The sequence below is a fragment of the Taudactylus pleione genome, unplaced genomic scaffold (assembly GCF_031769625.1).
Source record: "Taudactylus pleione unplaced genomic scaffold, aTauple2 ptg000095l, whole genome shotgun sequence".
Classification (NCBI taxonomy): domain Eukaryota; kingdom Metazoa; phylum Chordata; class Amphibia; order Anura; family Myobatrachidae; genus Taudactylus; species Taudactylus pleione.
In genome coordinates, this window is record NW_028284497.1 from 9,861,615 (window position 1) to 9,933,703 (window position 72,089).

At 40.9% G+C, this 72,089-nt stretch overlaps 2 protein-coding genes across 4 annotated transcripts; one reads left to right on the plus strand and one right to left on the minus strand.

Annotated features, from left to right (window-relative positions):
* Positions 1-941: 941 nt before the first annotated feature.
* Positions 942-8,668, minus strand: DAD1 (defender against cell death 1). The gene is made up of 3 exons (XM_088470225.1): positions 8,335-8,668; positions 4,616-4,774; positions 942-1,127 (listed from the first exon to the last, which is right to left on the minus strand). Exons 1-2 carry the CDS (start codon positions 8,543-8,545, stop codon positions 4,644-4,646), a joined length of 342 nt encoding a protein of 113 aa, XP_088326351.1. The 5' UTR covers positions 8,546-8,668; the 3' UTR covers positions 942-1,127; positions 4,616-4,643.
* A 5,712-nt stretch (positions 8,669-14,380) lies between these two features.
* Positions 14,381-35,860, plus strand: ABHD4 (abhydrolase domain containing 4, N-acyl phospholipase B). Of its 3 annotated transcripts, none has more exons than XM_088469956.1 (8): positions 14,389-14,462; positions 18,380-18,586; positions 20,278-20,366; positions 24,105-24,477; positions 25,015-25,169; positions 31,663-31,774; positions 31,863-32,049; positions 33,352-35,860. In XM_088469956.1, exons 3-8 carry the CDS (start codon positions 20,327-20,329, stop codon positions 33,439-33,441), a joined length of 957 nt encoding a protein of 318 aa, XP_088326082.1. In that variant the 5' UTR covers positions 14,389-14,462; positions 18,380-18,586; positions 20,278-20,326; the 3' UTR covers positions 33,442-35,860. The 3 variants fall into 3 exon arrangements, with proteins under 3 accessions (XP_088326081.1, XP_088326082.1, XP_088326083.1); XM_088469957.1 differs by lacking the exon at positions 18,380-18,586 and adding an exon at positions 17,483-17,685 and having other exon boundaries at positions 14,435-14,462; XM_088469955.1 differs by lacking the exon at positions 18,380-18,586 and having other exon boundaries at positions 14,381-14,462.
* Positions 35,861-72,089: the final 36,229 nt, after the last annotated feature.

A 72,089-nucleotide genomic window follows, 5' to 3' on the forward strand; every position in this document is an offset into this window, starting at 1 on the left:
TAAAGCATAACTGGGCCTATTTTGAGAGAGATATAGAATTTTTTTTTATTTATATATATATATATATATATATATATATATATATATATATATATGTATATATATACACACACACATACATACACACACAGTATATATAATTTAGTTTTTTTATGAAGATCATGGTTTAATATGTTGCAACGATTTAAAAAATAAATAAAGTGGGAATATAGTGCTTGAATTTTTATTTATTTTTTTGAATAGAGGAGTGTGTGCAAAAGAGGTAAGAAGCCAGCATCAAAAACACAAATAAATGACTCAATAAAAACTCTGTAGTGCATACTTATACACATTAGGTGGTGCAGATACTATATATTTTGTGGTATGATATAGTGTGACAAGTTCAAGTTAACTGTAAGCTTGGACACATCAAGTGCAAGTTTCCTCTATGCTCCCCATCTAGATTTCACACATTTAGTAAAGGATCACGCCACATATCAGCAGACTCTAGTTTCAGTCTATAGAATGTAAAACGGTAAGGCAATGCCTGTGATCCTTACTGTTCGCTTTTGAAATAGAAAACTACATGTCAAGGTGCTGTATAGAAAGAAAAACAACCAGAAGTCTAGTTTGTGAATAATGCTATAGAAAATGGTGTCCTCAAAGCTCCTGCCTAAATAGTACATGCCAGATCGATAGCTCATGAATTCGCCATTGTATAATGCATAAAAACGGTAGAGGGAGAAATACTGTATAACCTCCTGTCAGCATGATAATATACAGCATGGTAGGATGGACCTCAGGAGACTTCCATAACCCTTTCTACAGCTTACTGAACCTGGGTTACATGTGTGGCAGGACGGTTGGAAATATACACTATACCAGTTTCTAAAATTAGCTTCAACATAAAACTAGATACCAGCCAACACAATAAATGCAATATAAACACATCCAACACAATGTAAGAAAGTGAAATCTTTATTGGCCAGGTCACCCACAAACAGACTGTAAAATGGAACTTCGAGTCATCGCCCTGGAGAGACACAAACCGAATCATCACAGAAAGGAAAGGATGCTAATGGAATTTCTTGATGTCCAGCAATGTGTAAACCTTGCTCAATCCAATAGTGTGTCAGCAGTTCCGGCAACTATAAAAGAATAAAGAACATATAATATCATCCTATTCTGTTCTTTAGGAAATACGGTATATCTGCAAGTAAAGAAAAAATAATTATATATATATATATTTTTTTTTTTTTCCCTTTTTTTTTTTGACAAGCCCAATTTATTATGCATGCAACAACAGAAAACTGTGCCTTGTAGTAGTGATTCTTTACAGCGTAAACAGCTCATATCATGGAAGTTTGTGGTCTTGCAATTTACCACTAACTTGTTAGTTAAAATACAAAACTAATTTGTATTAAAGTAAGCTGAAGGCTGAAGATCAAAATAAAACGAATATGCTTTCCAACATTTATTTTTCTTTAGTACTGATGTTTACAATCATTTTCTTTTAACATGCCAGCTTCGATCAGTTGTAAAACAATGCCCTCTGCTGGATAAATTAAGCAGCAAACAGAAACAAATCGGACTCTGCCACCTAGTGGCAACAGTTCAGCAGTACAAATATGTATTAAGGAAAATACATGTATATAGCAGTGGGCAGAATGTTTATTACTGCTTAAATCAAATTACATTTTACATGTTTTACTGTACAACCATCTTCAGCCTTTTAATGTACACTACAGGATCATTTTAACTAAATAACGGATAACTAAACAATAGTGTAACAATGATGAACACAATGTCAGACATCTTACAGGGTCATTTCCATCTACATAAAACAGTGAGTGCTAGAGTCAAACACAAGATGCAGCTCTCGTTTGCAGCTTGTGATTGCGCCTTCTGCTCATGTCCTTCTACCAGTTTTCACCAAGGACTCTAAGAGGAGGAGCAACGGGAGGAGCATCTGAAATGGATCAGCACATGGGTCCAGCTAGGGGGAAGGGCACCCTTGTAAAATTGTTTTCTAGGCGACAGCTTTAAATCGTGTGCCATGTGGACTTTTACATAGATATTAGTGAATGACCTAATGATAAATTTTCATACTGGATAAGCTTGTATTTTCTTTGTTCTCTTTAATGCACACTAAGGGACTGATTCAGAGACGGACGCTAAAGCGATCGCAACTGCATATTTGTACGCAACGCAGTTGTGAAAATATGCAAATGTTTCCAAAGACCACCTGAGCATTAAGACCCCCACTGCTGCCTTCTTACCTGCATGCAACTACGCATACCTTGGTAACATCAAAGTACATCAGTAGCCATCTTACCCTTGCGGCAGGTATGACCTGCTGCAGCCTTGGGAGCTTATCTGACACGCAGAGCTGCGTATGCAATCGCAGTGGCTAATTTATGCACGCCCATGTAACGGCATTTAAACGGACAGGCACGTCTGCGTTTGTGTGACCACTCCCATTACCACCCCAAACACTGGCAGTCTGTCACTCACTTGGCAATGGATTCCTCTGTGCGTGATAGCAGTGCATGCGCAATTGCAAACAATCGCTCGCTCTTCAAGAAAATTGCATTAGCGTCCATCTCTGAATCAGGCCCTAAGTTCCTGTGCTGCACACATTAGCAAAGATGCAAAATGTGCCAAAAACAAAGGCTAAATAACTGCTATACAAGCAGTGTAAGTAATTGTATTAGACTTTCACCAGTCAATAAAAGCTACTTACCTACCATTTCTATTTCTGCTGATAACACAACAAACACTAATTCTGAGTCACACGCAAAAGCGTACATGGCAGAATCTATTGGCGGACACCCGTCAACAACTTTGTGGACTTCTAGACTTACGAATGCATGTACACGAGGAGATTGCAGCGGCATGCTGCAAACTCCTCATGTGTACATTCGTTCGGCCGAATGTGCAAAGACACCCACTTTTAGTGTCTGCGCATGCTGTAATACCGATTGGTGTGTCCTATGTTGGCACCACTGAAACTTGCACCTGTTCTATGGCAGGTGCAGTTTCTTAGTCTGACTACGGACTCCTACGAATATGGCTGTGCGCTTGGTAACGCGGCAGCCTGCATTATTACGCCCTCGACACTCCTATAATACGCCCACTGAACATATTTTTGCGTGCACTACTAGCCACCTCCCAGTCACCGCCCACCACTTTTCCAACACATTACTGATACCGTCTGATCATTTGCAAAGGAACAAAAAGAAAGATGAGCAAGTCTATAAGTGGTGCACTACACTCCGTTTACCATTTCACTTTTATTGAATTGATTTATAACATTATAAGTGTGAATTACATATTAAAAACAAGTATTGAAATATGGGTAAAAATAAGTGTGTATGAAGAAAGAAAAGTGATAATAAAATTGTATTGTTCACAACTGTTTCAATGTTTAAGTTGTAGTGGCTGCAATAATCATTGGTCATATCAAAACAAATGTTCTCTCATAAATCTGTATAATTGTTAATATTAATAAACTGAATGTATGAACTGAGTGTAGTGCACCACTTATAGACTTGCTCATCTTTTCTTTTTGTACTGACTATACAAGTCTGTGGTAGCACCCCCTTATTTCAAAGATGATCTCTAGAACACCATAATAAATATTACAAAGGGTATATGAGATATATAGTAATAGAAAGAAACCTAGTGCAGTAGACTAATTTCTGTTACGCATCATTTGACACAGAGCCTTTGTGTGTACACTCCGTGCCATGGGGGTGTTCAAAAATATTTGTGTATGATCAGTTGAACAAAAAAAAAACCTAACTACATGAACATCTGTATTGTGTGCAACACAGAATCAGGTCCTATGCTCTAAGCTTGCTGGCTGGGTGTTCTCCTTCACTCAGAACTATCCTTTGTTCCCTACATCCAATCTGTACCCTCATCCTGTTATATACACTTTAGAAATATCTCTGAAACATGCACATACCTCACACACAACACTGCAAAGGCTTTATTTAATGCACTCATTAGCCTCTGCATTGCCTATTGCGATTCCCTGTTTACTAGTCTTCCTCTAAATGGAACTTCACCCATACAATCTATTTGAATGCAGCAGCTAGTGTAACTTTCCTCGTACAACTGTTTTCTATTTTTGTATGTTACTTTATACAATATTAAAAAAAACTTCTAACAAAGTCATTAACAGAACTGCACTAGCATACGCCGAACATCTCTCGTCCCTTGTCTCAAAATATCTCACAACACTCTCCACTCCATCCAAGCTCTGCACCTTTCTTCCACATTTATTAATTGCCCCCATACCAGATTACAGGACTCTCAGGCAACACCCACTCTGGGTTTTTTTTTCCCTCGTACACCAAGACTCCCCCTACCTAGCCTATAAATGTCCCAGAAAACTCACCAATTTAAGAAATATCCAATTTCCAAACAAACCATGTTTAGGCTATTTTAAACAGTTGCCTCCCATAAAAACCTTTATTAATTATCTCTTTATACTGAAACAAATTATAGCCCCCCCAACATTGTTGTGCAACTGGATCACATAGCCCTACAAAGCCCTTATTTCCCCATGCAATCTGGCTGGACCAAAAAAAATAGTTTACTCAAAATCATTAGTTTTAGATATACATACTTAACAACATGACTGAAGGGAAGAAAATTCATCCAACAAAGTTAACGACAACCAGGTGCAGGATAGTGTTGGCAAAAAGAAAGTCTGCAAAAGCTCTCTCTGGAGAGATCCCCAAAAAATCTCCTTTATTCTGGGGGTTAATTTGGATCCTTAAACACACTGCAGAGAGAAAAAAAGACCATGTTATTTTATCTGGCTTTAACAATAGGTTTAAATAATGTTTTATTTCATGTGATCACGGATTCAAAGTACACATCCATTAACTGTTGTTTTCTTGCTGACGTTCAACAGTACCATATGAAACCAAAATCATGAGATCATAACTTTCTATTTTCCTGGGAAGACAAATCTTCAAATAGCTGTAAATGTAGAATTGTTAGCCTGGTGGTGCTCTCTACGAGAGTTTAATAGAATATTTTGCACAGTAAAAAGAAAAATGCTTTTTGTGGATGCACTCTTCAATTTAACATTTAACATTTTACGTTTATGTATATCCTAATAAAATAAGAAACACATTTTAAGTTCAAGTAATTCAGAATTATAATTTGTGTATAATCATGCAAATATCACTGCTGTAACAATTAAAGCATAGAATGCCGACCTGCTATTGTGACTTACTGTACAGCATTTTAAGTGTCTGCTTTAAAACTTCACACATGATGGTAAATCATACTAGCAGATCGGCATCCCATTTTTGACATAACAGTGCATTCCCTGTGACGACCTTTTAACTGGTTAACTCATATACCGATCCTTACAAACAATAGCCATCACCTTAATGCAAAGAGCATTTAGTGTAATAATCTGATGCCTTAATGCCACTAGACATTTTTAAGGCTCATAATGGAGAAAGCTCCAGTGCAATCCCCCATTTCCTGATGGAAGTCATCAATGTCAGATACATCAACATTGTAATTCACTACTAAGCAACGCAAATTTTATAAAGTGTTCAAAACTAAGGCCCTGATTCAGAGCCGCTCGTTAGCGGCAGTACGCTCGTTCCGAGCGATGTTCGCACATCTGCGCATGCGTACGGTTTTTAGTACGCACGCGCGAACCAGTCAGTGCGGCCCAAAATAGTTTGTACGCTATATAGCGAGTGCCTGCTATTTTGAGTGACAGAATGAGGCGTATGTGGGTGGTAACAGGGGAAGGTGCTTGAAAACGGGGGAGTAGAATTCTAACGCAGGCGTGCTTAAAGGTCAAAACGGGCGTTTTAAGGGTGTGCATAATTAATCCAGCAGCGTCATTGACCACGTCACTTGGTTTTTTTAAACTCAGAACTGCTCGCAAAATAGCGGTTGAAAAAACCAACCACAAGAATAGCGAGCAGTTCATACGCTGTACGATGTACTCGATTAATCTAATAGCGGACATGACGTATGGTGCGAGCGGCCAGGGGGCGTTTTTATCAAATAAACGAGCGTATGTTTTGCACGCTCGTTCAGACTTAGAGGTGTGAACAGACTGCAATGTGCGAACGGATCATTTGAATAGCCACCCCTTGTTTTTGAACGAACGACCGCAAATAGCGAACGGCTCTGAATGAGGGCCTAAATCCTCTATGTACAAGCTAGTAGCACCATAGTCCATCAATATTAAGAACTGTCAGCAAGGCTGGTCCTTACTTTGGATAGTTGAATTAGTACGGCACACAAAACATTAATTTGCTGACATGGATTTATATAAGCAATTATTGTAGTTACTAATAGACTTAGGGGTATAGTTATCAAAGGTAACTGCGGTCTTCTTTTTCTTAGCAAAAGCAGCCCCCATAGGTATCTGTGGGGGATGATGAATTGTGAAATTTACGCTTTCCGGTGATTGGTCAGATATCTAACGCCATCTTTATCCTATGGGTTACATTCTGCAAAAGTTTTTGGGAGAGGGATCACTCCCTGGTAAAGTTGCATGCACATGTGCAGTCACATACACCATAACTGTGCCAGGGTGAGAAACCCAGGAGTGAAGTGATCACATTACATCTTAATAAATAATGTGAATCTGCCAGTGAATTAACATTTTTAGGTTTAATAGAGTAATCTTAAATTTTAGTGCATGCAATCTTATAGGCTGTTTTATTGATGCAAGTCATATTATTCATTTACTTGACTTATCTGTTCATTTGCTAGCATTGTGCACTTATTCACTGGTTATTTCTACACCTCTCCTGTTTTTAGGTTGTAAAATTCTAATTATTTCTTCAATCCAAACATAAATTCTAAAAGTATACATAGTAATGATCGTAGAGTTCTCAAAATAGATTTTAAGGTTGTATCTTCTACATACACCATCCCCGGCCTTAAATAAGAGAATTCTCTTAACTGTTCATTCACCATATGTCCCTTAGTGGGAGTGGCTATTGCAGGCGTCCATTATTTCTGCTCACCCCCTCGAGGTGAGCAGAAATGTGAGGAAAGGACTTTTTGAACACCTTCGTTGTCGCGCCTAATAGTTTAGATGGATTTATCCGCTTTACGCAACTAAACCTGGTCTATTTGGGTGCGACCAGCAAGAATGGGTGCCCGGCCCTGGGCCAAAAGTGATGGGCAACAGGGCAAGCTAAAACTATTGAATTGCCCCACTAGATTTATTAGCATAAAAATAGGGGAAATCTATTGGAAATCTTTGACTTCTGAAGGTCTCCAGTGCTTAAAAGCAAAAATGTATAAATAAATCCCATTAACACTCTATGGGGCTATCGAGAATTCATGTATTTTTGAGCATGACTACTACAAGCCTTGTATGGGGGCTACAAAAATGCCACATTTACCAAGCTCCAAAAGGTTTATCTTAACAGAGCTCGTCTCTATTAGCCAAGATAAGGTCATCTTTAGATGGCATTAGCCATTGTAGCCTATATGCTACATTAAAGCAACATTTTTCGGAGAGGAAAACAAAGGTGACTTGCCAATTAAACAAGCTGAGATCGAACCTGGAGGTAAAGCTTTAGGGCCATATTAATCAGCACTTAATTTCTACAAAAGTAGGTGAAAATGTTTATTTTCATCTATGTTTGTAGAAATTAATTAGATATCACTGATATTTCCTGCGTACCGTTCAGACCAAATATTTTCAGAAGTTGACTGAGGGAATATTCGCCATCTTCAGATGGCATTTGCTCCTGCACCCCGAAGGAGTCCCGGGTTGCAAATAGGGATGCTTTCGGATCCCTCCATTCCTGTCCGACTCATTCCGCTGGACGACAGGGCTTTGCGCGCCTGCGTGAACCTAGCTCACACAGGCGCACTAGCACTGCAGATAACTTTTATGACCCATAGGGGTCTAGTTACTAAGCAGTGTTAGGAGAGAGTGAAAAGTGATAAGTCTGTGATAAGGTGCCAGCCAATCAGCTCCCAACTGTCATTTTTCATACACAGCCTGTGAGATGACAGTTAGGAGCTGATTGGCTGGCACCTTATCACTTTTCACTCTGTCTCCTAACACTGCTTAGTAACTAGACCCCATAGTGTTAGACATCACTTTACTATTTTCTTTATTTCTATAGCAGGGTCTAATTGGACACCCGGCCATGTTATCAGCACCTAACAAAAAGCATTTTTTACAACAGGCTCTTAAGATCCTGATTAAGTACACAGGAATGTATGCACGTTATTTGGAGACCTATATTTTTGGTTACTGTGCACAGCACCAGAGAGACCAGTCTTATTACTCAGTGTATCATACTGTGTATAAGAGAAGCCATGGCTCTGTCTTACCGCCCAGGATGAAGGAGCCCACACAAGAAGTGAAGCCGGACAGAAACGAGTTGAATGGGAAAGTGCCCACCAGCAGGCAATACAGAAACTGCATGGCCCCCGTCAGCAATATATACAGCAGGTAGGCGTCCAGCAACTTGAGCCGCTGCGGGGTGGAGCTGACATACTCCTCGAAGAAACGGGACACTACAGAGAGAACCGACACTGACATGACTGCTGGGCCGCACTAGTAGGTTAGTAGGGTTGGGAAACGCCGGATGCTACACAGCGGAAACCGGCTCCTGGGAAGACGTGGCGCTGCTATTACACATGTGACGTCATCATTGCTGGACGGAAGTTATAGCCCACACGTCACTAGCTGTCAGGTACATCACACACACGGTTACAGCACACAGCAATGCATGTAAGGGAAATGCCATCAGCAGCTGCATGCATATATTATTATTATATGTCCTTGCTACACCCTGTGGGACGCGTCTTCCTTCAGTCAGTGTTATCTCCCATAGACAGTGTAATGTGCAGAGCTCTACAATGGATGTACAGGGGCCAGATATAAATAATAACACTCGGGATACATGCTTTGTCTTTAAGCTGTCAAATGTATAAAACCCTAAGTACGTACACATTGACCGTCTGGTGACTGTAATGTCTGTACGTGTGATAATCCCTTAACTGTATTCTTACTATACACTGTCTTTATAACTACTGACATCAAGGCAGAGCCAGATTTAGACTTCAGGGGGCCCTAGGCAAGATACTGGTTTGGGGCCCCCCTTCCTCAAATAATCCTGTGCACAAATTACAGTAGGTGTCCCTGGAGCAAGATACACACGTCATTATATACACACATTAATATTAATATATAATGATGTGTGTATCTTGCTCCAGCGACAATACCTATCTATCTATCTATCTATCTATCTATCTATCTATCTATCTATTTATCTATCTCTATATCATCCCGTAATAAGTATGTCTATGTAGCCAACTGCATACACATGTATATGTATGGAAGGGGTGGTAAAAAGAACCGAACGGAACCGAGTAGAACCGAGCCTGCACATCCCAAGTATATATATATATACACATGGGATAGGCGAGACGTGAGGAAAGGGGGACGAACAGAGGTAGACAGGAGGAATAGGGGACAAACAGAAGTGGACTGGAGGAGAGTGGGACAAACGGAGATGGGAGGAAAGGGGGAATAACAGAGGGAGACAGGAAATGGTGGGGGTCATAGGACCAGTATCCAATGTAATCCCCACATTGACCTCACTTGGGGGGGTGGAATGAGTCAGGGGAATGGAAGTCTCCCGTGGGGTTCCAACATCAGAGGGGAGGTAGAGTTGGACGCTAACTGCAATGCAATGCACACGGGGGGTTGTTCGTCGGAGGCTGGGTACATGGGAGGGCGCAGCAACGGAGGAGGCTGTCCAGCACTTAATGTGACTGCAGGGGCTGTTGGAGTGAGCTGTCAAGATCAGCGCATGCTGTGGCGAGGAGAGCCTGACTACACTGCAGGGTGGCTGCAATGGAGGAGGCTGGCTACAGCAGCGCAGGGGAGTTGGTTGAAGTGGGCTGATTAGATCGGCGCATCATGCGGGGAGGGGGGGAGGAGACTGGCTGAACTCACTGACTGTCGGGTTGATTGGAGGTGAGGAGCAGGAAGTGGACTGGAGCCATGCTGCAGTGATGACAGTGATTCCCCGGGCCCGGGGTGCAACTGTGTCTCTGAGTCGGTGTGGTCGGTGCCCTGCCCCACATATTAGAGGCAGGGCACCGACCACACCGATGTTAGCAGGAGCACTTCAAGCACAGAGCAGAAGGATACCTCCAGGGCCAGATTTCGGGGTGTTAGGCACACAGGCCCCATAGGACCTGTCGGGCCTAATGGTAAATCTGGCCCTGCATCTAGGTGGTTTTGATTCAAAATCAGCCAACATTATGAAATAATTCCACTCATATAAATTAACCCCCTAATTACTTCACTTAGGGGTAGATGTACTATTCCTTGGAGAGAGATAAAGGCCCTGATTCAGAGCTGGACGCTCTGAATCAGGGCTTTTTTTTTTTTTTTTTTGGAGCGGCCTCCTGGATGATGGTCACTATGGTCAAGACCATCGCGACCATCGGGCTTGCGACAAAACCCTTGTGGTAGGGTCTCGGCCACAAGCCCCAGAGAGCTTCTTGCTCTAATAGAGCCGGAAGCTCTCCCACTGACATCACTGGTGATCTCAGTGGGGCCGCCCACAAACGGCAGGCGTTCGCATGGGAACTCCTCTGTTTGTGAAGCCACCCCCACGCCACGCCTCCAAAATGGTGCGAGCTATCGATCAAAATCGACAGCCGCCCCGTTTTGGTGCTAGACCCGGAGTGACGAAGCGCCCGTCGCTAGCCGGGTCTCGCGCATGCGCATGTCGGAGCCAGCTCCGTTGTGCGCATGCGCAGTGGCCTACCATCGACCCGCTCGCGAGCGGGTCTGAATCAGACCCAAAGTACCAACCAATCAGCTCCTTTCATTTTTCAAACATAGCCTGTAAAGTGACAGAAGCTGATTGGTTGGTACCTTCTCTCTCCAAGGCTTAGTACATCTACCCCCCAGTCTTATAAAAACAAAACATCTTAACGCCATTAAACCATTAACGCCTTATGTTTTACATTGCCCTCCATAAGAGGATACAGTCAATATCCCGGCAGCCGCGATGCTGGCGCTGATATTACCGGTGCCGGAATCCCGACGCCTCTCACAATAGGGGCTAAGGTTAGGCACTAGGGGGAGGGTTAGGCACTGAGTGGGAGGGTTATGTTTAGGGTGCGGGGAGGGGCAGGTTAGGTCCAGACACCAAAGGGTTAGGGTAGGGATAGGGGGAGGGTTAGCATACCGAACAGCAAGTGTCGGTATGCTAGCCCTGCCGGGGTCTCGACTGCCGGCATCCCATACACAACCCTTCCATAAGCTATACCTAATACCCAATACTAATACTCCGAATACATTAATGTACCTGTTGGTGATCTCATCTGTTCCTTTCCGTGCACTCACAGATAGGTCCTGCCAAGTCTTTGAGTAAGGAGAGGTACCATGAGAAGGGAGATGGGCTATGCCACCTATTGCTGCATCACACAGTCCCTGGGAGGGGATAACTATATGCAGCTAACCGCGCTACCTCTACGCTCCCCATTTAACTGTAAAATTAAATACTGGATCCTTCCCGGGATCACGGCTCTGGCTTCCCCGACTGGTAATCACTCATATTTTCCTGAATCTTGAAACTGAGGGAGGTCCTGTGATAAAAGGTTGCATGGAGGTTGCCTTTAGGGATACACTACAGGCAGCCAGGGTGGATACACTATGAGGCTGCTATGGTCAGAATGAATAGACACAAGATGGGGGAATACAGAGCAAAACACTTACAGGATATGGATCAGTTATAGGCGAGGGGCACAGTTCATATTACCCCCATGTGCATATATGAATTGTGCCCCTTTCCTATACCAGACCCATATCCCTGTATGTGTTCTGCTTGTGTGTATTGTCAGTATGAGGAAAACAGGTCAGGGGGAAGCAGCAGAGGTGCATAATTTATGTCAGGGGTAGAGAACCTGCTGTGAACTACATATCCCAGCTTGCCCTAGGGCATGCTGAAATTATGGCAGGGCATGCTGTAATGCTTAGCTCTATAGCAGTTGTAGTGCCACAAGTTGTCTACCCCTGATATATATTATGTCAATGGTGCAATACAGTGAGGGTGGAGTATGGGTAGTATGTATATATATATATATATATATATGTGTGTGTGTTTGTGAATTGTCATTAGGAGTAGAGCCAGGATAGTTTATGACTCACTATATGCACTAAACACAGAAGCTGTCGGTGATATTTCTGTATATTATATACCACAGTTCTGGCGAATCATCCAAGCTTTATAGCTGTGTAATAATCAAACTATGCACACAGCAACAATAACATGACTGTGCAACTTAAGCGGCCCATACCCGGTGTGATTTTTTTGCACGATGTGGACGATTTCGATCAATCGTAATGATCAATCGTATACATCGTGTGTGGATTCTGTATGTTTACGATGCAGATGTGCGTCCCCGCCGTCGTATAGCTGGATCGTAGATCTTACGGCAAAACCGTAATATTGCTATCTATTTTGTACAATGTGATACACATTAGCATCTGTATCATATGATCGTAACGATCAATCGTACACCATTTGAACACATCGTATGGCTAATTTCAAGGGAAGAATCTCAAGGGAAAACGTACAATACATCGTGACGTTTCATTATCGCACTGTATGGCTGGCATTACACAAGACCCTGACTGTCATCTACTAACAGGATTTGATGTGCATTATAAGGGACTTGCAGGGAGTTCTGAGGGCATGTGAGGGTGATTAACATGTGGAGACATCTGATACCATGTGGGGAGGTCTGAGGGACATTAAGGTCTCAGCATCTGGAGAGCTCTGTGGGCATATGGGGAACATTTGTCAGGCATATATGGGGTGGCAGTCTTCAGCAGTTTAGGAGCACCAAAACTAAATTATTTGTTGCCCCCATCCTAAAAATGTTCTCATACCCCTGTATATAGACATGATGTGCCAGAAATTTAATTTTATTAACCCCTAATGCCGGGTACACATTTAGCGATGTATAACTGTATGATATTTCGGGCCGACATATCATACTGCGGGTACACATTAGAGCGGTGTAATGAACGAAGGAACGACACCTTGTTCTGTCCTTCATTAACTGCTACGGCGCCTCGCGCGATATTGTCCAGATGGTTATGCAGCACGGCCGACCAGACTATTGGGGTCATTCAGACCCACTCGCGAGTGGCAGTACGCTCGCAAGTGGGTCGATGTTCCCCACTGCGCATGCGCATGACGGAGGGAGCTCCGTCGTGCACATGCGCGAGACCCGACGAGCGAAGGACTTTCCTTCGCTCGGAGTGTCTCATCAAAGGGGGCGTGCTGTCGATGGTGACTGACAGCACGCCCCCTTTGGTGGGCGTGCCGAGGGCGTGCCTGCCAGACGGAGGCGTTCCCAAGGGAACGCCTACCGTCTGAAGCCGGCCCCACTGACATCACTAGTGATGTCAGTGGGAGTGATTTTGGCTCTGATAGAGCCAAAATCACTCCTGGCCTTGCGGTTGAGAAACCCAACCGCAGGCTTTCACTCGCAGTTGCGATGGTCAAGACCATCGCGACCATCATTTTGCACGCTCGTATATGCTGTAGGTGGTGACCCACAGCTATACGAGCGTCCAGGAGGACGCTCCATATTAATGGAGGTGGGCCCTGATTCAGAGCGAGCTCTCTGGTCAGAGCGTCCGGCTCTGAATCAGGGCCTATATCGCATGCGACCACGGGAGCGCACGTTGGCCGTACACACTGAGCGATGCGGCCAATATGTAATTCCGATTTTTGTGTGTGTGTTTGTTTTCTGCCAGAGGATGCATCTAAAAAATACAAAGTTCTATTTATTTACCTTTTTGTTTTTTTTATAGCCAGACTGTTACATAGCAAATATTCCTTAACAAAACTTTTCAGTTGTGACAAGCTCCAACAAAAATAGCTACAGTATCAGCTATATTTATTACCAACTATGCAACGCTTCTGTACTAGTGTAGTTTCTAGGTACACCCAAAACTCTCAACGTCACGAAAAAACTCCCAAGCATAATTACTTGCTATGATTACTACAGTGACACAGCACAATCTGCTACCTGGTAATGATGTAACGGGGAGCAATGACAGTATTGCCGTCCTCCTCGCTCACACAAACCTGTGTAACTTCTTTCATAGGTTCCTCCTATCTTCTCAGCTGACAGCTAGCCACTCCTGCTCCATTCATAATTATAATACATACTTCTGGCGTCTACCAGGTACAATAGCAGGCGTCTTCCATGTTCCCCGTCAATCAAACGTAATCTCCGCCCCTTTTTTATTCTCCACCTACCATCCCCGCCCCCAGCCATTCTGAACGTTGTATCCCCGCCCTCTTTCTGTTAATTTTTTCTCTTTGCCCCGTAATCGATCAGCTGCTGCTTCCCAGTTGTGTAATGCCCGGACTTCAGGACACAGATCCTGTGATGGCCGAGCAGCTGGAGGAAAGGTAAATGGCTCCTTTACTGTATGTGTTATATATTAGAGACAGGCAGGATTGTTAGGCCCTCCTCGTTACACAACAGATTGATCAAAACAAGCTGATGTAATGGAAATCTCAATGTTAGTACATTACACAGATATAAAGGTTAGCTATATGTATTTCTTTTTTTGTGTAAATCCGTTCATGTAGTTGTCTAAATGACATGTGTTTCCATACAGCTACAGGTGGTTCATTTAAAACACTATAAGGAACTAGGAATACATCGTGTTAAAGACCAACAAATTTGTTAATAGTACTAGGCCTGCCTTATATTTTATTTTAAGGAAATTATTCATAAATGAAAATACATTTGATATTTAGATAAACTTTTGATGCGGTTATTTAGTGTAAATATTACTATTACAGTTTTTTAGTGGTGCTGGCAAGTTATCTACAGGGTTGGCAACCAAAATCATTACTAGTAAATTTTATGTAAAATGTACAAACATCCCCCACCAGTGTTACATATAAAAATATTTAGGATCTATTTCTAAAAGGGATGGGTATTCTAAGCTCCGGCATCCCCTGTGTCGGGATACTGAACATATCCCCTCTAAAAAACAGCATTATTTGTATGTAAAATGTTGTTGCACTTCCTCTATCTCTATAATTTAATACATTCGCACCCACCAGAGAGGTCCTGGGGAAACCCACACATAACCTGCAAATGAGTTTCATCCCCTGGCATCTGCGCAATAGCTGACGAGAAGCACAGTGTTTCCTTGTTTGAGCATTGCGTTTGCTGGTAAGGCTACTCGTGTGCATAACTTCGTATAGATTTCGGACTGTGCATACTTAGCCTTGCAAGCAATCGGCCAATTTCAGACTGCGCAAGCCGTAAGGCTACTCGTGCACTGCGAGGGGTTTCCATATAGTATTTGGTAAACTCTTAAGATAGAAAGGGGCCTATTCATGATGTTAATTATCAGACCCCGATAATTAACATTCTAACTTGCCACGGAATCCGGAGCAATTCAGCATTGCTCCGGCGCGGTGACAATTGATCTGAAAAATCAGCTGTCCCGCGAGCGGCTTCACTGCTTCTTTGGAGCAGTGAATCTTTTCACTGGTCCTGTCGGAGCAGTGATGCTAGTGCGCATGCGTGCCCTACAGTTCATGCATGCGCACAAGAGCCCTGGCAGATGGAGCTGGACAGGGACGGAGGGATTCGAAAGATCCCTCTCTGCAACCTGGACCTCCTTCCCATAGGGAAGTAGTGGGTTGCAATACACAAGCAGAAGCACTCGCCATCTGAAGATGGCAAATGCTGCCGCACTCAAGCTTTTCAGAGCTTGATGAATTCTGTCCCCAAACTAAGCTATGGGGACAGCGGGCCAATCCGCCAGAGGAAGGTAGGCAGGAGATATCTGTGATATCTCATAAAACAGGGATGAGAAACCTCAGGCCCGGGGGCCATATAAGGCTCCCGGAATAGTTTGGTCTGGCCCTCTGAGCTTTTTTCTGCTAGCCTCATCTGGCCTGCAGGATGCCTAGAATTTCACCCTGCAGCCAGAATCTATGCAGCAGTGCCGCCTGGTGTGTCCTTAGGACGCTTAAGACTGTCACACCGCTGCCCTTACAGCTCCCCGGATCATCCTCAGTTTGCTTCGGGCATTGCTGTAATCACTTACGATTGTGGCCCGCCCCTGTGTGACATCACATGAAAGGGGGCGTGGTCTGCACCTGGCCCACGAATAATGTTATATATATCAACATGGGCCTTGGCAGAAAAAAAGGTTCCCCACCCCTTTCCTAAAAGATTAGAGAAGCAAAATGAAAAGGCAGAGAAGTCTGTGATTTTGCTTCACTTTTTAACGAGAGAGAGAGATGAAATATTATGTTCTCTCAAGCTGAAAAGCTGGACAAAAGCATTTTGTTCATTTTATAAATAGACTTCTAGATGTCTTCCTTATGAGTATGATGCTGTCCTTATGTAACTCTCTCTCAAGTGTGTCTTTGGCTATGTAGTACAGATCACACAGGAAGTTGGAGCAATAGGAAAAGTATACAAACCAATCCTGACTGACTGCAGTGTTCGTTTGACAAGTCATGGTGACTCAGCATGTGATGGCAGTATTGGCTTCAAGTCCGTCATACATAGCTGCACAATATGGCCATTATTTACTACAAATGATTAGAAATTAATGTACAGCAATACAACTTTATGCCAAGATTCTGACATACCTTAATGGTGGTCCTAAAATACAAACGTGGCTAAAGACAAGTTCTAAGATTCCTACTGTACTTGTAGTAATCCCTGATATATAATTAAATGTTTTGAAATCATATAAAATCTTAGATTGTTAAATTTGATCATGACCTTCAAACAATGAGTTTTTGTTATAGGAGAGTACTATATCCCAAATAGGGGCCGAATTCAATTAGGAGCGAAAAGTCGTGTTTGGCAAAAAGCATTTGCTGATGTAATCTTTTTGCGCATACCAGCGTATTGCCCTATTCAATTCCCGGACGTTTTCGCATGTGCGAAAACTCCATAGACAGAAACAGGCGAAAAGGTGTCACCACCTCAGAGGCAGGTGAAAAGATGTGTGAAATCCATATTTTGCCGTAAAAATTTGGAAAATTCGTTCAGAACCCTTTGGACAACCCCCCGAATGACTTAAAGTATTGGGCCAGGTATTTTGGAGTGCTGCATGAATGGGACAGGTGTTTTAGGTTTGCAGGTGGCTGCAGCAGGTGTTTTTTTAAACTGCACTTTATAGACACAAACATATACTAGTACCCATTTTAATGTACCCCCAAATAATTCCAACTATTAATTTAAAACAAAAAAATGGCTTTATATCTTTTTCCAACATTTATGCAAATATAACAACCATTTGGCTCAATTTAAGAACCCATAATACTATTATTAGAACTATTAATACACTTCTATATTGATTTCCATGGTCAGTTAGACTTTTTATGGGGTACAGACTGATTTCCCCAAAATATGCTGTACTTTTCACTAATTTTGCCATTCGCAGGTTTCGCACATATGTGTTTTCGCCTGTTTTGCAATTGAATAGGGTGAAAAGCGGGAGCGCGCATTGTGAAAGTACGCAGAAAGTTTTCTTCAAAACTGGCGAATGAGGCAAAAAGATTGCATCGGCGAACTCTTTTCGCCTACCGCGACTTTTCTCTCCTAATGAATTCGGCCCTAGGTTATATTTAGCTTTATCACATCAAGGTAAGGATAATTTGAGGATTTACTTTCTGTAAATCATAAAAATGTTTAAAGATATATTTAGAAGACAAATATTCTCTATAATGTTTGTGTTTTTCCAGAGTGGTTCTGCTCTCATTATTGCCTATATCTTTTTTTCATGTAACCTCAAGTTTTCACCTTAACCAACGGTGTAATCGGGTTTTTTAAGGTAATATTTAATACAGAGAGGACACAGAGAATCTCTAATTTCATTGAGCCAGACCTTTTTCATATACTTTGTGTAATGACAACTACATGGTGCCAGTTGTATTGTTATAGAGGGGATGTAGTCATGTGACCCGACAGCGGAATGCCGGCTAGGGATTTATGATTGGTGTCAAAATACCGACGCCTATCATAGTCTTGATGCCGGAACGCAGAGGACGGCATCCCGAACTAAGGTAAGTCTGGGGCGCCCTTAGCGTTAGCCGCGGGGGTGGGGGGACGATGACACCTTCTATGTTTTATCTTGGCACCTGATAACGCTTATAAGAACTCACCATCTTCTAAAGCTCTAAAAATCCAAACTACTTTTAGTGTCATACTATGATACCTACAACTGATTTAGCTCACCATCAGACATTTTATGGCAACCACAGTGGCACACAAATAGGTCGGCTTGTTAGCTTTTTGTTTTCTCTATTTTACATTTCTCTTTCCTCCTCATTCTTTTTAGGTGCGTTTGACTAGGGTCAGAACACCTATTGTATTCATTCCTCATCTGCATCTGTGTGCGTTGAAGTAGGCGGGTCTATAGCTACCTGTAGTCAATCAGAGCAATATCATCTTCAAAAGCAGTACAGATTATTTAAAAATGTAAATGTACTGATCCGGAGTCTTGGGAGCAGTGGGCAGTGATCTGTCAACTCGTGTGATTACATAAGTAAGGGCATTTTGCATGTGATTGGGGTATTGTCATGATGTGGACATGCAAAATAGTGAAAGGAACAGGTTCCCTAGGTGCTGGCAGATTGCATTGCATGTAATCCTTTCAGACCACATATATTAAGGCAAGCCTGCACATATTTATCCAAAAGTTAGGAACCAGTGATATTGTAATGAAATACTTGTAAACCATGAACAGTGGCATTGATTAAACGCTACATTGTGTCTCCACAAAAAAATGCCCATGAATGTTTGCCCCCACATAAATGTTACTTAATTGCTCATTAACTTCTACAGAAACACTACGGGGCATATTCAATTAGGTGTGGGTTTTGTCTGCAAATAATCACGTAGATCTCGCAACCAATTTTGACTTACCGCGGGTATGCACACTTCCGATACCTGCAGAACTCAATAATAAAAAATTGCTGAAAACCTGCAGGAAAATAAAAATGCTGTCACGGAAGACCCAGACACTTACTGATGTGTTCTGACTGCTCTGCTGTTACCGGCTGCCGCATGCTGCACACTCCTTGAGGGGGGGAGACAAAACTCACACACCACTGACAAGATCTCTCACACACTGGGGCTAACAGGATCACACACATGACGGGGATTCACACCGGGGGGGTCTTATGTGACAGGGGGCCCCATACATGACACAATACATGATGGCACCATGGAAGACCTTACTTAAGCCATACTTGCCAACTATCCCTCATTGTCAGGGAGACTCCCTGAAATAGTAGCAATCTCACTGTCTCCCTGAAGAGTCTAGCAATCTCCCTCATTTCATCCTTACCCCCATTATGAAGCTGTTATATTAAAAAACAGAGATATATACATTCAAATGGGATCATTAGTGTTATTTCCTTGCATTGGTTATTATAAGGCACAATGATCCCCATGAATTTCTGAAAAGTATTAGTGTGTTTTCATCAACAAACAGATCTTACTAACTGCTTTTGGGCTGGTTTACATTTGGATGTAAGTCAGGTTAGGACACGGCTCTCAGATATATCAGTACACGCACCACTGTAACACGCGCTCATAGGTGCTGCTTTCACAATCACCCTGAAATGCTTTTTCAAACGTAAGCAAGTATAACTTAAGCATGTTCAGGGAACCGAGGAGGAGGACATCACTGCAGAAGGTAATTTTGGACTACTTAAGCTAATTGGAAACTTCCAGTTGCATAATTAGTCATTAAGGATGGGGGGTGTTAGAGGTTCAGAAGCAAGTTTCTACAATTATCACTAAAAATATGATTGTAGAAAAATTTCTCTGAAGGTGCTACAAAAAAAAAATTGAACATCCCCCAAAAAACAAAAGTCTCTCCCTTCCCCCCCCCCCAATATAGTACTAAAAATCTCATACATGCGGGTGTGAGATTTTTGGTAAATTTGCACCTATCTGAATAGTCCTCTATGTATCTGCCAGTCTGCCCTTACAAAAGTGCATTATACCATCCTGTGATTACACCATCCCAAGTATGGCCACCAAAAATAGCACAATATACCAAAATAATTGCAAAAAAAAATGTTTTCGTTAGCTATGTATATATCTGGTGGCACTCACGGGAAGTGAAGTGATATGAACCTTGTGTCAAAGGCAGCTCTATATTAAATAAAGTTTATTATCCTGCTTATATCTTGCACCCAACTTATTTTGCCTTTCTTTCCGGCACAGATCTCAAAGTTGGTTAACTGGCTGGATCCCATCTTGGTGTCCAACATCCATGTCCAAATTAAAGGCTGTGGAGTCAAGGATCCTTCAATGTAAGTAAATAATGTTAATCAAACTCAATATGTTTCAACTTTGTATATGCTGATTTTGCACCATTTAAAAGATAATTCCACTTTGGAGGACTTATTTTGTAGCTATAAATTTTGCAGAGTAGATGCAAAATGTATATTTTGCCCATATAACCAGTGTGATATTCCTGTAAAGTGCCTTTAATGAGTACCTTGTTGATCTCTCCTCTTTTTGTGGGGCCAGGTGTTTGCAGTCCTTTTTATTATTGTCCCCCGTCTTTTGTGTCACCTTTCTGATTCCAGCAATGTGAACTATTTAGGTCTATTTTTGCACACTTAGGGCTGTTTATTAAAGGACACAAACCACAAATTGAGGGGAGTGCAGAAGATATCATTTCTATATTATAACGACTATATACTGTATTTTTTATATCTAAAAGCTATTTTTTAAGGAAAACAAAATAATGGAACATTACTAAAACAGATTTTTAAGAAAAAAAAAATCCCCCAAACATGCTCAATACAGCAGAATGGGGTTCACCATTGTGACAAGTAATGGAGCATACACACTGTCAGATGAACGTTTGAACGATTTTGCAAACTATTTGAACTACGAACGATTTTTGTCTGCATTAAAATGACTGAAATCGTCCAGAACTTACTGCAAACACATCAGATGTCAGATATCGTTATCTGACAATTGGGAACTCTCATCGTTCAGACATGTCAGATATGGCAGATTTTCCTTCAGATATGAACAATTGAACGATTTTTGAAATCGTTATCGTTCAGATCTGAAGAAAAATCTGACCGTGTGTATGAACCATAACCCTCTGGATATTTTTCACAATTCAGCTGCAAGATAAAATGATGGTACATCAATAATAATGACACTACCATGACAACTGGCAATTTAATTAATAGGCGCCTTTATTTAAAGAATCACTAACATCAAAATTGTGTATAAATTATGCTTACACATAAACTTAAGGACCGTGTAGTGGCTTCTTGATTTGATTTCCTTGACGTTGTTCGGACATATCGCTGGTAGACACTGACCAACAGACACAAGATATATTGGCCGCTTAATTGATCGCCCAATATATCGACGTGGGACTCCGGAGAGGTAAGTAATATTATGGATGCAGGGTGTCCGGTGCGGGACCCCCCTGGGTTCCCCACACACACTGCACCCATTATAGATACCCCCTGGCCCCTTTATAAGATACAGTTTTGTTGCTGGTTACCACAGTAAACAACCGGAAGCTATACAAGCTTTGCTACCATTGATCATACCTTTCGAGAGATCGATCTCTCTCTCTCTTCCCCTCCCTCCCTCGTAATTTTACCTACGTTTAGGGCTCCCGGGGGGGACTTAGGGTTAGGCACCCCCCGGGAGGTTAGGGTCAGGCTAGGGGAAGGGAGGGTTAGGGTTAGGCACCCCCCCTGGGGACTTAGGGTTAGGCACCCCTAAGGGAGGGTTAGGGGGTAGAATAGGTTAGATTATACTTACCTTCCGACGTTCGGGATTTCCACCTGTGTCGGGCTGCCGCTGCCGGGATTTGAATTGCCGGCCATGCTGCTGTCGTTAAATCCTACTGATTCCCTTACTAGAACACTCGGAGAACATACAAAGGAGAGTAAGACATTGCTGACTGAGATGCTGTATACCTCAAACTACACTGTGCTCAAATCTGACTGCTATAACCCCTGAACATTGCTATTGGTCACTTGTTACAGCCCTGTTTTGCATGCATGCACAATACTTATTGAAGATTGAAACTGGGTAAAGCACAAACTAGTTTCTAAATCCCGAAAGTTTGTATTTACTGAGATATGTGACTCCTATGTTGTTACTTACATAACTGTAGGAGAGGTGGAAGTAAACAGAGCAGTAGCTTGGTGCTCTACATGGGATGAGCATATGTCTTGCCCAAGTACAGTAACATGGAAGACCTTGGTCCAATCTGGTGACCATTTTGGTCTGCTTACACTGCGTTATGGTAGTATGGGAATAAGATGAACAGACTGATAACATTTTTCACCATGCCCAATAAAACTTTCTAATAAAGATTCTATACATTGTTATATTTATGGACCAGTGCAACCCTCACCCATGGTGCAGTATTGTGCCAGTTGCCCAATATTATTGTGTGTGGTCAACTTGACTCCTGAAAGTGTTGTGAAGACTTTACTGTTGCTTACACAATTCAGTTAAAGGGTAAAAACAAAAGACGAGAAAACTATTTCTTTTCTCTTAAATGTCTAGTTCTCAAATGGTGGTTGGCATTTACTTCAGTAATCATTTTGGTTGACCTGACTTGGAAACCACACATAGGATAGAGACTGGCTAGAGAAAGTGGATGAGGTTTAAATAAAGTTGAAATATAAATAATAGGGAAACCATAAATTACATCATTTTGGTGCATAGGAGTCAGCACTCCCAATATTCATGCTGCCTGAGCCAGCTCCTACATGTAGAGTGTGTATGTATGTATGTGTGTATATATATATATATGTGTGTGTGTGTTCACTCTAGCTCCGGCGGCAGGCAGGGCAACCTTGTGTGCGCGCGCCCGAAAAGGGGGCGTGTCTATAAGACGCGTCCCCTTTTCGTCATACCTGGGGGCGTGCCTGGCGCTTACGGACATGCCGGGCAGCCCCCAAGCGCTGCAGAAAGGGAGAATAGATGCCAGGCGCATGCGCCCGGCGTCTATTCTCCGGCGGTGACCAGGGACACGGCATGTTTCTCCACCCGCGGGACACTGCGTCCCGCGGGTGAGAACGGCACCCGCAGCCTGTGAGGGCAGGGTGCTTTTGCTAAAACAGCCTAGCGGGAACGCTATATATATATATATACACACATTATTTATATATATATATATACACACATTATTTATATATATATATATACACATTATTTATATATATATACACATTATTATATATATATATATATATATATATATATATAAAATGTGTGTATGTATGTGTGTATATATATATATAAATATATATGTGTATGTATATATATATATATGTATATATATGTATATATATATATATATATGTATATGTATATATATGTATGTATGTATATATGTATATATGTATGTATAATTATATATATATGTATGTATATATATATATGTATGTGTATGTGTGTATATATATAGATATATATGTATATATATATAGATATATATGTGTGTGTATATATATATATATATATATATATATATATAGATATATATGTGTATATATATATATATATAGATATATATGTGTGTATATATATATATATATATATATATATATATAGATATATATGTGTATATATATATAGATATATATGTGTGTATATATATGTATATGTGTATATATATATATATATATATATATATATATATACCTAATATTATTTTTTGTTTGTTTGTTTTGCTATGTACTAAACTTGGTGGTAACAGATGGGAGACATTTATGGGGTCTGTTTACTAACCCGTAGACAATTATAAGGTACCAAACAGCTTTTGTCATTTTTCAAACACAGCCTGTAAACTGGCAGTTAGGAGCTGCTTGGTTGGTACTCCATCTCTGTGCACTTTTTCTCTCTCCAAGGCTTAGTGCATAGATCCCTATGTTTTTTCATCCACAGTATTAGTATCATTATATATTTACATTATTTCATTATTTAAAACATCCCCTACAAATTAGTATCTGTGTAATAATGCTCCAGTGACATTATTCTCCTCATCTCCTCAGGTATCCAGAACAGATTTTCTGCTCGTTATGTTTCTCTCCCCGATCAAAGCAAGATCTGGACATTGACAGTGAGCCCTGAGCTCCAGGAAAAGACGCCTTTAGTGATGGTCCATGGTTTTGGAGGGGGAGTGGGACTATGGATTCAAAACATAGACCCTCTTAGCTCACGCCGAGCTCTCCATGCTTTTGATTTGTTGGGATTTGGACGTAGTTCCCGGCCAACCTTCCCTAGTGATCCAGAGGGAGCGGAGGAGCAATTTGTTTCTTCCATCGAGCAGTGGAGAGAAGAAATGGGGATCAAGGACATGATTCTTCTGGGGCACAGTTTAGGTGGATTCCTAGCTGCATCCTATTCAATCAAATACCCCCAGAGGTGAGACTGACAGTTTGTTGTTGACATAAACTAAGATTTTCTAGTTACTAGTCCATGATGTGGAAAGTAGAACATCAATCTTACTAGATAAGGGGAACTCAATTTGACAAATTTTACATGGATCTTTTAGAGTTGAGTCTATAAATTAGCCTGATTCATGCATATTTCATAGTATAAAAATGCACATGATATAATTTTGAGATTACGGCTTGTGATTGATGATTCTGCTCACAAATCCCATTTAAATTTGGTTACCTATATTGATTAGCCGTCAGACACCTGAGGAGGGGCAATTGCAGTAAAATGTGTTACTGTGGGGGTAGTGCTGCTTAAAGTATGCATACAATCACAAACATGTAGGACTAGGTTATATTTTATGTTAAGTAGACCTTTAGCTGTACTTTCTCTTTACAATAACATTATAAAACCGATTGCTAGATAGCTGGTTCCTGATATTTTGTGGCTTCAGTTGTTCCTTGCCGGATAGGCTTATTCCAATGCCTGTTGTCCTAATCTGTTTTATTAATCCAATTTCAGAGTGAAACACCTTATTCTTGTTGATCCTTGGGGCTTCCCTCTCCTACCTACAGACCCCAGTGAGGTGCGTTCTCCCCCTGCATGGGTGAAAGCTGTGGCTGTAGTGCTCGGGCGATCCAATCCTTTAGCGGTTGTGAGAGCAGCAGGACCTTGGGGTAAGTTTACTTTGTATTATTTATCATATTAAAGGGGTTGGTGCTGGTTAAAAATGTGGAAGCAAATTGGAACAGATATCTTTATTTGAAATCATTAACTAGCGGAGAGAATTCAAAAGTAGGATAAAACATGTTTTCCTGAATGTTTCTGCTAGTTACTGTAATATAATTTGTTCAGCCACTACTATTTCCCTTATTATTCTATTGGCTAGTTCTCCTTAGTACACCTAGTATGTATACTTTACTGTTGCTATGATGTAGTCACGGGCCCTAAGAACATAAGTACCTGTTTACTTTTAGTTCAATTGTCGTAACGTCACCTGACATGAGGTGTGTGTGTGTGTGTGTGTGTGTATATATGTATTATTATTATTATTATCGTTTATTTATATGGCGCCACAAGTGTTCCGCAGCGCCTTACAAAGTACATAAACAAATAATTTCACAACTGACTTACAGTAAAAAATAGGACAAGGACATGGATAATATACATTGATACATAAGTGACCATAACACCTAGATATGCAACAGAGCATAAGCAACCAAGTGTTAGGTGCCCTGGTGGGGGGTAAGAAGTAGGTGAAAGTAAAGTAAGGAGAAGCACAAGAGGGTAGAGCTTACATTCTAAAGGGGAGGGGCAGACAAACAGGTGTGACACAGATGGGGTAAACGGAGGAAGGAGCATGTTGCAGCAAGTTAGGATGGGAGCTAGAAGGCTTTGATGAAGTAGTGGGTCTTGAGAGCCCGTTTGAAGGATTGTAAGGAGGAGGAGAGTCTGATAGGGAGAGGGAGAGAGTTCCAAAGGTCGGGAGCAGCACGGGCAAAATCTTGGAGGCGGGAGTGGGAGGAAATAATCAGTTGGCATGAGAGGTGGCGTGCATTGGTTGAGCGAAGGGGGCGGCCAGGAGAGTGGAGGGAGATGAGGTCAGAGATGTAAATGTGAGAGGAATGGGCGAGGGCTTTGTAAGCAAGTGTGAGAACCTTGAATTGGGTTCTAAAAGGGAAGGGGAGCCAGTGGAGGGCTTGTAGGAGAGGGGAGGCAGATGTAGAGCGTTTGGAGAGGAAGATGAGTCGAGCAGCAGCATTGAGGACAGACTGGAGATGAGAGACATGGGAGTTGGGGAGGCCAGATAGGAGAAGGTTACAGTAGTCCAATCTGGATATGACCAATGAGTGTATGAGGGTTTTGGTGGCATCCTGGGTGAGAAAGGGTCTAATCTTGGAAATATTTTGGAGATGGAAGCAACAGGACTGTGAGGGGCTCTGGATATGTGGTTTGTAGGAGAGGGAGGGGTCCAGGATAACTCCAAGACAGCGCACTTTGGGGCTAGAAGAGATAGTTGTGCCATCAATTGTTAAAGAAATAGTGGGAAGTGAGGTTATGTTGGAGGGTGGAAAAATGATCAGCTCAGTCTTAGACATATTAAGTTTAAGAAATCGCTGGGACATCCAGGGAGAAATAGCAGAAAGACAGTTGGAGATACGAGTGAGGAGAGAGGGGGAGAGGTCAGGGGAGGAAAGGTAAATCTGAGTATCATCAGCATAGAGATGATAATGGAGGTCAAAAGAGCTGATGAGTTCACCTAGAGAGGACGTATACAGGGAGAATAGTAGAGGTCCAAGAACGTATGTATGTATGTGTATATTTATGTGGTGTGTATGTACACCCATCAGCCATAACATTAAAACCACTGACCGGTTAATTGAATAACATTGATTATCTCGTTACAATGGCACCTGTCAAAGGGTAAAATATATTAGGCAGCAAATCACCAGTCAGCTCTTGAAGTTGATGTGTTGGAAGCAGGAAAAATGGGCAAGTGTAAAGATCTGGGCGACTTTGACAAAGACCAAATTGTGATGGCTAGATGTCTGGTTCAGAGCATCTCCAAAACGCCAGGTCTTTTGGGGATGTTCCCGGTATGCAGTAGTTTGTCCTTCCTTGGACCACTTCTAGTAGGTACTATCGATGAACTGGAGTCTGGTCTGATCCCACAGAAAAGCTACTGTAGCACAAATTGCTGAAAACCACAAGAGAGTCGCTGTCACTGTTTAAGGTATAATTATCTTTAGAGCTTTGCTCATGGCGCTGTCTCCAATTCGATCTAGATTGTGCTCTATTATTACGCCTAGCTGGTTCAGTACCCTTCAGCCATCTGTACACGCGTTGTTCATCATAATTTTGTACGACGTGTAATTTTGATTTTTTAAATTTTTGTAGTTCTTTCTTATAGGTCTCAAATTGTTGGTTCAGTTTCAGCCACCACGTTGTTGTTAGGATCCTGCAAAGTTGGTTCCTCTGTTTTTCGATAATTCTCAAATTTTTATTTTTTCCTTATTAATTGCAATTCGCATTCTGCCTCCTCCACCATCAATAACATCAAATCCATGCTACATTTGTTTAAAATGGCTACCCACCGGCGGCAGAATTACATAGTTTTACGGCCTATAGTGGGAGTGTTGTGTACTCTTAATCCCCTGGGGATGAGTTTTTGTCGATAGTAGTCTGATAAAGTCGACCAGTGTAATAAATAGGCCACCTCTCGCTTTCTCATTCTGAGAAGTTGATGATAAACCTCATCTGGGGAACTACAGTGCCTTGCAATAGTATTCACCCCCTTTGCATTTTTCATGTTTTGTTTCCTCACAACCTGGAATTAAAATGGATTGTTTGAAGGTATGCATCATTTCATTCACAGAACATGCCTACAACTGTGAAGTTGTGTTTTTTTTTTTTTATATTGTGAATCAAACAACATTTAGGACAACATAACAGAAAACTTCAGCGTGCATATCTATTCACCCCCCCTAAAGTCAGTACTTTGTCGAGCCACCTTTTGCAGCAATTACAGCTGCAAGTCGCTTTGGATAAGTCTCTATGAGCTTGACACATCTTGCCCCTGGGATTTTTGCCCATTCCTTAACGCAAAACTGCTCCAGCTCCTTCATGTTGGATGGCTTCTGCTTGTGAACAGCAATCTTCAATTCTGACCACAGATTCTCAATTGGATTGAGATCTGGGCTTTGACTAGGCCATTCCAAAACATTTAAATGTTTCCCCTTAAACCACTCGAGTGTTGCTTTAGCAGTATGCTTCCGGTCATTGTCATGCTGGAAGGTGAACCTCCGTCCCAGTCTCAAATCACAGGCAGTCTGAAACAGGTTTTGCTCAAGAATATCCCTGTATTTAGCACCATCCATCTTTCGCTCGACTCGAATCAGTTTCCCAGTCCCTGCTGCTGAAAAACATCCCCACAGCATGATGCTGCCACCACCATATTTCACTGTGGGGATGGTGTTCTTGGGGTGATGGAATGTGTTGGGTTTGCACCAGACATAGCGTTTTCCTTAGTGGCCGAAAAGTTCAATTTAAGTCTCATCTGACCAGAGCACCTTACTCCATACATTTGGCGAGTCGCCCACATGCCTTTTGGCAAACTCAAATTGTATCTTCTTATTTTTAACACTAAGTAATGGCTTTTTTCTGGCCACTCTTCAATAAAGCCCAGCTCTATGGAGTGTACGGCGTATTGTGGTCACATGCACAGATACACCAGTCTCTGCTGTGGAACTCTGCAGCTACTTCAGGGTTACCTTTTGGTCTCTGTGCTGCCTCTCTGATTAATACCCTCCTTGCCTGGTCTGTGAGTTTTGGTGGGCGGCCCTCTCTTGGCAGGTTTGTTGCGGTACCATGTTCTTTCCATTTGATGATGATGGATTTGATGGTGCTCCGGGGGATCATCAAAGATTTGGATATATTTTTATAACCCAACCCAGAATTGTACTTCTCAACAACTTTGTCCCTGACTTGTTTGGAGAGCTCCTTGGTCTTCATGGTATGATGCCTCTTGCTTAGTGGTGTTGCAGCCTCTGGGGCCTTTCAGAAAAGGTGTGTTTATACTGACAGATCATGTGACACATGTGATTTCACACAGGTGGACTTCATTTCACTAATTATGTGACTTCTGAAGGTAATTGGTTGCACCAGAACTTTTGAGGGGCTTCATAGTGAAGGGCGTGATTACATATGCACATGCCAATTTTCAGAATTTTATTTATAAAGATTCTTTTTTATATATATTTTTCTCATTTCACTTCACCAAATTAGACTATTTTGTGCAGATCCATCACATAAAATTCAGATAAAAAAATAAATAAATAAATTACAGGTTGTACAAAAAAGGTAAAAAGCCAAGGGGGGTGAATACTTTTGCAAGGCACTGTAACTGACAGTTCTTTTAGTTATGTTCTCATTGAACAGAATCTGTGCAGCCTGAGCTGGTGTAAAGCTCAGTGTATCCCCCACAGGCAAATTTAGACTTGGAAAACTTATAACATCATTGGTAGTAGAAACATTCTCTGTAATAGATATCATATTGATAACAAACTGATTTAGTGTTCTTAGGTAAACAGTGGGTGCCTTGATACTTAGCAGGTTTACACACACTTGCCCCAATGTACATAGCAACAATCCGGCACTCCCAAGTTTGTAAGAATATCGACCTGTGTGCCTTTGCTATGTTATGCACAGATTTGCCTCACTGCCGGATTGTTGCGATATATATATATATATCTATATATCTATAACTCTATGTCGGAAACACTACTATAGACTGATTTTCTTTAATCTCTGTAAACTTCTTATATTTTTTTTTTCCAAATGTATTGTGTGAGGTAACTGAACTGTTATGGAGTTATCTCTGGTGATATAAAGGGATTCACAGACTTGGGATAGAAGTGATACATTCAATGGCTTAATGCAGTGATTCCAAAACTGGGTGCCATGGGTTGGTGGATCCAGGAGCAAATCAATTATTTATGGTCCATGTAATAGAACACACCAGAGCTGGTGGCTGCCAGTCATGAAACATGTCGGCAAACGGAAGTGCAGTCCTGTCCACTGCCACATAACTGAACCTAAGGATGATTCATAAGCACAATTTAGTATGATTGCTGATTTTCCCAGTAAGAAACGTTTGTCCAAGGGGTGCCATGATAAAAATGCTGATTCTCTAGGGTGCCATTATTCATGAAAGTTTGGAAAGTCAGGAACCACTGGTTTAAGGTAAAAATCGAAATTATAGTGGGTATAGTAAACAGTTTATCTCTAAATTGTGTAGTAACTACTATTCAGTTTTACTAGTGGAATAACCATAGCCTTTACAAAAGATCTGTTACATACACAAGTCTAAGGCCAAATGTGACTAATTAGAGTTAAAAGGCCATAAATGTGTTGGCATGAATGCAATTTAAGAATAAAGGTGCCCACACACATAGCGATCAGCACACGATCAGCCGATGTGTACGATTTGTGTACGATTTCCCTTGAAACTCTCCCTGGCAGCGCTGCACACGATCTCCGCACAATTTGGTGTCCAATCTTCATACGATCTCTCCTGCATCCAGACTTTCACAGTGCATCGCCTCCTAGATTGTCAGATCTGCCCTACTGCACGGCAGATCTGACGATGCGATGTGCGACCAGCGGGGACGCGCATCGCATCGTGATCGTGAGTGGGGGACTCACGATTTGGCCATATTTTATACGATCTGTTGCTCCAATGTGTCAGAATCTGCCAGATCGGGTAAAATATCGCTATGTGTGTGGGCACCTTAACTTAGTCAGTGTTTTATTTTTAAATTCCACATAGATGATATTTTCTTACTGTTTTGATATTATAAAACAGTATATGCTTCACTTTTCTGCTTTATGTGGTCTATTTATGTCTTTACTCCTTTAAAATGTCTCCCCACAGAATCTATAATATATATATATATATATATATATATATAAAAACAAGTAAACAGGTCGCACACACTTTATATAAAACTTGAGTGTGGGTGCCCGGTAATAATAGATATAGCAGCAAGAACCAGCACACCACCAAATCCGGTAGTTTTAAACAAGCATCTTTAATGTAGCATCTGTAAAAAGTTATATAAAAGAAGCCATCATAGAGCCAACTTCAGTAAATAGTAGTAAAGTACTCATCCATCACTGTAGGATATTTTGTAAAGTACTCATCCATCACTGTAGGTAAGAACCGGCCATCCCAACGGGCCGTTTCGGCACATCTAGTCTTTGTCAAGGGTCAGCCTCAATTAAGCTCAATTGAGGCTGACCCTTGACAAAGGCTAGATGTACCGAAACGGCCCGTTGGGATGGCCGGTTCTTACCTACAGTGATGGATGAGTACTTTACAAAATATCCTACAGTGATGGATGAGTACTTTACTACTATTTACTGAAGTTGGCTCTATGATGGCTTCTTTTATATAACTTCTTACAGATGCTACATTAAAGATGCTTGTTTAAAACTACCGGATTTGGTGGTGTGCATCTGGAGTATTGCTGATAGATAGATAGATAGATAGATAGATAGATAGATAGATAGATAGATAGATAGATAGATAGATAGATAATGGGATTTTCTCTCCTAGCCAGTAGTTTTTCATTTGTTGTTCCGTTTCTAAGATTGATCTGTAAATTCCAGGTCCAAGATTGGTGCAGAGATTTCGCCCAGATCTGAAGCTGAAATTTGAGGAGTTCTTTGAAGATGACACCATTATGGAATATATTTATCACTGCAATGCCCAGACGCCGAGGTAACCAGAACTTCAGAAAAGGTTAGATTTAATTTATGCTTTTCATTGGTTATTCACTAATCAAGTTTATTCTTCATATTACTGATAGTGGTGAAAGCGCCTTTAAAACAATGATGGAGAAGTTTGGTTGGGCTAAGCGCCCAATGATGTCCCGATTTCACTTGATTCCTAAAGACCTTCCCATCACATTCATCTATGGAGCAGAGACCTGGATTGACCGCAGTACAGGGGAAAAGGCTAAACAGCAGCGATCTGATTCTTATGTACATACACTGGTAAGAGATAGTGATCGACATGGGCTAATTGATATGCTTCAAGTACTAGTGTTGGATGCTGTTTATCTATATAGTTGTTGCATTCTATTTAGAATCAATTCCAAATTGTCAAGGCTGACTCTTTTGACAATGATTGGACGCTGGAGGTGCTCAGCACTTGTCTGTATATTTCAATTACATTTTCACTTAGTCAACCAATTCATTGGGAAATAACACTTTATATTCATGGGGTATATTCAACTTTATACTGAACAATACATATGGATTCTGCGCTTCTACATAGATATGGATTGCAATATGGCAGAGAATGAAAAGGTCAAAAACTCGATCTTAAACAATGTACATTTAATAACAAATGGAATTAAACTAAAAAAATAAATATATAAAATTTTTTTCAATATTTCAATAAAATACACACATAAAATTACAATGAATATAAACATGCAATATCCATACTTCTAAATAAGGACTTGCTGCAAATGTCACAACTTGATAGCTTTGTGTGAATAATATTGGCTGAGGCTGATTGAATTTGTCTTTGTGTGAAAGTAGATAGTCAGTCAGCTTTTGGCACCTTGGTTTAGGGAAAAAATTGTCACTTGCAGCTGCAAATCCTCCTGCTAAGGAGATATCTATCCTGTTTCCAAGGTAGTATCAGAACTGTCACTGTGTGTGCTGAGTCAGCGCTGTTATTGTCTTACCTGGACCTGTATGAGATCACAGGTCCCAGCGCTCCTGCTGCACGCTACGGCTGCTGCGTGTACACAGTCCTACGGTCTAGCAATCGAGGTAGCCGATCACTTGTGGCTGGCTATAGGTAAGTAAATGAGATCTGGATCAAGTAGCCCATATATAAGTCAGTTAGACAGCAAGTGGTGCAGGAGTCTCTTTAGCAGCTGACACAATGGAAATCCAAAACAGCGTGCAAATGCTTAATTCAGTATATATGGGGTATATTCTCTGACATGTTTAGCCACCATGTTGGTATATTCAATTTTAGGCGATTTGCCGCTGCGATATTCAACCTCACACATCAACGAGTTTTACGATATCCAAACATTACTGTTTCTTGTGTACCAAGGGTTGCAAGGTAAAATTAGCGGTGCTACTGGTCAGTTTCAGAAGCCACTTTGTGGCTATCACAGAGAGTTGAATCCGCCCCATGAAATGTATTTCAGCACATTTAACATATGAATATTGCAGAGTGATATAAATTCACAATAGATCTTTGAGACAAAATGGTGGTAATATCCTCATAAATAATGCATTAATTCATTAACACTAATCATTTCTTCTCCACAGGCAATCAAAGGTGCTTCTCACCATGTGTACGCAGACCAGCCACGCATCTTCAATGCCATGGTGGAAGAGATTTGTGATGCAGTGGACTGAGATTTCCTTGCAACACCCGGAAAAGAAGATCAGGTCCTTGAGTCTGAAAGATGCTATGGACAAATGCATCCTAAGCTGAAGACGTACTATAAAATGCCAGTCTGGCTTAATTCTGAGCTTTATACTTCTGACAGGATAAATTACAGCACATACTGAATACAGTAGGTCTCTTACAGTGCCACAAATTGTTGTGGTGACATTGACTAACTACACTCGTGATGTCTCTACTGTGTCTCTCAACCACTGATACGAATAACTCTCTCTTCTAAGGATCCTAAGCAATGATTGTTTAAACTTTATGGTGCCAATTTACAATATTTTAGGTGCCCTCTTGCAAACTGAGGAGCATCTTGAAATCTTTCCTTTTTCTAAAATACGACAAATGGTTATTTACAATGGTTTGCTTTGTGACCATAGTAGGATGACCGTCCCAATGTTCATGATGAGAAGCACAAAATGAATTTGCTCCTAGAGGGTTCAGGGCATGTATAGGAGACTGTGTCTCCCCAAAACCTGTGTCTCCCCAAAACCTGTGGGTCTCTCCTTTAAATGTTAGAACTACCTCTTTCAGGTGCTAAGCATGTGTATCAATGTTGATCTGTTTCTTGTTTGTAACTGTAGAAGTCAATGTTAGTGATGCATATTGTGCCATTCTTTCTAATAATTGTTATGTTCAGTTTTGATACATGTTTATTAATGTATCATTTTAATAGGGTAACATTGCGCATAGTCACTGAATTCTCAGCAGCTGTAATAGTCATACAAGGTGCTGCTTTGCCTTTATGTGCTTTCCTTTACTTTTATACACTGGATGGGTTCTTTATAGGGTAGCAAAAGTGGGAAGGAAGGGAAATGTTATGGCTACATGATAGAGAAGAGCAATGATAATCCTAAATAAGACTAATTAAGAAAACATGGTAGTGGGATGAGGATCTTTAATATTTCATGCCAGTTACCATGCAGAATACTGTATATGCAGATAGATATGTTTGTATGCATACGCGTGTGTGTGTGTGTATGTATATGTATATATATATATATATATATATATATATATATATATATACATATATATATATATATATATATATATATTATACACACACCGGGACTGCCCTAGCATGCCATTACTTGGGTTAAGTAGTGTAATAAGTTATCTTTTACAGTAACTTCCATTTTTGCCAATGAGTGGCAATTATGTCAAAGTAGATTACACTTGATTTTTTTCTCATTAGATAGAGGACATTATTATAAACAGTTAGATCAAGCCCAGTAATCATACCTCTGCCCTCTACAATACAAGTATATTCTATTGCACACAGGCATGTAACCCAGCAATGTCTTACTATCTCAGGGCGTGATATTGTCACAGAGTGCCTTGAATGTGAGAAACTCTTTAAAGCAAAGTTTTTATACCACTTTATCTGTACATGACTGGTTACTGCTGCTGACACTTGCCATACTGTATGCTCCTGCTTTGTGTTTTATTACAGTGTTCTGAATTTTGCAACTTTTAAATGTTGCAAAGTGAGAGCAGTAGCTTCCTATGTTTACAAGATTGCTAATGCTACGTAGCTGTATTTTACTGTTCCCTAGATCAGAACAGCTAAACAGTATGCCGTGGATTTTGATTAATGAGCTATAAACAATTCACTTGTGCAGTAGTTAAAGTGAACATCCACCTTCTTTAGGTTATTACATTAATTCAGTTGTTTGTCTGATGTTATTTGTGCATCTTAGGAGAGAAGGGTTTTATCTTTAGTGTCCAGAATAAAACACTTTATATCTCTTTCTGAGTTTATGCAGGTATAAAAATACTAGCCACACCATCTGCCATCCATATTTAATAAATAATTACCAGGGAAACTTGTGCATTTAATACCTTCATGTTGTCCTCTCATCGGTTAACTGTGCATATAGTATTACAAATGTAATTGTCTTCAAAAGGACACAGTCCCAGTACTTCAGTTATCAGTTCTATAGTTTGTTTGGGTCTTTTTTTCTCCTTTCTCAATAATTATGTTTTTATGGTTAAATTAAGAATTATTAGTGAGTGAAATAAGAGCCAATGGAACATTGTGGATATTCCAAAAATGTTACTGATATGCAATGGAAATTCATTGCAGCACACAGGACTATATTTAGTTCCAAAAACAAAAGCACTTGCCAAGAACCATTTACTGAGTTATATTTATGTTTCAATTACAACATTAAATTATTTATATTTCTTTAGATTTTAATTTGTTGACAAAATGCACAAGGCCAGTATATAAAGTGATCAATATTCACTACACAGTGTATATTTGTTACTGGTATTGCACAAATTGTAATATTTGTATTATGATTAACTAAATATGGTGAAATGTTTTTTTTTTCCCATTTCTTTAAAGCTAATCTGAAGATGTCATGCTGCGTTGTATAGTTTCATTAACTTTATACTCATTTCTATTTAAAATAAAGTCTTTTAAAGATCTTTGTCAAGTGGATTTTATATAGAAATACTCCTAATAAAAACCATTAACTTTGTACAGAAAGTAAGGAAAATTTTACAGCAAGACTTTCAGTTTTAAGGCAAAAAAGTGAAACTAATTATATTAGCAATAAATACTGTCATACACTACAAAAATCCAATGGAGCAGTGAGTATGATCTCACTGAAAATAGGCAATAATTTCCTGTATATACAAAAGTTTCATAGAAGACTACATTTAAAATTTAAGGTCAAATGCTCTGAGATTCTGCTCTGAGACTCACTGGAGATCACACCTCACTAGTGGAAGATAAGCAGTAAATGCTGAAGGATAGTGAAGATAAATTTGCATCTACTATCAGCTTTACCCCTGAAGAAGTCTTGTTTAGAAGACCAACACGTCGGGTAATGTTGCGGCTATACCCACCATGTAGTGTTGACCAGTGAGCTCACACCCATTCAGTGTGAGACAGGCTAATTACATCTCATCACTAGTGGGACATTACTTTATCTAATGCTCTCTAATCTAAGCATGTTCTTAAATTCCATACCAATTATTTAAGAATAAAACATTTTAAAATAGTACCTAACATGTGGCCAATGGCCTTTTTGATTTGGGTGCTTTCTTAGTATGAGGGTCTGATACCAGGATCCACAAAGAGCTATACATCAATTGATACATCATCTAAAACAGTTTCAAGAAGGAGTGTTCCCATCCTTTCTGGTTGATTAAAGAAGAACCATTTATGCTGTTAAACTAATATTCTCTTAAAAGGTCTTCACATAAGTGTGACAGAGTGCATAGCACAAGTTTTTTTTTTACTAAAGAAAATATATCAGTAGGAGTCCTTTTTAATGATATTTTTGATGCACCATTTACATTTGTTTGTGGTGTGTGTATAATTTAGGTCCTGTGCTAACGGAGAATCAGTAAGGAGGAGCAGCCTATCTTATTTGATTAATATTAATAAAAGGATAATATTGTTACTATTTTGTTTGATTTAATTTTTAGCACAGGAAAAGGAATAGTTTGGTTAGATTGATAACTATGTGTTTAAGTGTATATAAATAGAAAAATGTATTTCAAATTGTAGTTCCTATTCACTCCAAGCACAAAAAATGCCTGAGGATCTGCTATCTTGAAATTTTGGATCAGAAAATAGCTTTAAAAAAACTTGAAAAGAAAGTTTTTAGCTTAGTTTGAACCAGATTCAATGCCTTACAGGTGGTAATTATTATAGAATTTCCTACTAAATCATCTCATAGGTAATTGGGATTAGTCTGTAAAAGTGCTACCAGGTGCAAATCTGGACTAAAAGCCTGTTCTAAAGAATAAGAAGTAAATTCATTTGTTTTGTTAATCCAGTCAATTTAGGTTTATTTTAGTTATTGGAGCAGTCTCCTTCGCTCAGTTGGCATACTGGGTAAGTTTAGCCTTGGAGTTGCTGCTGCCAGTCCAGTTGTCTCCAGTGGTATTGTTGAAGAACAGTAGATTATTTTCAGTTATTTATTTTCTGAGATGTTTTCAGCAAACAAATTCTGTGGAGCTACAGTACCTTCCCTTCGAAAATAGGACTGTCCCATTGAATAGCTTCTACGAAGATCATCTCAAAGGGGAAGTATGTTTCCACTCTCCTTGCCAGAATCTGAAGCTATGGAAGAATATATTAATGATAATTTGCAACAAGTTTTTTTTTTCAGGAAGTCTTATTCACGACCTGGCACAGGCTGCTTCTTTGTGAAGAAGAAGGATGGTGGACCCCAACCATGTATTGATTACCGTGGCTTTAATGCAATAAAAATTGTTATCCCTTACTCCTAAATCTAGACTTATTCAAAGGAATCACAATTTGATTAGAATCCGGGACCATGTTCAGTACCAGATATGGTCATTTTGGATATCTAGCAATGCCCTTCAGCCTGTAAGGATGTACATCAATGGTCAATGTTTGCCGACCATCGATGTTTTTCATGTGATGTTTTACCATCCGATGGCAGCATTCTGATGTTTGTTGCCAATGAATGGTAATCATTCGTGTTCCGATGGTGGCTTCTTTTCTTTAAATCCTAAAAGCTATGCCTCCACTGGCTGCTGTGTACTGTGTCTCTACATCTGAAAATCTTCATGGTTCATGCTGCTGGTTTCATTGGAGGCTGTCTCTTACTGACTCAGACGTGACCCTCAGGTCCTCACTCCCTTCCCTGTCTCTAGGCTGCTGCTAGGCAACAGGGCATATTGTTAGCTCTGATTGGCTCTCTGAGACAGTGAGAGCCAATCGGTGTGCAGCCCTGGCCCTGCAGCAACAGCAGTCACTCACAGACACACAAAGTGAGCAGGTCCCAGTGTCACCGGTGACGCAGCAGCAGTGACAGTGTTTCTCTCTTCTCCTCATCCTCAGCTCTGCCTGCTTGGCTTAGCTGTTGTTGTTGCTCTGGCTCTGAGCCCCACTCCCAATCCTGCCCCTTGACTATTCATATAAATAGTTTTTACCATCTAATTCTTTTGATGCTTTGGTTAGTTACCATCACATCGAAAGATTCAATGGTGGAAGCCCTGCCATCATTTTATGGTGGGCTTCCAATGTCTATACCTACTCTAATGTTCCTACTGTTTTTACTAAATATGTAAAGGAGATCTTCAGAGATGTGATATACTATTTCCTGATGACATACTAATCTTTTCCTATAGTCTTTGGGAACATAGAAATTATGTGGCTGAGATGTCATCATGCCTGTTGGCCAATCATTTATATTGCAAGCTAGAAAAGTGCCTGTTTTATCAACCTCAACTGCCTGACGCATCTATAATTGTTGAATGGCCACTGTCATGTGGTCTGAAAACAACACAACGATTTCTGGAATTCAGAAACTATTACAGCCAATTTATTAAAAGTTTCTCTACCTTGGTGTCTCCCATACCAAGCCATGAACAGACAGACCTAATCATGCAAAGAATAGGAGCTGTCAGCCTCCTCGGTGGATTCTGCCTTATACCAGAATGTCATTGGTGCTCACTCTGGCTGACACAAATAGATCCTAGTGCCCAACGGAGATCGCCGGCTCCACCGCTCTCTATTTCTCCTTTGCAAAGACCGCGTCACACACTCCTGGACCCATAAGACCTGCTCTGCCTAAACCTCCTGCTGTGCGCCACCTGTCAGATTTACCAGTGTGCGTTCCATATATCAGCAGCTATACACTTCGCGGTCTCTCTTGGTTTCAGCTGGTCCTTTGGCATTGTACAGGAGTTCTACTGTCTACTGCTCAAACACAGTCTTTTCTAAACCATAATGTGGATTATCTCAGCCATTCTCCCTGTCATCCATATTTTGTTGTGCTACACTTGCCCTGGATTTTCACATATCCACCAAGGTTTTGCCAAGAATATATAGTGGTTATATCTACCTACCTTGCAGTGCTGGTTTCTGGGGCTGCCTGTGTGACAGCTGCTGATTTGGGACTTTGTACAGAAATTGTCTGATATTTAAAAGTATTTTAATTTGTTACAGCTAGGAACAGGAGCCATTATTTTTCCTTTTGTTGGAGCTCCCTCTAGTGATGACTTCATGTACCTGCTCCCAAATACTTCTCTGCTTTTTATTACTAGTATTTCCAGCGCCATCTAGTGGAGGATCCTTGTCACAATCCTGACTTTTTACATTCATATTCTAATAGGGGAATTCAATATGGAGCGATAAGTCCGTTTTTTGCGTTAATATCGCACCTATGACGTCATTATCGCAGGTTTTAGTTTTACACTGTATTCAATTTCAAAGACTTTTCGCAGGTTCGAAAAGTCTTTGAAAAAAAACGGGGATAACTTTTCACCACTGAATAGGTGGCGAAAAAAAGTGCAAAATTGGGGTTTAGGGGTGCAGGCTCAAAAAAAATAGCCTGCACCCCTGGGAATGACATTTTAAAAAGAACTGTGTAAAAAAAAAAAAAATAGGGACACCCCAAAACATTTATTTAAAAATTGGGATGAAAAAAAAAAAATTGGGAAAAAATTGTTTAACAATAGGGAAATAGGTTCAGGGCTATTCTGCAAATATGCAGAAGGTGTATTCTAGAATAGATTAATAGTGGTAGGTGCACAGTTGCAGAATTTAAAAAAAATTACTTTAGGGACATAAAAATATGCTAGTACCCATTTTCATATGCCCCAAATTTGATGGGACCACTTAAAAAAATGAAAAAAAAAACCTAAGTGCTCTTCTGCATCACTTCTTCAATGTTGGGGAAAAAACACCTGCCGCAGCTATTTAAATCCCCGAATTTAATTTGCAGGCTAAAAACGGGGGTACCCATAGTGATCCCCATGTTTTTACAGCTTTAGGGGGTTCCTACAATTTTTTTAAGGAAAATTTCGTAATTTAATGCAAGTCCCACTTTGCAGGCTCCCGTTTTCGTAGGTTTCATATTGAATACGGGGATAAGCGGGCGCGCGCCCGATACTTTATCCCAGGAAAAAGCTCCGATATGAAACGTAAACTTCGACAGCGATGTTTATATTTCATATTGAATACCCCTCTTAGTAATTCTTTGTGTGACATACCTCGTCACCTGTCCTGCAGGCCAGGTTTTCTGCTTGTCTTGGTTGGAGAACAAATGCATTAATGTTGAATGTTGAAGCATGTCAGTTGATTGCATTCCCATCAGTCAGAGTGTTCCTGGCCTCAGCTGACAACAGAAACCAATCGGAGACATGCAACTCCTTTCTAACGCTGGCCATGCACTAGTACGATGTAGTAGGATGCAATTCATCATGCGTTTTCCCTTGAGCTCCCCGGCAGTCCCGACGGCAGGAATTGGTGCTTTTTAACACACACGATCTGCATACGATTACGATAGATATGATGGGCTGCACATCTGATAATACGATACGTTTTAAGAGCGGCGGGAGCGCGCATCAGATCATATCCTATCTAAATGCTACACGATTTCGACATGATTCATCGTATGACGCATTGCAAATCGAGCAATCGGCCCGAAATCGCCAGTGTATGGCCAGCAATTAGCCTTCTCTGGCAATCCGTCCAGTGCCAGAGCAACAAGTCTCTTCCCTGAGAGATATCCTGCTATCCTTAGCTGAGGACCTCATTCAGAGCCGGACGCATGTGCGGCCGGATCATTACGGGCATTTTTCGTTCGCTCGTATACACAGCGAACAGGGAGTGACCTATGTCATTTGATTGACAGAATGTTCCGTTTATGGGTGGTAACGGGGGCGGAGATGAGAAAACGCAGGCGTGGCAAGTCGTTTTTTGGGCGTACATGTATTATCTTGTGCGAACGTCCAATGTGGACGCTATTTTGTACACGTCACTGTGTGATCCAATTTCCATTAAGACTGCTAGCTCAGCTTGTGGTCTGGTATAGTCTATCGCAATGACGATGGTCTCCTCGTTCTTCCCCGGACTCATCGATGGTGTTGCGATTAATCAAGTGAGGCAACAAAAACAATTAACTTTTAATTGCTAAACAGCTTGTAAGGTGTTTAGCAAATAGACCTTTTTAAGTAGCTAAAAACCGAACGCAGGTGAACTACTCAGCTGCTAATTTCTGGGGCATACAATCAATTAGCTAACAATTTTTTTTGTTTTTTGTGTGCTTTTGGCATATTTGTAAGTGTTTATTTTTAATGCAAACAATATTGTACGCATGTTTGTTTTTTTCAATTTTATTTTTTGACCAAGAAAACACTCGTCCTTTTGTTTTTGGATAATTGTTAATAAAAACTCAATTGTTTTTAACCCTTTTTTTTGACCAAAAAATATTAAGTATTTCTATTTCTGTTGTATTGTTTGTAAGTTTGTTAGAGGGATTACCTTTTAACCAGTTTGTGAATAAATCAACAATAGAATTTGGCAAATTTGGTTCCAAAGTTTATGTTTTTTTTTATGTTTTGGGTTTAAAGTTTTTTTTTTAAAGTAAACATTTTTTTTTCAGGGAACAAAATGTAGAAATCATTTTGGCCACACCCCAACAAAGTAAGTGGCATTTGAACACAAATAAAACAAATAAAAACAATTCACAAGAAAGGAGAGGGAGGTTTTTGGCATGCAGGAATATGGGACAAACACAGAGATGGATTGTGGGGAAATTAGCCAGTGATGTCATCGCCTTTTAGGCCGTTTGGCCGGGGGTTGGAGGGAGCCTGAATGGGTCCGGGAAGTCCTTCGGCTGGGCTGGCCAGAGGCAGATGTTGTGGCCTCTGGACTAGGCATAGGGCTAGGCACATTTGGAGGGATGGCTGTTGTTGTGCCAGAGGTGGAGGATCCTGATGTTCCGGCAGGAAGGGAGGCCAGCTCCAACATGTGCTGGCGAACGAGCTGCTCCAGGGCATTTGCTATTCGCACGTTAACCCCAGTATTTTCCGCCAGGGCCTTAGCAATGGTCACGTTGGCCGCAGCACTTTGCTCCAGGGCGTCCGCCACCCGTAGCAGATTGGCGTCCATCCTCAGCAGAATCTCGGTCTGCTGATCCATTTTAACATTGAGATCAGTGAGGAGGGCCACTGCCTGCGAGGGGGAATGCCCTGGACTCTCTGCCACAGGGTCCCCAGCCGGATCTACTGCTTCCTCCCATGCAGAGCCAGAAGAAATTCTGCGGCCAAAGCTCACATCTGGAGCAGACTCATCCGCCTGTGTCTCTGTGAGAAAAAAGACAAAATAGTAAAATTATAATCTAGATATTGTCAAAAACACATTTCTGAGTTGTTAACATTACAACATTTACCTGGGGCAACATGAGGAGCCGCAAAGTCTGGCATGTCGGTATCCATGTTCAACACGCCATACACCTCCTCATCCTGCACACACCTCTGGGCCAGTTCCTCCAAATCTGTGAGCACAAGTGACACGGGTGGGACCCCCACCTGTCCCCCCTGCATGCCTTGCCCTATCAGGCAGTTTTTGTTTAAGCCGCTCCATCTGTTGGTTTAAAATTTGGCATCATTCCTGCAGTATTTTGACCTGTAAACACTTTTTACTAAAATGTAGTTTTTACGTACCGGCGTTTGACCTCCCGGGTTGAACGTTCAAACTCACCCACACCATTGACAGCACCGGCTATGTCGTCCCACAGTTTCCATCTCTTGGTTGCACCCATATTCCTTGGTGCCTGTGCCAGGTTGTCATTGCACATTTGCACCAAAACCTCCATCTCCTTCCTTGTGAATTGTGGCTGCCATTTTTTTTTGGCCCTAGTTTGCCTACTAGGGCCAGCAGACTCTTCCATGGCATCCTCCACACCTTTTTTTAAAAATGTTAAAAACATTTTTTAGTAAAATGTTTTAAAATGTAATGTTAAACATACACATTTTCCCATCAAAAATAAAAACACTTACATGGTGCCTGTTGGCTAGTACTTTGCTGCTCTGTACTCATTGTTTTTTCTCAATGTAGCAGACCGATTTGGGCCTTCAGTGACGTTTTTAGACATGCGTCAGCATTATTCGGCCGCATCATTCCTTGTGCGCTCCTATTGTCCGTCCTTAATTTGAGCGGGAAAATAAAGCCTATTTATGGCTTGGTGTGACTCGAGTCGAGGTGGCATTTTATGATTGTTGGAGGTTTTGCGGTGTAGTGGATTGTTGGTGATTTGTGGTTGTGTAGAAGGAGTAGTTGTTTTTTGATATTTTTGCTTTTTTTCTTACTTGTTTTTTTTTCGTTAGCATTTTTGTATATATTTTGGCTTTTTTTGTTTGAATTTTTGAGTAAGTATTTTCAAAAATCCACCTAAAAAAATAATAGTAAATAGTTTCCAATTTTTTTAAATAATTTTTTTTTTTACAGTTATTTTGGCAGTGACCCAGTGACGTTTTATAACTTTGGGATATTTGTCTGTTTTTGGTAAGTGTTTTTGGTTTCATGAATTTACAAATTCGATGTGCTGGTCTTCGCATATGTTTCGCTAAGTAATGTTTTTTTTTTCTGTGAACAATCATGTCTTACCACTAAATGTAGCGTACTATTTAGCGAATTAATGTGTTTTTTTAACTGTAAAAGTAGCGTAGTATTTAGCGAACTAATGTGTCCTTATTTAACTGTAAAAGTAGCGTACTATTTAGCGAACTATTGGTTTTTTTTAATTTTAACTGTAAAATTAACGTACTATTTTGCGAACTAATGTTTTTGGAATTTTTCTGTGTAAATTCATGTCTAACCACTAAATGTAGCGTACTATTTTGAGAACTAATGTGTGCTCCCTTCTCTATTTTGTCGAAAACGATATTTGTTTTCAATCATAGTTTATTAAATTAATCTTAAAAATATTTTCTTCTTTTGAAATGTAGGTTGGTTTGCACATGACACGTCCCAGGCCTGTAAGCATCTTTGGTTTGCTTGGAAAAGATAAGTATATTTTTCTTGACACATTTGTCTGAAACAATAACTACCTGGCTTAACATTTCAGGTTGATGTTGGTCGTATTATATTGGCCATGGTTCCAGAACCCGACCAACCTCAACTTCGTCCCAGGCATAGGCCTTGTAGGCATGCAAGGCCCCAGATATATAGAACACGTGTCACCCTTTTTGGAATGCCGGATGATGAGGTGTTAAGGCGATACCGTCTTCCGCCACAACTCATCATAGACACTCTCATTAATAGAGAGTGATCTTGAACGGCAAATTGACAGTCCTACAGCAATACCACCACTTACGCAATTAATATCAGTGTTACATTTTTGTGCCTCAGGATCCTTTCAAACCACTGTGGGAATAGTCGCTGGAATATCCCAATCCTCCTTTTCAAGGATCCTGAGGGCAGTGATGGAGGCACTTTTTAAACACCTCCATCATTTTATTAAAATGTCATTGGATATGGGTTCCCTTAATGTGGCGAAGGCTAATTTTTACCAAATTGCTGGCTTCCCACACATCATAGGGGTTGTGGATGGCACTCACATACCACTTCAGCCTCCAGCAAGGCTGGAGGCTATATTTAGGAACCAAAAGCACTTTCACTCGATGAATGTAATGGTGGTATGTGATGCTTCCCTCCAGATCCTGTCCCTGAATGCCAAATTCCCTGACAGTGCACATGATTCCTTCGTCATCCGGCAATCAGGGATTTGGCACAAATTAAACAACCTACAAGCTGGTGATGCGTGGCTTCTGGGTAAGTTGACACCTTCTGTTGAAACCAATGCAAAGCTTGTTACACAGTGGTCCTGATGTTTTTTTATATATTTTCACAGGAGATAGTGGTTACCCTTGCACGCCCTGGCTGCTCACTCCTTATTTGGCTCCCACACCAGGGCCACAAAGTCAGTATAATTCCGCACTTACAGCCACCAGGCAGGTGGTGGAGCGCTGTATCGGCCTTTTAAAAGGCCGATTCAGATGCCTCCACCGCTCTGGTGGCGAGCTCATGTATTTGCCGACTATGGTTTCGAAAATTGTGGTCCAGTGTGGGATATTTCACAACATCGCCATAAGGAGTGGTGTCCCAATGCAGCCAGAGGATGCCTTGCCTGAGGACGGCCCCCCCGAGGTTGGTCAGAGGTCAGTATGTGGGGGGGCCATACGCAATGAAGTTGTGGCCAGATTTGTTAGGTAATTATTTCCACAAATTTTTGTTACTGCCACAATGTAGACATGTAATATTTTAAAGTACACTTTTAACAGTTTTTTTGTTGTTGTTTGTTTTTAATCCCTCAAATGACCCTAAAAATCCATGCCTACTACCTGATCAACACAAATGACTTTATGTGGACACATTGGATATAACTTCGGGAACAATGATTTCTTCTCCTCATTTGTGGATTCATGTTGGCATGCTACTTCTTCAAACAGTTGCTGATTCTTGATTTAATTTTGGGGTTTTTGGGGTTGTTTGGACTTGTGTGTGTGTGTTTTCAATGTTTGATTTTATTGTGTGAAATCACTTGGTGTTTATTATTTGTGTGCATTAAATTTTTTTTTTACGTTAAACAAACATTTCCTTCGGAAATTACAAGCAAGTGTAACCTGGTCCAAAAAAATGCAAACTTGCTTAATGGCTAATCCTGTAATTTCTTAAATACTAAACGTTTTTACCCTGCTTTGTGGCTAAAAACAAACACCAAAGGTATTATGGTGAATCAGTATGTTTTCTAATCTAGGCCTAAGCAGGTTTGTTTTAATTTTTACATTACCCCCAAAAAAGAAAAAACTATTTTTGCCGTAAATTCTACAAACCTATTGGTATTGTTAGGTGTTTAATGTGCCAGCTTACATACTAACTTGAGCTTTCTACAATCAAATTTAAATTTCTTAAAAATCAGGGTAAAAGAGTAGACTTGTGTAAGGTTCAACAATCTAAGATTTACAGACAAGGAATGAGACTTAAATTAATCAAAATACATTTTATTTTTTTTATAATTTTTTGGCCTAAATAAAAGAAATTTGTGGCGCAGGAGCGCCAAAATATGGTCCAATGCCACAAGCATTGCAACGACATGGCCCCTCAGAATCACCAAGCCAGCCAAAATTTCAGCGTTATGCCTCTGTTCCTCTGTGGGTTTAAAATATGTGCGGATTACTAAAATGACACCTTAATTTAGATGTTAAAAAACCACTTAAAAATCAGAGTATACAAAAAAAACATGACCAAAACAAAAGGAAGGCAAAACGAAAAGATTCTAAAAAAAAAATGGACAAAAAATAAGAAACAAAATAAAAAAAACTGGATTTCCAACTACGCAAAAATACATCATTTGTTGGTACCGTAAACAAGAAAGACACAAGTATGAGTGTTTGGATATGTGTCATATGTGTAAGGGGAAAACATCCTGGACATTGTTTCACAAAGATATATATAAAAATCATTAGAAATACTTTACAATTTTGAACTGCACAGGCAAAAGGACAACATCAACCAAAATTTAAATAATGAAAAAACAACCATAGTTTAAAAGGGAAATATACCGGTCAAAATGCTGACTGGGCCTGTAGCCCCGAAATCCACCTCATCAGAGGTGGGCCAGTGGATCACGGATAGAGGAGGGGTAATTTAGGTGGAAGTTGAGGGTGAGGAAAAGAGAGGGGGGGGGGTGGAGGGGAGGGTGAAGTTGGAGGGATGTGAATGTGAGGAGAGGGAGGGGACTCACGGTCGGCCAGGTCTGGGGCGGAGGGGGAATTTGGGGAAGAGTGGGCAGAGAATGTTTGGGTGGGAGTGGGGGATAGGGGACGAGCCCGACGTCTGCGCCGTCATAGTCTGCGCTCAGCCCCTAAATGATGTTGAAAAAATTATTTTTATTTAAATTTTCAATTTTAGTGCAAAAATTTTAGACACAAAAAAAAGGGCTATACTGTAAACATGCACACGCAGGTAGGTCCAAAATAAAGAAACAGGGCTATACTGTAAACATGCACACGCAGGTAGGTCCAAAATAAAGAAACAGGGCTATACTGTAAACATGCACACGCAGGTAGGTCCAAAATAAAGAAACAGGGCTATACGGTAAACATGCACACGCAGGTAGGTCCAAAATAAAGAAACAGGGCTATACGGTAAACATGCACACGCAGGTATACTTAAATTTTAAAATTACAAAAAAAACACTTTGATGTATCTGCAGACGCAAATTGGCCAACAGGCGTGGGGATCTGCGCCTCAGATCCGACCATCTGCGTTCCAGTTGGCCGATATTTCGGCGATAGCCGATGGAACGCAGGCGGCGGCGCACCTCCGCGTAGGCCATATGCTTGCGGAGGTTGGTGATGGGGGGCGGATGGTCGGTGATTCTCTGGTCCATCACCTCAGTGAGGACCAGGAGCTCACGCCTACAAAACGCGGAGGCTCTCATGATGGCAATGATTTTTTTTACACAAAACAGTTTTAATAAAGGTCCTAGAAAAATTTTGATTGGCTAATGTACTTTGTAAATTAACAGGAACCATTCTATTTGTTATTGTATGAGTCATGTGACCTACACCCTCACAAATATAATGTGAGTTATGATAGGCTTGATGCAGTGACATGCGTAAGCTAATTTAAATATAAAAAATAAAGTTGTAAAATCGGCCTAAAAAAAAACGCTAAACAATAGTAGCATTCAAACAAACTTTTAATTTTGAACAACCATCCCCTTGGTCCAACCGTACGTATTCTGAGGAAGCAATGACACACACTAAAAATAATAAAGTTTATTGACATTGAAAAAAAAAACGGATTGCAAACATGTGAATAACAATTAAGCTAATTAATATAGTGATTGCCATTAATCGATTCAAGTATGTTTGCTGAATGAAATAGCAGGCAATCAAAAACTGACAGGGCCACTTCCGGAAGTGACTTGTGCTTGTGCTCCCTGCAACCAAAGAGGAGACGGACGGTCGCTATTTTGAACGTTCGCTAGCTAGAGGAGGGGTTGGGAGACTATGGGGCGGAAAATTAGCTACGAGCGAACATACGACCGAATGCTTTAATTTAAATATTTCCGCTCGTACGGAGGACGAGCGAACGGCCACTTGCGTCCGGGTCTGAATCAGGCCCTGAGTTCCTTGTCTGTTAAGCCTGCTGATACTGTGGTCCACCCTGCTTTAGGTATAGCAGAGGCTCCCAAAAGCAGTCCTCAAGGCTCCCCAACAGTTCAGGTTTTAGACATATCCATGGTTGAGCACAGGTGACTTAATTAGTACCTCAGCCAATTTGATTTAACCACCTGTGCTCAACCATGGATATCTCTAAAACCTGAACTGTTGGGGAGCCTTGAGGACCGTGTTTGGGAACCTCTGAGTTATAGTGATTGTATTCCAGCCTTAGCAATTGCCTGAGTAATAAACCTCACTCCAGGCTGATTATCACCTGAGGATTTATCTGTGTCTCCAGCCTGCAGGATCCTCATGTTAGTGCTTATCACAGTCTTCAAGCAAGTGCTGCAGACTGCATTTCCCAATCTTCTGCAGATATCCTGATCCCTGGTGTTGGGATAACCCCTGAATTCCATGCAAGTTACAATTCAGTGAGTTATCTTCCTCTACTTCCAGCCGTTGTATCAGTGTCCAGCACTAGAATCCTTCTACCTGTATTCGGCAATCTCCTCAGTACTTTCCAGACTCCGCTATATCCAGACTGAGAAAAATCTAACACCGTTCTTACTGTGTCCTGTAATACCTAATCTCCACAATGCTACACTCTGTATGCAAAAGCGATGTACCAGGCGCTCACTAAAAAGGGGTTTAATGTGTAGATGTCGGCCCCAAGAACAGAAAGAAGAAATCCCTTATTCTTCTAATACTAAGATAAAAGAAATGGCATATGTGGACATACAAATAGGGACTGTCAGGCACAGACCATAAGCATAAGTGATGGGTGTGTAAACCGTAAATTAACCTTTATATACAGTGAATATATGTAATGCATATACCATGTAGAACTGTGCCTGTATATGGTGATAAGGGTAAATGAGGACACTAAAGATAAGGTACGTTAAACTGGTCTCTGTGATATTCTATATAAAATAAGAGGGCTGACACTTTATATAGTTAAAATCCAAATCCCTTTATTCGAGTTACAATGCTCTGGGAAGGGGATTATGTGAGAATGTAAATAGAATAAGGGTTTTATTAAAGAGCTATAAATTAGGGACTGGATAGCGGATTTGCCTAAATGTTAGTAATCCTCAATGCAAGGAGTGAAATGGGTAAGAGTGGAGTACCGGCCTGGGGGTAGGCATCCCTTGCCCCCAATAAGAAAGTCAATGATAAGTCCATAAGAGTCACTATAGTAAACGAATGTCCTGGTGAGGCCTCACCTTCCTGTGTCTCTGGTCTTTTTTTCTTCTCCTTGGGTCAGTCGATCCGGACTAAATTCCGGTGTGCGCCGACTACCTCTTTAATAAAACCCTTATTCTATTTACATTCTCACATAATCCCCTTCCAGGAGCACTGTGACTCGAATAAAGGGATTTGGATTTTAACTATACAAAGTGTCAGCCCTCTTATTTCATATAGAATATCACAGAGACCAGTTTAACGTACCTTATCTTTAGTGTCCTCATTTACCCCTACACTCTGTATCTACCACATAGTTGTGCAATTACCACCTTGCTGCACTACTGGCTCCAGTATTCTGGGCCCATTCTGGTGACTCCAGCATTCCAGTACCATTCAGGTAACTCCAGAATTCTGGTACGATTCTGGTGTTCAAAGCAATCTGGTCTCATTCTGGTGTTCCAGTAATCCAGCCCCATTCCGGTGATCCAGCATGCCAGTTTCATTCCGGCTGTCCAGGGCTACTTCCGGGTTCCACGTGATCCAGTGTCCTCCTGGTTCTAGCCTGATTGACATACCAAAACTCTCTATCCTACCTACCTGCACCTATGTGTCTTAAGCATCCATCATCTGGTTCCCATCATGACTCCGGCTGTCCCACCAGTGCCTTAAATTGCCAGCAGCCACATCTTGCTTACCAGTCAAACACACAAGTGCATCTCATACACTTCACATTCCTGTCCAAGTCCATGAGCAGAAACTACTACAATCGCCTTAGACTCCATTCCAGCCTGAGACTCAAATTCTGTGCTGCTCTTGATATCTCAAAGCCACCTCTCGCAGACTGGACTCAGTTGACTTCTCATCTTAACCCTTCATGCTTATCTGCACAGTGTACACCCTGGCAACCGACACAAGGCCACAAGCAGAGTACACCCCACGTCCTGACCATTCGGAAGTCGGTTCCTGATGGCTGTGTATATGTACAGGTGTATCCAGCCTCTTCTTTGCTGCAATGCATGCGAACGCATTGCAGCTAAGCACAGCAATCACCAGACTGTGAGCACTCGCAGCTTTCGATTCCCCATTGAAGTGTATGGTGTGCGCTTGCATACACACATGCATGCCATAGATGCGGGCATAGATCAGTGTGGCTACATCTATATACATGATCTTACGTCCTTATCTCAGGATCCGGGACTGTTCTATTAAGTAATTAGCACTTGTTTCCCATGGACGTTGATTTATATGTTTCTTTGCAGGTTACACAGTTCCCTCAGAGGGTTTTATATATGTAGTGTTCAAGCCACTAGATTACCTTGTCTTCTACTGACCATGTTTTTCTCTTACAGTGGGTTCTCTATTTGCCTTGTAAGTTTCTTTAGACATCACTTGTTATGATTTTCTAGGCATGTTGTGTTCTTTATTTTTCATATTTTAAGCTGAACACCTTTCCATTGCTAGATGTTAACCACATAATTGTTCATATGTTCCCGGACAGTAGCTGTCGCTGCCCTACCCAGTTAGATCATACTGTACTCCACTCTTGGGCCATGGGCTCTATTTTCTTGCTCATTTGATCCAACAGCGGCTATAGTTCCTCTGATATGTATTATTTATGTGTATTCAACTTGTTCTGTGTTCTATACATATTATTAGTTTTTTGCTTTCCTTCTTTCTTACCTACTTCTCCTCTCTTATTCAATTTCTCCCCCCAGTCACCATATCTTCATTCAGGAGGGATTATTTAGTGGTCAGTGACTTCAGTGGCTGTACATTAATATATCTTTCTATACCCCTCTCATCCAAACTCCCATGGCTTCCACTGCCCATGCTGATATAAATTTATACTCTTTATATCAGAAGGGGCTTAATATACAAGAAAAGTGTTCCACATTTTTACGAGAGCTCTGAATAGAAAGGGTAGATGTTGCATTTCTGCAAGAAATGCATTTTAAGCAGCACACTTCTCCTAAATCAGGTAATTATTATTCCGGCAGATCTTTTGTAATAACAATTCTATGGGAAAGTCTCTAGGTGTCGCTATCTTATTCTCCCATAGGCTACCATTCTCTGAGGTCTCTCACCACATTTTGGAAGTAGGTAGCAGCAGTTTATTAGTGAGATGTTTTGACTTCTGGAGCCACTGAAAGGGTTGTCTGATTAGTAGGGGGAAATTTCAATTGGTCCTTAGACCCAGCCCTTGACTGCTCTCCCATTTCTCCTTGCCCCCCTACATGACCACTGTGGAGTCCGCCAGCTCATCCATGAATAACAATTGGTAGCTTTATGGAGGACTCAGCATCCCACAGCTAAAGATTACTCATTGTGTATACTTCTGAATAGACTATTATCTTGTGGATCATAGGCATTTACAATTTTACTCTCACAGTGGAATCGGCCACATCACATGGTTCGACCATGATCCAGTTTGTGTCTCAGTTCGACTGCAATCTACGCCTCCCCTGAACATTTCCATTCCAATGGCACTCATCCCAGTTTAAGTATCTCAGAGTCATTCTGTCCAATACTAACTAACCTTTTTCAGCTTAATTTCCCTTGATAAATACATTTAAAGCTGATTTCAAGAAATGGACACAGCTCTCCTGGTTAGGCTAGATTTAGTACTGCAAAAATGAATGTCTTGCCAATGGTCTTCTACCTGATTCAAACACTTCCAATTATGGTCCCAATTTCCTTTTTTAGGGCATTGCAGGGTACGGTGGGGAAGATCCTATTGTGATGTGCCGGAAAAAACTTAGACATTACATTTTTATTCAGGCTGGCCACCGCTGACCAGGGATAAAAGACATGGGGTCAGGTAACCATTAAGCACTGAGGGCCTGATTCAGACCCGCTGGCAAGCGGGTCGATGGGGTACTGCGCACGCGTGGCGCGCGTGCATGCGGAAGCCCCGGAGCGAGAGAGAATTTCTCTTGCTTCGGGGCTCACTACAAAAGAGGCGGCTGTCGATGTTGATCGACAGCTCGCCCCATTTTGTAGTCGGGGAGGGGAGGTGGCTACACAAATGGAGTTTGTGGGAGGCACCAATGACATCACCAGTGATGTCAGTGGAGAGCTTCCTGCTCTGTTAGAGCAGGAAGCTCTCTGGGGCTTGCGATGGACGAGACCCTACCACAAGGGTCTCGTCTCAAGCCCCGATGGTCGCGACCATCACCTGGCCGCTCACAAAAGCTGTGGGTGGTCACCCACAGTTTAGCGAGCGGCCAGGAGGCCGCAACCAAAAAAACACAAAAAACGCCCTGATTCAGAGCGAGCACTCTTCAAGAGCATCCGGCTCTGAATCAGGCCCTGAGACCATATATGCTAAATAATGGACTACTATACTAGTTTTTTACATTGGGACCGCACGCTTGCACTTGGAGGCTGCATGTTTTTGCATACTAATAACGTTGACAACACATTTTATTTACATAATCTGAGACTGTGCTTCTATTCATATGGAGATTCTATATCCTGCGTACTAACAGCGTTTGCATCACGTTTGTGACTGGGTCTATTGACTGCTGGAGACTATAAGCTTTGTTTGCTAACATACTGGACCAATTAACACCTGCTTCAGTCTCAAACTTGTTGGTTCATATTAACCTTTATTAGATTCTATTTGTGTGTCCCTAATAGCAGTGTCCTGGTGATTAACATCAATTTTATTACCAATTGACATGCTTATTGGTGGCGAGCCAACCTGGTATATATTTTTCCATTGTATGTTATACATGTAAATTTTATGCCTTTTTTTATTTATGATCATTCCTATATAATTAGTAATTTTATTAAGCATATTTTCTTCTATACCGAGTGCTCTCTTCTATTTTTCTTAGTAGTTTCTTGCATTTGGGGATCAGCACCCCTGATATTGTGGTGAGCAGCGGTGGTTATTAGAAGTACATAAGTGTCTATAAATGTATCTATTGATTATATATTGATTTTTGTTGGACAGTTCTACATCATAGCGCCTGGTGTATATGTGTGTGGGTACAGTTATTCACACAATATCCATTTTTCTTGTGTGTTTCTGTACGCACATCCATATATCCATCACATTTATTTTATTTTTATTCAGATGCCTCGTTTCTCACAACCTTGCGACATAACCCGGGCAATCATTAACACCCCTCTCTGTTTGGTCCTCAGTGGGTATTTCACTTCTAGGTCACTTAGTGGATTCGGGAGGATTGCAATACTTTAAAGATCTTCAGCACACATTTGTTCTTCCATCCAACTCCAGAAGTTCCCGCATCTCTCTGATCTCTGCTGGAGGTGTAGTTAGGTGCTGGGCACTCTGCTTTATATTTGGTGGAACTGTCCAGTGCTGGCTGGCTTCTGGCAGATGGTCCAGTGGGACTCAATTTCTGACACATCTAAATTTTGCCTTATGGATATGCCTCTCTCTCAATTTAAGAAATCAGTGCTCCAACATCTCATAAACACGTGTGAGTGACTATCCCATGCTTTTTGAGGTCCCACGTTTGGCCCCCTATCTCTCAGTGGTTCCAGTGGGCTGATCTCTATATGAACAAGGAAAATATCATGTCCTCTTCTAAACTGACTTAACTGCCACCTGGTTTAATTAATTGAGATTCAAGGAGACCCCGGACTACTCTGTACACCTTAACAGATTTGGCTGACAACTTCCCTTTCCCTCCTCACCCATCTTTCCTTTCTCTTCTTTCCTTCTATTTTTACTCTTTACATTTACTATTTGTGTTTTCTCAATAGTCTACTGTTAGCCTCCCTTCATTGAATAGTTTTCATTTATTGGTTGAACCAACTCACAACTCATTTTAGACTTTGCTTAGGCCTGATTAGTGTCGATACTTGTGGATATGTCTGGACCATGTGTTAATTTACTGTTTTATTGCCGCTGTTTGCTAACAGTATGGACTTGTATGTACCTCTTTCTTTCTGTGTCTGTTGCTAATGTTGGTTTTAATAAAAACAGATTGTACAAAAAAGTAGGAAAAAAGGTGATTTTGTGGTAATTTGAGGCCACTTTAATTTTTTTCCCAAAAATGTTGTGAAAAATGATAAAAGCAATTATATTTCATCTAAAAAATGCTTTAGTTAAATTGTGGGTGCCTAAACTAATGAAAAAGTTGTTGTTTTGTTAATTTTTTTTAACACTCAAAAATTAAATGTAATTATTGGTCCAATTAAGCTAATTAAAAACTTTGAAAAACCTATTTAGAGATGCCCCTCCCCTAATTAGTCATTAAGGGAAGGGGGTGTCCAAGGGGTTCTGCAGTTCACTCTGGGTGTGAAAAGATTTTCCTTATCTTTTCACACCCTAAAGGGGGGGGGGGATGTGCGCACAAAAAAGTGATTTTCCTATGGAAAAAAAAAATTGTGAGTTTGGAATTGGATTGCAACTACAATGAGCAGGGAAAGTTCGCCATGAGAGCTGCTCGCACAAGCCAACTTGCCTCCCTCTGAATACTTTTTTATAGCCAGGCTCAGATAATTTTTAAAAGTCATGTATGACAGAGATTTGTCTTGGCTATTTAGTATGTTCAGATCATATCATATGTGTACCATAGACAATATTCATGTTGAATGCGATAATTAATTTTTACGGAACTCTTTTTTCATTAATTCCCCGGTGGAATATTAAAATGTGTATTGTATTATCTTTTTTGAATATAGAAATTGATTATTACAAAAATTAATGTGCAATCTTTTTATATATGCATTAGCTTTATATGATATATTTTTAGATAGAATAAAATTGTGTCCTTATTTATATACATACCTGTGTCTTTGTGTCGGTAATTTGTGCCATAGTAGAATGTTTTCATAAGCGCAGTACCAATTTTACTTTTCTGATTTTTGTAAAAATGTCTGTGTCACAATCCCAGGCTGACTCACAGACACAGCAATCTGGATCAGCTGGTCGTGATGCTGGCGCACCTATATCACTTACCAAAATACACGATTCTTCTGCCACCACGCAAGTTTTAAACTCTGGAGTCTTGCGATCTCCGAACAAATTATTAATAATTCATCTTCAGTTACACACAGGTATGTAGCATGGGCCTCACAGGCTCTCAAGTTCAGTAAGAATCACAGAGAAATATGCTAGATAACATATGTTTAATCCCAAAAATATTTTAAAAATTTAGTTACAAAAAATGTTAATAAAAATGACGCACAGATTATATATGCAAATAATTTCAAAAGATAAAATAAAAGGGTGGAATCAGAGAATATGAACTTACAAGTAACATAAATCTCTGCATGCAGGAGCTCACAAAGTTAGTTTTAGGTGCATCTTAACCCCAGAAGGCTGCTACCCGGAAATGGACATTGAATGCGGGATGGCATTTCTTTTTATACAGTAGATCTTTAATTATTATTTGTTCTTACTTAAACAGGTTCTCCATATCAGGTCAGCAGGGTTTGAGATAAATAGAGAACCTCTGTGATTTACAATACAGAATTACCTGGCCAAACCAACAGGGTTCCTGTTATAAAGATGTGTGACTGCATAACTCCCTCTTCAACTCCCACCTTCCTTGGTCAAAATAAACAGTTCTTTTCTCAGCTTCTATAGCACAACTCGGATGCATACAAGCTGCTTTAGATGTAGAGTACTGGACCTTGCTTTAAAAAAAGGTCTGGTTTTAGTATTTACAACCCAGGACACTCTGACTCCATGGGTCATAAAAGGAGAGAACTAGTTCTCCACACATGACCTCATGCTGTGAGGGATATTCATTCTTTTCATTATCTGAGAACCATCCACTAGATTACAGTTTCCAACTACCGTTTGCTAATTACAGTCCTTCCTGACATGCACACAGAATAGCAATTGACACACCATGTTTATACAAAATATAAAATGATAGAACATCATACATCATACAGAATAGACTTTGACATGTTATGCATTTTGAGAATCTCATATTTTGGGATGGCCTATTCGCTACAATCTAAAAAAGAAAACCGTTCCAAGACTAAGTCTAGTTCTCATCATTTTTGCCCTCATCAGGCTAAATTGCCAGGTTGATACCCACATGCTCGCTGTGCTGTCTGCGAGGAGGTCCATGATTCGCGACCAGTTGTGGAGGTTCTGGCAAGTCTGTAGACAAATCAGGTTGGGCTAGGTTGTTTGCTGTCTAGTTTTGATTTGTAACCAGCCAGACTAATAGGGCAGCAGATGCCCAGATTGTTTAACCTAGAATGTATCAGACAAAGGTAATTTCTCCTGATGTGTCAAGGTTTGAGACTTTGGGCTCCTCGGAGGTTCCATCTTGGGCTAGAATAATGGAGCATACTGCATTAGATTTTTGCAAAATATCATCCTCTTTAGAGATATTATTGACTTCTGCTGTTCGAAATATCCGTAACAACAGCTGGTGGAATATGTTAATTAATCAGGATTTTCTGACTGGTGTTTTTTCTGATGAGTAGGAACATTAGGGGAATTTATATTTTTAGGATCCAGGATCCTTATTAGATGAAGGAATTAGTGTTCGGGATGTGGATGACCTAGTAAGAGGCCTTGGACCTAAAAGTTGTAGAGAATCAGGAGAATCCTTCTAATGACTTACTCAGAACTAAAATATTGCAGAAAATTTATTTATTATTCCCTTCATTTTCCCAGTTTTCTGTTTTAGTTGTGCAAACATGGTTACATTCAGATAAGAAATTTCAGATCCCACATAGATTTCTAGTACCTCAGTAATGTAGAGTGGATGTTTCGGTAGTTAGCTGACCTAAGGCTACGGTTCTTCCTTTCTCATAATGGTGCTTCCTTAAGAGAAGGCTCAGACCTGATATGCTAAAGGATTCTAAAGTCAATTTATGTAGCCACAGGGGCAACATTGAGGCCTATTATTTCTTTGGCTTGGGTATTTAAGACTATTGAAAAGTGGGACGCTTTGGTGGAAGGTATTCAGTCAGACATATCAAAATCTCAGCTATTATCTATTGCAGAGCCGATTAAGATAGGAATAGATCATTTGGGTGAGGCCGCTTCAGATGATATCTGGATTTGCATTTGCAGGAAGGCACATATTATGGTTAAAATCATGCAATGTGGATTCTGAAACAAAGACAATTTTGGAAGGCTTGCCTTATGAAGGAAAACTTTTATATGGTCCTAAACTGGATAAGAAAATGTTAGAGGCTTCTGGTTGTAAAAGGTCTTTATTACAATTGGTAGGTCTTCCAAATTCAAGTTTCATTCCTTTCATTTGCCCTTTCAACAGAGGCATCCATCAACATCTTACCGGCAAAGGGACAAATGTCCTTGTTCCGAGGTGCTTTGCATAAAGGAGAACAAATTGGGACGGGTAGAAAGTATCCAGGGAAACGTGAGGTCCCCAGGCTACAAGATAAGACTGCAAGACAGGAAAGGCATACACACAGAGGTTTCTGTGATGGATTGCCATCATCTGTCATTCAGGGACCAGGAAGGAAAGTCCACATCAGACCACTCGATGACAGGTTTAATAGAAAATGTTTATATCCTCAGTCTTTAAGATCCACCACTGAGAAGATAATTTTTCCTCAAAGTTGTCAATTGACAAGGAAAAAATTTGGGCCCTAGATTTGTCCATTACTTAGCTTTTAGATTAGTTATTCTGGTACCAGAAATCAAAGGTCCCCATGATTTTGCTCCAATCTGTTAGTAGTCCAAAAACCAGATAGGAGACCTATTTTAAATCTAAAGGATCCATACACAAGGCTGCTATAGACAGTTCAGGATGGAATCAGTAAAAGTCATAAATTTAATGAAGGTAGACAAATTCTTGGCATTCATAGACATCAAGGATAGAAACATCCACATGCCTATTTGGGAAGAACATCAGAGATTTGCAGCTGACAGAAGGCATTTTTAATTCAAGGCTCTGCTTTTCAGTCCAGAAACAACCCTTTGTATCTTTACAAAAGTCATAGATAGACTGGGACGATCTGTGGTAGTAAGGACTGTTCCTTATTTGGATGATCTGCTCTTCAAAGTAGTTTCAGAGTAGTCTCTAAAGTTAGATATCATAAGGGCTGTGGCAGTATTAAAGTCTCTTGACTTGGGATCATGGTGAACTGTTGCCAATTGATAATCCAGTCAGTGCCTGAGGTTCTTAGGTCTTGTTTTTAATGCCCAGTCAGGAAAGGTCTTTTTTTGCTGACAGACAAGATCAGAGACAATCAGAGGCTAGTTTTAAGATGGTATTCTCATTTGAAGCAGTCCAGTAAGCAAGACTGAATTCTTGGATTTTTCGGCTAAACATTCTGAAAGTTGGTCTTGTTCCAGGGATGCTTCTTTTGGATGGAAAGTATTGTGGTCAGACAAGGCAGCTTTGGAATGTCCCCATGGTCAGCAGTGTTCTCTAGATGGATGAAGGAGAAAATAAAATTTTCGGTACCTACCGTTAAATCTCTTTCTCTAAGTCCATCTGGGGGTCACTGCAAACCCTTCATTATTTTGTTTTTGGATGAGAATGGTATGACTTCTGTAATTATTCTTATTCAACCTATCCTTTGGGATTTTTAACCACTTAACTGCCGATTTCTTTCATCAATACCGCACATTTTTTTTTGTTAAAAGTATTTTTAAAAATATATTTACATTTTATTAAAAAAAATATACCCAAGAGATGTTTTGCGCCCATGTGTCCATAGGCCCCCATTGTAATTTTACTTCTCATCCCATCAAAAATAGCCTCCCCAGTGTCAAAAGATATTCAGCAAAATCAACTCCCACCTGCCAGGGGTAATAGGTCCCCATGGCAGAGCTTCTACTCTCACCGCCAAGCCCCTCTCTCCCCATATGTCACTATATATGTGAAATTATTATTTTTTTCTATACTCCTCCATGGCAGCATAAAAGTCCCTCCTCCCAGTGCAAAAAGATGCTCCCCCCTCCTTAACCCCCTCTAAGGGACCTAGCCTCTCCCCCTCACCTTGTTACAGTGTGCAGCTGAGCATGGGGGAACTAATCATCAGTCTTGTCCTGAAATTCCAACTATGTGCTCCATGATGGGAGAAAGGTAGGATACACAGTAACTGCTGCCATCTAGTGGCAGTAGAATAGACTGCAGACGTCTTACAATGATACAAACAATATGGTTAGAGCAGACCTGGCCAAAAGGTAGATCACAATCTACTGGTAGCTCATGGTGCATCTGGCAGTAGAGCACAACCAAATGAAGTAAAATAAACCTGAACCGGCTTCTTGAGCCTCAGAAGCCCAGCTCCCAGTAGTGCAGTATGCGGGTGATGTCATGATTGCTGTTGTCCGCCTGCCTGGCCCTACAGAGCGTGCTGAGTGTCATGGGGAGCAGCTGTCCCACCAGTACAGGCTCCTTACAGCGCCAAGCACATCCACAGACTGATAGCAGCAAACTTTCTGCAAGTGCCAGAGTCGCTCCCAGAGGTAGTGTGTGGGGAGTGATTGTGTTATATTTGTGGTAAAGGAGCTGTACGGTGGACACTGCTAGGGCACAACTTCCTTCTGCTGTGGTACCATGCCACCCCAAGGAGATGTAGTTAGCAGACCAGCGGCCGGGATGCCATCGGTCTAAATTCTGATGCTGGAAGTCCGACACAGGACTTAAGATGGGCATTGAAATACTGACGCCTATGTTAATCCCGACACAGGAATACAAACAAGGCACCAGCGCAAAGGAGGTAAGCCGGGGGCGTTTTAGCTGTTAGCCGTGGGGGGCAGTGTTATGTTTAGGTAGCATAGCGTGGTTAGCGTTCAGTTTTAGGGCGGGAGGTTAGGGTTAGGCACCCATAGGGGGATTAGGGTTAGGCACCACTGGGGGGAGGTTAGGCACTAAAGGGGGAGGGTTAGGTTTAGGCACGAAGGGGGGAAACTTTGGTTTATGCACTAAAGGGGAGGGTTAGGGTGCGGGGTGGGAAGGTAAAGTATACTTAACCAACCCCTGTTGGGATACCGACCACCGGGATACTGCTGTCTGTATTTTGACAGGAGGCATCACGATATCAGTATTACATACCAATTCCACCCCAAGCACCGGCTCCCCACAGCACACAGCGACACTGAGTGACTGACTGATTTATTTATTTTAAATAAGACAACCTCTTATATTATTAAGCAGTGGAGATAATTACAGTTTATTACAAGTTTATGGTATGAGGCAGAGGCGTTTCTAGAGAGGAGGGGGCCCGTATGCAGTCTCCAACATGGGCCCCCTCCTCTCTGTCTGGTGGCCGGCAGCGCACTGAGCTGTGTGCGGCCAGCGCCAGAGTTATAGACTCTGGGCACTAGAGTGTGCCCAGAGTCTATAGAGTATGCGCAGGTCACCAGGAAAATGGCCACGGCTGCCATTTTCCCTCTACTGCGCATGCGCAAATGATGGTAAAATGGCTGTGGCGGCCATTTTTCAGTCATTTTTACAGCGCAGTCCTGAATCCAGACTCTTAAAGATGGTATTTGGTGGAATGGCCACTTCCAGCAGTTATGCCATTCTTTCAATGTCCATAAATCTTGAGTAACTCTCAATTCCATATGGAGTAAATCCACTCCGCTGGAGATAACTTTTTAGAGAAGAATGTCACATGTGTAGAGAACACATTTAGGGCATTTCCGTTGAGCTGTTGGAATCTCATTAAGGCATCCTTGCATTTCAGTCAGCTGCACATGTAGAGACTGGACTGTTTGGGAACCTGCTCTAGTGTAATTAATATTTCTAGGGCTTGGGTTTTCTGTCACAAAACTGTCACAAGTAAAGTTTGAAGTACTTTTTTTTTAGTGATAATAGATAGGACTCTTAACGTTGGTAACATGTGCCAGTGTTTATATACTCTGGCATAGCAGACTTGGAGAAACCACAGTCAATTCAGGACACAAAATAGAGCTAATACACAACAAGACTGAGATGAGACAAGACGCGAATCATGGGAAAACTATAAGCTGGTTGGAACACAAGTAGAAGTCAGTAGATGTTGAGAATGAGATGAGGTGAGGCACAATTCAATGGAAATCCAGAAGTGGATCAGAACACAGGCAGAAGTTGGTACAAAAAGAGGATGATGAAGCAATGCATAGTTAATAGGAAAGACAAAAAGCTGTTAGGACACAGGCTGAAGTTGGTACACAGAGGAACTAAGCAAGGCATTCAGGAACTTGGATGTAGGGAAGCTATGAGGCACTGGGTACACCATGAATTTGCTGGCTGTAATAACTAATCACTGTGGCCTAGGACTGAGCATCCTAAATAGAGTGTCATTAGATGACGTCACTGCTAGAGGGAGTGAGAGGCCTGCATAAAGCATACACATTGTGCACTATGGAACCAGGATACAGACTGTCCCAAGGTACACCAGGTTGTCATGGTGACATACTGCCATGACCCATATATGTGAGCCAATCGCCAATACCACACAGGCCATGGCCCCCAAGAGACCCACCTCTCTCCCCAGACAGTCGCACAGCCCTCCTGCTGTGCTTGGGTGAGTTGTGACTCTGATATACAAAACATGAAGCATTCCAAAAACTGATAAACAAAACAGAGAGCATTCCATAGACCGATATATAATATAAAAATCATTATGCAGACCTATATACAATACAGAGAGCATTCCTTACTTCACCATACATACAGTTAGCATATTTGTGATCATCTTAAAATACTGTAAAGAGAGTATTCTTGTTAGCTCCATACAATACAGAGAGTAGCCATGAGACAATATACATAACAGTGATCATTATACATACAAGGATCATCAAATGCCTTACAATACAGAGAGCATCCTAATGACTGCTATAAAGATAGCATACCAGTGACTACCATAAAATACAGAGTACAACCTAATGAATGCCATAGACTTGCATGAAAATGTGGGCCTACAGAAAAGTCATATCTTGGTCCAGGGAAAATAGCTGTGTGCAGTCTTCGTACTGTTTGATTGGCACTAGATTATCAGATAATTGAGGTACAAGTAAAAATGTATTATTTTTAATAATGTTTGTGATAAAAAACAATAATAATAATTTAGAGAGTTTTATTGTTAATGCATTTTGTTATTGAACCATAATGCCAAGAAATTCTGTTGATCATTTGCTATATGAAATAGACTCACAAAACATAATTAACAAATGAAAAACAAGAACTATTAGAAGGCGAAACAATGAAAACAAAAATGATTTTCCTCTTGTGATATATTTATTTTCTCCACTTAGCTGCCCCCAAGAGATACTATGAATAATAACAATTCTCACTTAATAGCCACACTGATTAAACCTTAATTGACAAAATCATTAAAGCACTTTTCTACAATTTTACTCATTGGGAAGGCAAACATGTTAGACATGGCGATGTATTAAGACCAACATATTTCTAAAATGTTTGCATACATTTAATTTTTTTATATGAATAATTTTCAATTAGAAAGATTATTAGAATGGATATTATTCTTAGCAAATAATTTAACATATGCACGAACTTGATTGTCATATTCTGTAAACACATCCCAGGACTGAATATGAGAATTACATTAATGTCTCACAGTCTATACTGAGATGACCTGTTTGGTCACTGCAGTACCGACGCTACCGCAGGAGCAGTTCTGCCAGATGCAGGGACCATGGGGTGGCGATGGTGTCACCCACAGGGCTCTGTGCTCTCTGTGATGGCACCTATCGCACATCCCTAGTTATGGTCCTAGGCCACTATACTAAATTTCCCACTGCTGTCCAGTCCTAGGATGCAAAGTGATGTTATGATGCGACAAGGGGTGGTTTATATTACTATCTGCAGAAGTTATATCTGTACCAGACAAATATTTTCATTGCTTCCTAATTGTCAGGATCCTGACTATTTCTTTCATTTGTTCTTGTGACTTACCCCTGCCACTGGTTCACCTACTGCTTCTGCCTGCCGACCTGCTGCCATTCCATAGTGCCCACATGTTCTGTCACCTCCAAGATGTATAGGTTTTATAATTCCCAGCTTACAGTACTAGGCCTCAATCCACATCAGAGCCTCACCTGGAGGTCTGCTGTGACAAGTCTTGATCATCTGACCACAACACAGCCAATTGTAAGACAGAATGAGCTTCCCTGCATCACCTAATATCGCTCAGCTTATCCCAGCTAACCCAGGAGTATATCCTCCAGCCTCTGGCACTCCTGATTCTGCTACAAGCCTGTGCTTATCATTCCCTGGCAGCACAAATAGATACTCCTGCTGGTCCCAGTCCAGTTCTGCAAGTTACTCCTTCTGGTCCCAGTCTGGTTTTACAAGTTATAGTACATCCCATATAGCTGGTTCTGCTCTGCAACCCAGCACTTCCTGTATAGCTGGTTCTGCTCTGCAACCCAGAACATCCCGCATAGCTAATTCTGCTCCACAACCCAGGACATCCCACATAACTGGTTCTGCTCTGTAACCCAGCACATCCCATATAGCTGGTTCTGCTCTGCAACCCAGCACATACCATATAGCTGGTTCTGCTCCGTATCCCAGCACATCACGAATAGCTGCTAATGCTCTGCTTTCCAGCACATCTCGTATAACGGGTTCTGCTCCTGGTTATCCACAGCTAGCATCCATTCCCGTGTTTGGTCTGCATCCTGTCCTGCTATCATCTGAGTGCTCCCAGATCCTGGACTACAGCGACAACCCAGTTTCACCCTGGTTATTACTCTGCCAAGTTCTGCCAATCTAGCATTCCTGATTACAGTTACCAATAAAGGAGAGTGTAATTTTCTACTTACAGTATCAATCCAGTAATCAGCCTGGTTAATCTACTGCCACACTCTTCTCTGCTACACCTGTCATCCTGTCACCAACACCGAAATCCTTGGCGGTCTAGTGGGTACGATCCGGCATCTCTACGCCGAGACCCGTGTTCGATTCCCGGTCAGGGAAGCATACTGGACTCTATCTATATCTCATTCCAGGTGGTCTCTTCAGGCCTGCCAGCTTCACCTACACTCTTCCAGATTCCTATAAAGACTTTTCCCTGACCCCGGTTCCACAAAAATAACATAAGCCTGACACTAATATTTACTAATTACAATAACATAAAGGTGCTGTAAATGATTGTAATTTGAAGTCCCGCATAATTTAGCATCTCTCAAATACCGCATGATTGACCATACTGTACACCAGCCTCCATTAGGGGAGGTAACTGGGCATTGAGATTAGTACAATTACTAAGATTACTACAATGTGAGACCATGTGGATCATGAGATTGGGCACTAAACCTAAAGGTCTCAATGATGACAGCTGGGTCTCAACTGTTGTAATTAATAAATATCCCCTGTTGTGGTCTATTTTTTTTTAAAAATAGATGCTTGTGAATGCTATGTATGATCTCTAACCAGTTGTTTATTGTATACTCACAGCTATATTTATCTTTTGCCTTGGTGATGGGAAACCTTCATTGGATTATGTCAGCAGCCATGCCCGGTGCACACTGCATGATTATGTTAATCTTCAGCATCGCCGGTTCGGGTGTGTAGGCCCGCTACTGGAGAGAATGTTCACATGGTGTCTCTGATATAAAACATAAGATCGCTTTATTACTGATGACAATAATAAAGCATTCTGCTGCATTTACATGTGATTATTGAAGTCACCTTGTTTCCTATATATGAATCCTTTGGATTGTGAGGGCAAAGGATGCAGGTGTATGAAGCAAAGGGAGTGTTATCTAACCCTCCCTCCCCTGTGCCTAAACCTAACCGCCCCCTCCCCGGAGCCTAAACATAACCCTCCCCACTTAGTGCCTAACCCCTAACCCTCCCCCTAACCCTGCTACTTACCTTTGGGATTCCAGCGGACGGCATTCTGGAGCTGGTATTCAGATAAGTGTCAGGATTCCGGTGTCTGCAATTTTGCTGATTTGCATCCCAGGAGCGTGCAACCGAGAGGAACAGTAAGGTACTGCTAACTCTGTGATGACAGCAAAGATTAAATAACGCCTTGATACCTTAGAGTTTGTCACTTGCTTGTAATTGTATGTTTATTTATAATAACTACATTGTAAAAAACATGCATGGGCCAGCGCCTTGAAGAAGCATGTACACTCCTCCAGAAATAATATATGGAAATAGAAACCAGAAATGTGCAGCACGTGCAAGCAAGTCATTTCTTATGGTAATATATAAATGCAGATACATGCAGAGTAATTTTAAGAAATATTGTTTATCAGCATCAGACACAGTATGAGATTATAAAACAAACATCAACAAACAAAAAAGCTTAAATTAGATTTTCTAATGGTTTTTAAAAAATCACTTTATAATTTTTTTATACAATCGCCCAAATTATTAAAAGTCACAAAATTTTGTAACCATAAGTATTTAAACAACAGAGCAGCGATGTTTCAAAATTTGAAATGGGTCAATTGACCACCCTCGGTAAACCCAGTGTTAATATGCAGTTATTTCAAATATGTTTGTCTATGGTTTACACCTTGTAATATACCACTGAAGTCTGTGCCTACACCTTGCTGCTGGGTTGTAACATATAAAGTAATGTGAACACACAGGATATCAGACAAATGCAAAAAAAATATAAACTAAGAACATAGCAACAAAAGGACTTTAAAAAAAACAATTGATACCAGAAACACTTCCTGATGCGCGTTTCACCATGTGTGGCATGTTCACCATGCATTGTGCACAGGTAATGTCTCCTCTATTTATGGTACATGCCCCTCTGTAGGTGGAGTTAAGTTTCCGATTTCTGGAACCCCTAGGAATGCATTTTTTCTAGTTGCCGTGTTACCAGTCTGTTTAGCCTATCAGTGGCTAGCCCTTCTCTCTTCTTGTATGATTGACCAATCAGGATTGACCCTCGAGCCACAAAACCATCAGCCATGCCACTTGTGATCTGCTGTGATTGATGTGGTGGGTGGCCAAGGAGCAGCCCTCCTATATCGCCCAACACACCACTCGTGTTACCACTTGATTGACAGAGCAGTTTGACAATTGTTAGTCCTGATCATATCCTCTGGAAATATTTAACCAGGTGAGTGCTGCTATGTATATTGAGCTGCCAGGAATATTATGCTAATGCAGATATAATAGTATAGCAGATTTCTTTGGTGGATCGAGTAGTTGTGGTTTTTACATCGCTATATTGCTCATTAACAAGGTAAGTATCATTAATTTTGTGCACTTGCAGTAAAACATAGTGCTGTCAATTAAAAATACTATTCATAGAGAGATAGATGCATAACAGTATGGTCTATTATATTGGTTACTTAATTCCCAGTCCTTTGGTTGCTCATCCTGAGGTGTCTGACTTTTGGCACTTGTAGTCTATATAGAGAAGAAGAAATATGTTGCAGCTGCTCCTTAGATAAAATTATAAATTATATCAGCACTGATTCAGTCTCTGCTAGTGACAAATTCGGAGATTGATAAAAAAAATCTAATTTCTGTTTAAAAATATATATAAAAGCCACTTTGGACAATATAGGTGCATATAAAGTATAACAATGATTTAATAGCTTAGGGTAGGTATCAGAAGAAATTATAATGGGAGTGTGGAGTTGTATTTATGACAAATGTCAGAATAGCTGTAATGGCAATAAGTTGTGTTTCCTTTTTAAGGTTAGGATGTGATTAATGTTTAATTGGCATGAATCATTTCAAAACTTTTATTGATATCCATATGTTTATCAGAAAAATAATTCTTAAAAAATGATTAATCACGTACTTAAATTCCATCAGAAATCTGCACTTTTTAAGAAGAAATCTTTATTTTATACCTCCTATATTAAATGATTTTTTATCGACAGTTTCACCAGACTAGTCCTAGATGACATTGAAGAAATCAACAAAAAGAAGTATATATGCTATTGGAATCTAACCAGAAACAAATGGTTGACCATTAGAGATCTACAGAGTGACTAAACTATTGTCAACAAACCTTCAGATAAGAGTCATTATGAATAGATCAGAATACAAGAAGGAAATATATCAACAACAGAATACCCCCACATAATGTAAATTGTAGACCGATCCGACAATAAAACCAGATGCAGATTCATCAAATTCATTGAAGACAGTTATAAGAAAAACATCACCAAAGAGATAAAATAATTTCTAGAAATAACCAATCCCTTTATGTTGACCATTTATATCCTTCTAAAGATTCATGAAGATGATAAGAATTCTCCAGGACGTCCCATAATTGCAGGGACTAACAGTCTCACTAGTAATATAGCTGCATATATTAACCATCGATTGCAACCACTGGTGGTCACTAATAGATCATATCTGAGGGCTACCATGGACACCCTTGCCAAATTGAAGGGCATTAACTGGGGAAAAAATATGTTCATGATACCAGCAGACACCATGTCGCTGTATACAGTTGTTAAACAAAATTGAAGATGCCTCTTGATATCTTCAAAAATCTGAAATTGATCCTAATAAAGTTTATTATTAGGAGATAGCATTAGGTGAAGGACAAATTGGTCAAGAGTGCCTTGGACGTCCATACGGCAAACCCAGTAAGAACCAAGGGCTTCCACAGATGTGGAATTTGCAATATGTGTAACAATGTTGCCAAAAATGAACTCTAAGATTACACAATTTGATGTTAATGGAAAGTCATATACTATCAGGAATGTCATCACCTGTCACACCACAAGTGTGGTGTACCTTATTGAATGTATATGTGGCCTCTTCTATAAAGACCATACATCCAGAGCACTTAAAACAAGGATAGGAAAACACTTACGAAACCTAAGAAAGGGACTTTAAACCCACTCATTACCAGAGCATTTTAAGCAAGTACATGGCTATTCTACTAAACACATCCAGAATTTTATGAACTTGAGATCTGCACCGGACCATTTTTGCTAGTTTTGTTTTAATTTATCATCCAGTTTTATTTTTGGTTTTGCCAAGATGCCGTAACTGGTTTTGGTTTTGTATTTTTTGTCAAAATTGCTAAAATCACATAATTTGGGCATTTTTTTATTCCTAGAGTATTATTAACCTCAATGACATTAATTTTCAGTCAATTTTGACCTCTTCACAGCTTACAATATTGTTTTCAACTTTTCACCAATATTGGCCAAAGACTGCAGCGAGCTGGCTGGTTAAACTAAGTTACAGAACAGCTGCACAAATACACGGCACATTACACATTACGCTGCACAGTAGCGTTCGTTAGTCACATTACATGACTTAGTAGTGTCCATTATTCACATTACACCACACAATAGTGTTCGTTATTAACATTACACCATACAGTAGTTTCCCTTATACATGTTACACCACAGTAGAGTCACTTATACACATTACGCCACAGAAGAGCCCCTTATACCTATTATGTCACACAGTAGTACCCCTTATACATGTTACACTACAGTAGAACCACTTATACACATTACGCTACAGAAGTGTAATATACACATTATACCATTGTAGATACCCTCCTCCTCCTCATTCCTCATCATCATTCCTCCTTCCCTGCAATGCACCAGCACACATACACAGGGTTATATAGCAGTCATTACAGCACATGCAGCAATCAGATGGGCACATCAGGGGATATCTGACACCAGTGGCACTCTAGGGTGCAGGGGGCATTCAAGGGGTACAAGGTTGAGGGTATGGGGGTGGGAGCTCAGGATGGAGGAGGAAAGTTAGAGGGCACAGGGTTAGGAGGATATTTAAGGGGGAACAGGTTTGGGGGGATGCTCAAGGGGCACAGGGTTGGGGCAGATGCTCAAAGGGGAACAGGGTAAGAGGGACACTCAGGGGAGCACAGGTCATGGGGGGATGCTCAAAGGGCACAGGATGGGGGAGGGGAGCTCAAGGTGACACAGGGTAAGGGGGGGCACTCAGGGGCCACAGGATGAGAGAGGGGAGCTCAGGTTTGGGGAGACAGAACCCCTTAATGCCAGGATCCCCATCATCTCCTGTCAGTCCGCACCCTGCACACATCCTGGCCGATGCTCACTCCTTTCTCCCCTGGGGGTGCAGCCCAGCACAGGTGTCAGGGCCAGCAGGTGGGGGGCAGTTAGAGCACTCAGCTTCTGTCTGCCAGATCCAATCAGCGGCTGCTACCATGGTAACAGGTCGTTGTTTGGCTGAGAAACAGTCATTCTCATCCAACCAGTGGCCTGTTACCATGGTAGCAGCTGCTGATTGGATCTGGCAGGGGATCCGATGCCGGAATCTCAATATTTTGGCTTGTTTTGGCTTGTTTTTAGATCTGAGCCCAGCAGGAAGATGTTGACTGGGACTCGGATCAGCTTGGATCCCTTAAGTTTGGGAAGGTTTAGATTTTATGATATCCAAACCGCTCATCTGTAGTATAACCATGTTAAGATTACCTGTAAAGATAGAGATGTGGAGTCCAAACTTGAATGAAATGGACATACAAAATAAAGACCCTCATCCTAGAAGGACTCAAAGAAAACTTTGAACTCAACATCTGGTCTCCACTACTGCCTATATTTCACCTTGCTATTCCCCCCTTTTTTCATTTTCATTATTTTAATTATATTTTGTTATGCCCCTTTTTCTTTATTTTCATATCTGGGGCATCCATTTATCATATATTATTTTTTAATTTAACCCACCATTTTGTAATCGCTTAAACTCTTATATGTTACGAATATTGCTATATATTTATTTATATATGCAGCGTATGTCAAGAGGATCCACATTTTAGGCCTGGGAATCATCCATAAACACAGCAGCACTTAGCTCCAGCCCTCCCTTCAGCCAAAACTAATTTCAAACATATTGGGGAAGTTTTAACAGGTGACACCCCTACTTTTGGTTTTAACAGATACTCATGATCGTATCACTTCTGGAGGAAAAATCGAGCTGTAGCTTTTTATGATGAGCCTGGGACCTGCCACTTACCACTTGTACCAGACCACATCAAGCCACACCTGAAATAATAAATTGCGCCCACTTCTGATGATTAATGTGAACCCTGTAGTGGGCACCACATCATATCTGGTTATGATGTCATCACTTTTGGCCTATTTAAACCCCACAGGATTGATAGATTGCACAGCCTTGAGGAACAGCAGCTACTCAAAATGTGTCAGTGCATTTGCAAGCTATATACAACCCAGTTTCCAATAAGGACTACACCAGTTGGACACAATAAAAAAATCCAGATTTACACTATATGCAATCCAACACTGTACACTCAGTTCCTATCTGGTACTGGGGCCTTCTTGGCCGCTATTGTCCTTTTTGTTTCTTTTGGAACCAAATATCAGTTTTTATGTGCCTATATTTATTTGCCCTGCATCTTGTTCTTAATTATATTAATTTGAGCTTTTTTAGAACTCATTTATATAATATTTTTATTGCATTTTTCACTTGCACTAATTGGACCTAATTTTTCATTTGTATAATAAAATATTCTATTTTATATTATCCAACCATGTGTTATGACTGGTATTAATGCTATGAGCCCCATTCTCAGTAGCTGATACCCCTATATAGTAGGTATGGTACTGGATGTTTTTCATCAATAAGAGCTGCCTTTCCCCATACCACACTGGGCCTGATTAAGTGATGGATGGATTTGCAGAGCCTCACAAAAGTGGCTGTGCAAAATCCATCCATTTCTGATGCAAATGCAGAAAGATGTGTCACACACCTCCTTGTTGCATGTGCGATGCCAGTACTGTGACCGACATCGCAGGCTGGGTTTACCATTGCAACATAGTGATCATTGGTCATGTTGGTTGCTCCTTTGGTCAGGCTGCAGGAGCTGAAGCTTCCCACAGCCTGACCGGGTGCTGGTCAAGTTAATGGAATCTGCATCTGCCAATGCAGACCCTAGCCTAGTTCCTCCCGGAAAACAAGGTCTACATGCCCCCATTTCTGGGAACAGTGACCAACCATGCCCCCACTCATGCTGCGGCTTGGGAGGGGGTCTGTGAGCAAGATCGCAGAACGCATTCTGCACATGCACGGAGCGGGTCCGCTGCAGGCGCTGACCCCTAACATTGGAGATGTGTGATCATCATCATCATCATCATCAAATGAACGTACATCTCTGAATCAGGCCCACTGTTCACTAGTACTCAAATGCTGTTTGGACTTGATCCCAGTAGTGTATAATGGTTAATCAGCTGAGAGGGAGGCAGAGTCAAGGAGACTCACAACTGTAATAATCAGCAAAGAGTTCCAGGGCAGGCAGCGATCCAGAAGAAATGGTCCAGTAATGGCCAAGGACACACACTGACAACAGCAGTAGAAAGAAAGCAGACTTCTAGGAACAATAGTACAGGAGCTCGACTAGGAAAACCTATAACCAGCAAGGCAATAATGGCAATGAGTGTATTTATGTAGGTCCTGGTCATTCAGCTGCTTGGTAGAACCATGTGATGACTGATCAGCTGCTAGGTATGGAGCAGTGAAAAGAATTTCCTTGCTCATGTAAATCAATTTGCAGGTTGACAATATATTTGCTAAATTCCACCAGTATTTCAGTTTGTAAGTTCTTCCACTGTGAATGTGAGATTGACTCTCATTTA

Excerpts from the sequence above, each read along its gene's own strand:
- ABHD4 (XM_088469955.1), top strand. The coding sequence starts at position 14,410 with ATGCCCGGACTTCAGGACACAGATCCTGTGATGGCCGAGCAGCTGGAG. Across the intron at positions 20,367-24,104 it reads GGAGTCAAGGATCCTTCAAT|GTATCCAGAACAGATTTTCT; the intron begins GTAAGTAAATAA and ends TCATCTCCTCAG. Across the intron at positions 32,050-33,351 it reads ATTCTTATGTACATACACTG|GCAATCAAAGGTGCTTCTCA; the intron begins GTAAGAGATAGT and ends TCTTCTCCACAG.
- DAD1 (XM_088470225.1), bottom strand. The coding sequence starts at position 8,545 with ATGTCAGTGTCGGTTCTCTCTGTAGTGTCCCGTTTCTTCGAGGAGTAT. Across the intron at positions 4,775-8,334 it reads GGGCTCCTTCATCCTGGGCG|TGTGTTTAAGGATCCAAATT; the intron begins GTAAGACAGAGC and ends TTCTCTCTGCAG.